This window comes from Mytilus edulis, chromosome 5 (genome assembly GCF_963676685.1).
Source record: "Mytilus edulis chromosome 5, xbMytEdul2.2, whole genome shotgun sequence".
In the NCBI taxonomy this organism is placed as follows: domain Eukaryota; kingdom Metazoa; phylum Mollusca; class Bivalvia; order Mytilida; family Mytilidae; genus Mytilus; species Mytilus edulis.
The window spans coordinates 63,692,141-63,764,229 of NC_092348.1; the positions used below are offsets into that span (position 1 = coordinate 63,692,141).

General features: G+C 31.8%; 4 protein-coding genes across 4 annotated transcripts; 1 reads left to right on the plus strand and 3 right to left on the minus strand.

Moving 5' to 3' along the window:
• Positions 1–5,131: 5,131 nt before the first annotated feature.
• LOC139522480 (uncharacterized) lies at positions 5,132–19,756 on the minus strand. The gene is made up of 7 exons (XM_071315979.1): positions 19,671–19,756; positions 10,946–11,282; positions 9,157–9,222; positions 8,764–8,850; positions 7,079–7,216; positions 6,286–6,373; positions 5,132–5,500 (listed from the first exon to the last, which is right to left on the minus strand). The coding sequence occupies exons 2-7, from the start codon at positions 11,279–11,281 to the stop codon at positions 5,370–5,372; spliced, it is 846 nt and encodes a 281-aa protein (XP_071172080.1). The 5' UTR covers position 11,282; positions 19,671–19,756; the 3' UTR covers positions 5,132–5,369.
• Positions 19,757–21,564: 1,808 nt separating this feature from the next.
• LOC139524179 (uncharacterized) lies at positions 21,565–32,177 on the minus strand. Its single transcript, XM_071318808.1, has 6 exons — positions 32,110–32,177; positions 29,493–29,826; positions 26,097–26,162; positions 25,686–25,775; positions 23,763–23,898; positions 21,565–23,066 (listed from the first exon to the last, which is right to left on the minus strand). Exons 2-6 carry the CDS (start codon positions 29,823–29,825, stop codon positions 23,029–23,031), a joined length of 663 nt encoding a protein of 220 aa, XP_071174909.1. The 5' UTR covers position 29,826; positions 32,110–32,177; the 3' UTR covers positions 21,565–23,028.
• A 4,020-nt stretch (positions 32,178–36,197) lies between these two features.
• Positions 36,198–47,608, minus strand: LOC139522481 (uncharacterized). The gene is made up of 6 exons (XM_071315980.1): positions 47,492–47,608; positions 45,066–45,414; positions 44,735–44,800; positions 42,678–42,764; positions 40,976–41,104; positions 36,198–36,599 (listed from the first exon to the last, which is right to left on the minus strand). Exons 2-6 carry the CDS (start codon positions 45,411–45,413, stop codon positions 36,336–36,338), a joined length of 894 nt encoding a protein of 297 aa, XP_071172081.1. The 5' UTR covers position 45,414; positions 47,492–47,608; the 3' UTR covers positions 36,198–36,335.
• Positions 47,609–49,330: 1,722 nt separating this feature from the next.
• On the plus strand, positions 49,331–58,811 carry LOC139524180 (uncharacterized). Its single transcript, XM_071318809.1, has 5 exons — positions 49,331–49,866; positions 52,011–52,190; positions 55,176–55,320; positions 56,994–57,230; positions 58,607–58,811. Exons 1-5 carry the CDS (start codon positions 49,370–49,372, stop codon positions 58,784–58,786), a joined length of 1,239 nt encoding a protein of 412 aa, XP_071174910.1. The 5' UTR covers positions 49,331–49,369; the 3' UTR covers positions 58,787–58,811.
• The last annotated feature ends 13,278 nt before the right edge of the window (positions 58,812–72,089 follow it).

Below are 72,089 nucleotides of genomic sequence, written 5' to 3' on the forward strand. Positions count from 1 at the left end.
ATTTGTATATGACACATGCAGAAAATGGTAAATTGAATATGCATATTTGATACATAAACTATTTTTTTAGAAATCAACCAAAACATTTAGTAACTGGAAATACCTTTAATATTGTCTTTAGAACCAGCAGGTAAAAAGATGATCAACCAATTTCCTGTGTCTTATGCTATTTCAAGGAGAAAAAACAAGTCCATCTGCATGACCTTGACCTTTGGCCTTGAACGTAAAAAATGTCAGATCATTACAAGGAGGAACAATATACCAAATGTAGTTGAAATCTTTTGAAGCATATTGGTTTTAGAGTGTTCACAAGGGTGATATTGCCTTGTATTACAACTGCCACTGTGACCTTGACCTTTGAACTTTAAAGTCAATAGCGCTTAAGATATTCTTAACGAGTAACACCATACCAAGTTTTGAGCATTTTGGTTCTAGAGTGTCCATAACAATTTTATCTACACGCAACTTACATGTAGTAGGCGAGGGGATAATAAACTAAGTTTTATAAGAATAAGACAAAAAGATCGATTACCCCCCATGCATGGCAGACTTGTGCAGAAACGATATGTTGTCGAAATTCTGTTCGTATTTTTTAGACATCGTATGGCCATCGCGCTATCATAGTAATCCATCGTGTAGCCTTCGTAATCCATCGTGTAGCCTTCGTGATCCATCGTGTAGGCTACGGCTGAGATATGATGTTTAAATACCCGTCTTCGGTTAACCTTCGTATGTCCATCGTTTGCTATCGTATACAATTTCGGCACCATCGTATAGACTTCGTTATTCATCGTACTTGCTTCGGTCACTTTTTGGTATTTTAACGAGATCGGGACCAACTTCGTACGAACTTACAATTTTAGCATTCGGTTGTCCATCGTATATAAAAATCGGGACAGTGTGACGCGGGCATAAGAATTAAATTTAGCACATTCATTATTCGTATCTTTGCCTTAATCGATATTTTTTCAAGTGAATCACTAAGGAAAATCAGTCTGTGAACCTAAAAACAATCTTTTTACCCTCTTAGTGTACAAATTAACGTAAACACCAGACTTAATTAACTAAATAAAGTATATTTCAAGGGGTGGTAAAAATTTCAACCAGATCTTTGAAGCCAGAAATAAGAAAATTACACTTGTTTGAATTTCTCACTGTACGATCAGTCTCGCTCGTATATTTTGAAACGGTATGATCAGTCTTTATTTCACTGTATTCTAGTGGTGATTTCAAAGTTATTTACGATACATTAGAAGGTGGCATTTTTCTAAATAACACAAATATATTTCAATTAATTCACATCCTGAAAACTTATGAAACATGTTTAGCTTAATAGGGTGTACTCGACTTACTACATTAAGTATAAGGATGTTTAAATGTTGTTAAAATATGAGGAAGGTTTGTTGTGTGTATAAGTTTCAGAACTGTCCTCCGTTATACTTAAAATTGTACAAACACACAGATTTAATTGTTTTATAAAAATGCATGTATTTGGCAAATTGCACACATTCGAGGCCGTACTGTAGCCTATAATTGATCACAGCTCCTTCACTTTGTTTTGGATGTAGAGCTGTCTCTTTGACACCCAATTGTACACCACTTTGTAAAGCGGGGGTTTATAGTGATAATGAAGTCCGTCTTTCCGTTCGTTCGTTGGACCGGTACACTATGTTTCGCCGGTTATGTAAGCGCATCTCCTCATAAACTACTTAATATACAATTGGGTTTCCATCCATTTTTAAATGGAGAGAGGGTCCAACCCAGGAGAAAAGGGGATTCCAAATATATGTTCCCATACAAATGCATTGATAGTTAAAAAAAAGATTTCAAATCGCCGGATCCCCTTGTTTTGGATCCGTCACTGATAATTATGACTATTAATTAATCTTTCTCGGATTCCTTATCATAAATGATAATGACTGTATTGTGCAGCGTCTATTTCGAATTTTAGTAAACATCTTTTATGGGGTTTCTTTATATAAGATACGGACTTTGCATTATATGGGCACCCATCAGGTATTTCCAACACCTAAGCCAATTATTAAAGTCTTCTGAAATTGCTCCATTTTTAATCAATTAAAGCATTATGCACCTTCTATTTCGAATTTTTGGTGAAAATATCTTTTATGTTTCTATATCTAAAATACGGACTTTGCCATAGCCTTATATTGGGCGTACCTATTTTATATCCACAAATTCCTTCAGACACTTAACTTAATGAATCTTTTTTACATTCTTTATCATTTAATTCAATTGTGCACCTCTTATTTTGATTTTAGTACAGCGGGTTTAAACGTTTTAATGGTCGCACCAACCTTCAACCTACCAACCGATTTTTCTGTGGAAAATCCTGTTAAAAAGGGTGACAGTACATAAGCAAAGTATTATCATTTTCACAAGTTGTCACGCAATTAACAAATGCAATCAGTGCAATGAAATATATATGGATTAACCCAGAAATCGCTTTTTAAAGAAAAATGATAATATCCTTTCATTTTAAATTCATTCGTTATTGATACAGGTAATGATTTCTGCAAACCTACCCAAATTATATCACATGAATTATTCCCCTTCGCAAAGCTTTCTTTGTGCATTTTTTAGTTTGAAAGAGACAAGCTTGATTTATGTTATCATCAATTGATCAACGGCGGACGGTGTAAATAGTCTTTAAAAAGTTAATAGCTAAACAGATAACTGCAACGATACACTATTACAAAGTCCACAAGCAAATCATGTATTGCTTTTTAGGCATTTGATTTTAAATAAGACTGACGGAACAAATATACAATTATTTTGCAGTCTACAAAAATAATCAGAACTATATTTATATTGTCTGATGAAAGATATTACACGTTATAGTTCCCTGGACAGTTCATAATATAACATAGACACGTATATACCTTCAAATTGCCGGGGTTTTTTTTCTTCAAAATCACGACTGGTCATACAGTCAAAAAAAATGAAATCGCTTCTAGAATACAGTCAGTTGTAGACTGATCGTACAGTAATTTATTTTAGGATCCTGAAGAAAAACATATTTTTTTATGAGAAATACGAATATTCTATTTAAATACGAAAAGAATATTGAAACAGTATATATCTAACTGTAAACTGATGCAAATATTTGCAATAAAAGATTATTTACTTTGTACTACGAGAGCAAAATTCTCCATCGATTTCACTTTTTTCTATCAAGTTGGTATGATGCACACGTATATTTTATGTTCTACATGTTCTAGTGCATGTTTTTGTTACAGTTACACATATTTATGATGCTATACATACTTTGCAGATGTTCAAAGCACTTTATGGATATAGGTGTAAACAAATGAATAGAAAAGTCACCGTAGGCAAAACCGTCCTGTTAGCCAGTTGGAAATCATCGCTTCGAAAATCGCGACTTCCGGATAGCGTACAGAATAGTATCTACACTGTGATTACAGGCTCAGGATTTACTTTTACAGGTAAAATATTATTTTTTGTCAATTTGTTATATCAAGTAACATAATGAAAATCATAAACGTGCCTCGTACACCAACACTGCAGGTACACGTACATTGTACATGTATATAGGGAACCCAACTTTTTCTTCATTATTCTGATTTGTTTATGTATCGTCTGAGTTGTTGTCACACGAATGTTTACTCCATAACCATTTTGTTTTATATATGTCATATATTGCCGCATTTGTTGCTTTCCCCACATCCTTCCATTCGTCTATATATTTATGATATTCTCCTGGAAAGAGCTCTTTTTTAATAAAAGGGATCAACGAACCCATTACCTTACTTTTAAGATAGATCAGTAAACATGGGCATAACTATGGGTGACTATTTAAACTAGTGCACACATTTGACAGTTCAAACAAGGCAATGCCGAGCGTGGCATCCCCTCGTATGTAACATATTGGGGACAAATATGGACACTATATTTGTATATGACACATGCAGAAAATGGTAAATTGAATATGCATATTTGATACAAAAACAATTTTTTTAGAAATCAACCAAAACATTCAGTAACTGGAAATACCTTTACTATTGTCTTTAGAACCAGCAGGTAAAAAATGACCAACAAATTTCCTGTGTATTATGCTATTTCAAGGAGAAAAAAACTGGTCTATCTGCATGACCTTGACCTTTGGCCTTGAACGTAAAAACATGTCAGATCATTACAAGGAGGAACAATATACCAAATGTGGTTAAAATCTTTTGAAGCATATTGGTTTTAGAGTGTCCACAAGGGTGATATTGCCTTGTATTACAAATGCAACTGTGACCTTGACCTTTGAACTTTAAAGGCAATAACGCTTAATATATTCTTAACGAGTAACACCATACCAAGTTTTGCGCATTTTGGTTTTAGAGTGTTACCCTTGAAGCCCACGGTCTTCCGTCTTATGATTAAACCACCATTTAAATGTACAATATAATATATATTCAATATTGATCAAGCAATTTAAAACGCGTGATGCCTTCGGCTTATAATTTAAATGCATCGTAATCTGTACACGACGTCTTTTATACATCGTATGGCCATCGCGCCATCATCGTAATCCATCGTGTAGCCTTCGTGATCCATCGTGTAGGCTTCGACTGAGATATGAAGCTTTTAAATACCCGTCTTCGGTTAACCTTCGTATGTCCATCTTTTGCTATCGTATATAATTTCGGCACCATCGTATAGACTTCGTTATTCATCGTTCTTGCTTTGGTCACTTTTTGGTATTTTAACGAGATCGGGACCAACTTCGTACGAACTTACAATTTTCGCTTTCGGGTGTCCATCGTATATAAAAATTGGGACAGTGTGACGCGGGCATAACTGGAAGGTACTTTTTGTCTTCCATAAAACTTAAATAATTGATTTTGAAAATAAACACTTTTTTAACCTCATTTAAAGCAATTAACTCATCATAGATACCAGGATTAAAATTTTATATTTACGCCAGACGCGCGTTTCGTCTACAAAAGACTCATCAGTGACGCTCGAATCAAAAAATGTTTAAAGGCCAAATGAAGTTCGAAGTTGAAGAGCATTGAGGACCAACAATTCTTAAAGTTTTCACAAATACAGCTAAGGTGATCTATTCCTTAAGTAAAAAAATCTTAGTATTTCAAAAATTCAAAGTTTTGTTAACAGTTGATTTATTATTATGAACATACAAAACCTTATGTTTTCATAAATCTGATCTGTTTTTTATGTATACAAAAAAAAGTATTTGAAAGCTCTTCATTTCATACACATATATATATATATAATGATAATGTTGTATCTCTAATTTCACAAGTGCTCATAATTCATGTATTTTGTACAAATGGAAATGGAGAGTCAAACACAATTGCATGTATGGAATTTTTTTATCTCCTCTAATCGTTGTAGGTTGGTGGATTAGTACCATAAACAGCTTGAACCAGTTGTTCTTTTAGTTCAGTTGGATTCATTAATTGGCACTGTTCCTCTCTGTAAGGTGAACTGTTTCTCCGGTTGTTGATCTGATCTGATATAAAAAAAAATGTGATATGAATGCCAATGAGACAACTCTCTATATGAGACCAAAATGACACAGAAATTAACAACTATAGGTCACCGTACGGCGTGGTTAAACATGTTAGCGGGATCCCAACCATTCCCTAACCTGTAACTTATCAGATGGACAAAAATAGAAGTGGACGTAACCGGCTACTTATTCATCCAAACAACAAGAAGACCCTAGGTACAGATATGAAAATACTCGCAGTTAACTGACAGCTATTGCAAAGCCACTAACAACTAATTAAAAAAATCATGCATCTAAGACTAAATTATCAATCCGTACAGTTCCAACATCCAATAGATTTAGTGTAAAGACGTCAAAGACGTCATAAACAGTCAGAGAAAAACACGACCTTGTGCAATGACAAGATACAGGTATCGACAGACTGTAGGTCCATGAATGTGTATATGTATATAACATACACGTAATATTTAGATTGCTTTTAATTTACTGATAACAAAATCAATATTTATACAAATAAAAACAATATTCTATGATGTTATTACAGTGTTCAATTGAAACCTTTTAGAATAAGTTTATTTAAAGGAGCGACAAGTTTACCAGGATCTTTTCTAAATTTTCGGGCACGGTTAACAACATTTCCGTAATAGTGAGGATGTGATATCCCGTTTGAAATATGTTTTCTAAAGGTACAACCAAACTTCAAAACCAAATCTTTATATCTATGGAAAAATTTAGTAAATGTTTTGAGTAATTTATGATAACGATAAAATGGTTTAATAGTTTACCAGTAATACAGTAATATCTGTTTTCGATAGGAATCTGAGTCGGTGGTGAATTGATAAGCAATCCAGGTTGTGTGCTTATAACAACTCCCTATTGAAAAATGAAAACACAAGTATTTAAATAGACATGTTATGCTTTGTTTTAAATAATAACAATCAATTTCATACAAGGCACTACAATATTATATATAAGGAAATAATAACATATCCTCCACAAGGAAAGATAAGGATTATGTAATCATACTAAAACTTGATGTATATTCCAATGCATACTGAAATAATGTATATTGAAATAATGTCTGTTAAATTCGGTATTCGATTAACGCAACGAAAACTGTGTGATTGCCAAGAAAGTTATTTCGAGTTTCAGTTTTTCTGTGTATTCAGAGATTATGTCCAGAGTAAGAAAGAATATAAGTGACACTGCTCCGACCTAGGGGAATTACAACTGACATATTAAGATGACTTAGAAAAATACCATATTCCTTATCAAGGTATCAATAAAATCGTCCTGTTATGTTGGTTTAATGTAGGGTTCATGTTCAATAGTATCGAGTGGTTGTTCTTGCACTGCTCTATCACCTCCAATGTATTGATATTTTAAGCAGACAACATACAATTACAGTTGTTATGTATGCACAGAAAAACTTGTATAAAATTGAGTCGACCATGTCATTAATGTTTGCAACGTCTTACCATCAGACCTTTTGACCCTCCTAACCCGCTCTTGTGTGAAATACTTAGGTTGAATTGGGGCAGGGGGGTGTTTCTTTTTTTTAGAGCAATATTTGCTTACTTGCTGATTTGATATTCCGTATGTGGAGTAGCAACAACAGAATGAAGCGGAAACGATTGCGATTATCGCTTCTGCAAAGGACAAAACGGCCATCAAAACTGGCAGATTCACTGTTGTTTTATAATCATATCTTTCTCTCTGAAATAGACATTAAAGTATCGATTTTAGCATGTAGCAAATAAACAAAATGAAAATGATAAAATAATAATTTACTTTTAACATATAAATTATAAATTCGTCGAGTAAAATTGAGTAAAATTTTTAATTCTAGACTAGATAAAGTCAGTATTTGACTAACTAATGATGTACTTTTGGTGTAGAAACATTAGTTTTCGTTAGGATAAAATTTCGTGGATATATTCTTTCCACCAAATAAACGAAATTAAATCCTCCACGAGAATTTCTGCTTTTACAACTTATAATAAAATTGAGAAAGGAAATGGGGAATGTGTCAAAGCGACAACAATCCGACCATAGAGCAGACAACAGCCGAAGGCCACCAATGGGTCTTCAATGTAGCGAGAAACTCCCGAACCCGGAGGCGTTCTTCAGCTGGCCCCTTAAAAAATGTATACTAGTACAGTGATAATGGACGTCATACTAAACTCCGAATTATACACAAGAAACTAAAATTAAAAATCATACAAGACTAACAAAGGCCAGAGGCTCCTGACTTGGGACAGGCGCAAAATTGCGGCGGGGGTGCATGTTTATGAGATATCATTCCTCCCCCTATACCTCTAGCCAATGTAGAAAAGTAAACGCATAACAATACGCACATTAAAATTCAGTTCAAGAGAAGTCCGAGTCCGATGTCAGAAGATGTAACAAAAGAAAATAAATAAAATGACAATAATACATAAATAACAACAGACTACTAGCAGTTAACTGACATGCCAGCTCCAGACCTCAATTAAACTGATTGAAAGATTATGTCTTCATCATATGAATATCAGGTGCAATCCCTCCCGTTAGGGGTTAAGTATCATACTATCATCAAATATAGGAGAAGAAAATTACTCGTGTCAGGCCAACAACTGGTTTTTTTTCGTTGGGTTAGTTTGTAAAGTAATCACGATCGCTTGACACTATACAATAAGCAGTTTCGTTTTCAAAGAAGCGCGGTTTAAACCAGCTGACGAAAGATAAATATTTGCTACTGCTAATTTGTAGATCTTACATGGTTTGACCATATTAAAGACGACGTATTTATAATAAGGGTTGTCTTTCGTAGAAGTATAACATGATTAGACAGTCATATAAATAGTATACAACATTGAAAACGGAACATGCGTATCATGAATAAATAAGCAATTGAATAATATTGTATATCAAATTAAGTTAACACTGTATTTCTTCAAATACATAGTTTCATATATTTGTCATCTATAATCTACATCCACAAGCTAACAATGGTTTGATTTAAGGCTTCTTTGGAGAGGGAGTCAAAAACTCCCCTTATCATACCTTCTCCTTTCAATGATATTTTAGCGTTGAATATATTTCCTCCAACTTTGAGTAAAACCCTGTTTTCCAAATATACAAAAGAGACACGCCATTTAACAAACATCCGAAATCAGCACGAATCATAAAAACATTATGCGCTGAAAAACTAATCATGTCAACAATGTGCCAAAGGCTTATCAATTCAACATTTGTTATTATTGATCAAAAACATTACTTACTGTAATTGAACCTAGCACACCGAGACCGAACATAGTTGGAACCACATTTGTCGCTCCGATTAGGCTACACACCATAAATCCCGTTTTCTGAATAGTAAAAAAACAATATTGAAATAGATTAATTACGCTTTGTACAGTGTACATAAAGTTAAAATGTTATTTGATTAAAATTGATTTCTTTTTGTTCGTTTCCTTGTTGTAACTTAAAAAGCTAACTATATACCCGAGCAGATAAAAACTATACCAGGATTACAAACATGGACATAGAATTAGAACAAAGCAGAGTGAATTGCTGCGTCTATTCGATTTTTGTTTTTCAGCTATAAATATGTAAAATATGGTCGTTTGTTTTTGGTTTTTATTCGTTTTAGAAATGAACGAATCATCGCTTACCAGACACATCCATTTCGCCTCTCTCTTCTTTGTCATACACATAGGCAGCAACCCAGTAACAACATACTATAATAATAAAATAATATATATGTTTACCTGTTCTTTTACATTTTAACTAAAGGTTCACAATTGATGATTTTAATATTATGTTGTACAATGTTGTATGCAAGGTAAAGAAAAGAAAATGGTGCAACACTGAAATATCTAAATCTATAAAAACAATCATTACAGCATATATGTACAATTAAATGGACACAATTGGTGCCCTTAAAAATACTTACAATTATGTTATAGATAATGCATATTTTAATGTTTTTCTTGTCGTAGAACACACCGAGGGTGTCAGGATTGATCAAATGAAAGACCGACCGTAGGGATGTCTTTCTTTGAGCAATCCTGACACCCCGAGGTGCGTTCTACGACAAGAAAAACCTTTAAAAATGCATTATCTGACTTATATACCGTCAAAAAAATATAATTTTTTATAAAGATTTGCAAAATTTAGTATCCTATTCTACTGACAACACAAAAGTGGGATATTCCTTTCTAATGCGTTCAGGTTTTAATACGGCTCATTTAGAATGTGAAATAAAACTCACTAATTAATCTAAATAGAAACCTTTTAAAAATCATTATCCATACACAATAAAAATATTACTGTAACTGCATGAAGTAAGATACAAATGTATTGTTACCATCCGATAACGGTGTATGACAAATACCAGACACATTGTAAGAAATTTATTGTACCACTTAGTTTATGGAAAGGGGGAGGGGTATTTTTTTTTCTATTTGTAATGTCATTTTTATCGCGGAAAAGTGATTATTTTTTAACAATTTTAATTGAATCGAATGAGAAATTCAGAAAGATTGTCTTTTGAATAGCAATACATTTTATTAACAGATAATCAGAATATAATTGTATACCCTCAGCACCCAACCTTTGGTGAGTTACATTAATGTTATTCAATAGAATATAAGATTAACTTATTAGTTGATCATTTGATAGAGTAAAAAGTATACATGAATTTTAAAAAGTAAAGTACTGACACGAAGACGAATATAGATACATGTTGGTCACAGTATGATTTCCTATTCAATGTGTATCGTCCTGAACATTCATGAAATATTTGCCACTGGACTTTAAGCAAGCAACCAAAAATCAATCAACCTATTTAATGTAGTCTGTTTCCCGACCGTTATTGAAATTCTTGACAATTTAATATAATATTTGTATATTCCGAAGGCATACTGAATGTTTTACGGAGGGGACAACCCTAATTTAATGTGACTCAATAAGATTTTCAAAATTTACACACGAATATGTATAATCTGGCTTTATTTTATAAAAGTCTAAATTAGATTCATCTCACATATATGATAATGTTTCTTTATTGTAGCGATAAATTAACAAAAATTCACGTTATTTGTTTCTAAAATCAAAATGCGGGCAATGACAGTTTCTGTTACACCTATCATCGATTGAACTTTGAAAAATAAATTTCTAAATCGGCAACAAAAAACTATCAGACGAATAAAATTTTTAAGTAAATTATAGATTGCATTTTTATCAAGGAAAATAATGATCTCACACAGGTCATTATTTTATGCCTTGGAGCATATTTCATTGAAACATGGTATCGTCCGAATTGATTCTGAAAAAGAATGACCTGTCGTTCTGAAAGAAAATAACTCCATGTAGGTATATAAATTTATTTGAATCTTTCTACAGTTGTATTATTCCAACACAGTTTTTCTTGAAATATGTCAGCTTAAACTATTTACTTACCCATCCTGAACATACAAGACAAATTATATCAAATGTAAAAAGTGCGTGGACAGCATTGTATCGATGACATATCCAATGGCTACCATCATAATAACTCCCACTGTTGTAATGGTCTGTTGTTCCGGAATAAATATTGGCGAAACAGTCGTCGTATTTGTTCCATGCAGTTATATCCAAAATCACTCCAATTAAACTTAGAATCCCAAGAAGAACACCTAGACCTATCTGTAAACCACCAAATACCTTAAATGTTTTCAGTGGAAATGCTCGGTGCTGACATCCGAATGGTAGAGCTGGTGAAAGTCTCGCTACGTATGGTACAGATTCAGAGGACATTCTGAAATTTGAAAAATAGACATTCAAAGAATCAGATTGAAACCCGTCGGTTTAAAGTGCATTCTGATTTTTCAGGGATTATGTAGAATCACAAAAAAAATTATTTGGTACGCCATTATCGAAAAAGTTCAAGAAGACTGCGCTCCGTTGTTGTTTTATGGATTGTTGAATGCAAGAACGATTCTCTTTTTGTAATTTTTTTTTTTACAACTTCTACTAATTTGGATTGCGATTTTATTCGTTACTGGTATGCTCTGTTGTTACACATTACATTTTGGTAGATTAAACCTGGTTCTATAGCTAGCTTAACCTCTCACTTGTGTTATAGCATCTTCTGATTGGTTGTTCTTTGATATGCTGATGGTTTGAATTAGTTATACAATTGGATACACAAAAGGAAGGTTAACGATTTTTGTAAGGATGGTGTAAGGAATTAATATTGTTGGATTAAAGCTTTTAGTCAAAATTGGTAAAGTAATGATAACGTGTTTCTTTTGCTTTAGTCTATAAATTCAATGAATTAATTATTATGCATTTCCTTTGTTTTATATTGTATAACATGATTAGTGTAATTGATATTTTTTCCGCTGTATGTTTATTGTGATAATCTCATGTCAACAGTCATGACACAAGATATCCGAAAGTGATAGCTTTATTCACTTATGCCTTTACTAGAAGCTGACAAATATGTTATAATTATATTTCAATTTGTTAAAAGTAATTAGTTAAACGATCACATTGTACAATCATCTAAAGCATAGTCTATAACGACATAAATGACTCAAAACAAGAATCTTATCACGAAAAAAAAAACATACATAAATACAAACATAGATATATAAATATGAGCAGGAAAATAACATTGAAGCAAGGAGAAAATAGCATTCAAAAACGATTGTAAGTTATACTGTGGATTCATTTATTTTCGTGGGTATCAATTTTTGTGGATTGCAGAAAACGTACATATTCGTGGATATTTGATTTCGTTGTTTTGTCAATCTCTGTTTACACAGCCTATTGAAAATATGATTTTCGATAAACATTACATTCGTGGTTAACCTGGAACAACAATAAATAGTAAAAAAAAGAACTCACATACCAAAATAAAATAGTATTAATGGAAAATAACATACAAAAAAGCATAGTAATAAAGGGGAAAATAAACAAAAATGAATACTGTTAAGGGGAAATTATTTACAAAAACTAATAGTAAAAAAGGAGAAATAACAAGTATCAAGGGGAGAAGTTTAAGGGAAAATGATAAACAAAATGTATTTTCGGAGGCATTTTAATATCAATGCTGGATATAAACTTGAAAAAAACCTAAATTATTAAGTGGAAAATAGTCTGCATAAATAAATTGTAAAGAAGAGAAAAATAAAAGGGGGTTAAACATAGAAATGAGGGAGAAAGAGCAAACAAACAAAAATTATTAAGAGGAAATAAACGAACAAAAATAAAAAAGTTATAAAAGGATTTAACATACCAAATATACAAGTATCAAGGAGAAAACATCGTATAAAAATGAATAATATTTTAAAGAAATGATATACAAGATCGATATTTACAAAGGGGAAATAAAATACAAACTTTTATATATATAAGTGGAAATTAACAAACTAAACCTCATTGTCATCTGAAAATGTTTGCTGTATATTTATTACGGAGGTCAACTTAGGTGAACATGTATTAATCGAATACTAGTTGAATGTATACAGTGATACTCAAGTACTCGCTCGGGAATATATCTTCAACACGGATTCACAAAAGACGTGTCTTACAATCTTTGGTTTCTTGTTAAACTGACGGAAAGCAATCTACATAAGTAATTGCCACCATTAAAAATTATAACAAGGATAAACCATAAAAAACAACAGTATTTTGTAATCGGGAAAACAATAGATTTTATCACTGCAACTAAGTGTGCTACGATATTTTTTTACTCGTGACAGTAATATTTTTTATATATTTAAAGCGCGAGGCTTGCCTAGCATTTTAAATGATTTATCTTTAACTGTTGAGAGAGGATTTTTTTTTATAAATTTCCTGTTTACAAAACTTTAAATTTGTTCGAAAAACTAACGGTTTTCTTATTCCAGGCATAAATAACCTTAGCCGTTTTTCTTTTTGGAATTTGGGTTCCTCAATGCTTTTCAACTATGTACTTGTTTGTCTTTATAACTATTTTGATCTTAGCGTCACTGATGAGTCTTATGTAGACGAAAACGCGCGTCTGGCGTATTATATTATAATCATGGTACCTTTGATAACTAATTTAATCTCGAATTATAGTGGTGGAATCTGTTTCTCTAAAAAAAACAATCCGACCTTTTCTCAGATTTGCAGAAAGGTCACAAAGGGAAATTCAGAAAAAAACGAGAACAATTTTTACGTCATCATAATTTCGACTACTTATTTGCCAAAAACAGATATTTCAACCTTATTTCACAATCGAAAGAAAATGGGAAAATAGTGAAAACATTAAAGAGAACACATTTAACGTTTACAAAGTCGTAAGGAGTATACGTTTGATAATACATGTAATAGCAAAATAACAAAAGTACTAAACCTCAAAGGGATATAAAAAAAACGGAAATGCACTGAGGGTCAAGGATTCAACGATTTATTTTATTTGGAAACATTTTCTTGTCAATTATCATTGGGGGACAGTCGATTTTACAACATTGTTCGCTACACACTTGCAAACTTGCTCTGATGATCCTGATTATCGGAATGGCTAAGACACGTTTAGTTTAAAGTGTTAGTCTGGGTATAGCAGACGTATTTTCTAGGTTAGTTAATCAAAAACGCCTATTTTATGTGCCGTGTTTCTTTCAATCGAAGATATGAACGAACAATGACCTTCCCCCAGCTGATTTAAGATTAAATGTATGTTGGAAGCATCTCCGTGGTATTAATCAAACCTGTTATGTAAACAGACCCAGAACGACTGATGAAGTAAATTCAATTAAGAAAATAATAATAATAATAATTAATAATAATAATAATAATAATAATAATAATAATAATAATAATAATAATAATAATAATAATAATAATAATAATAATAATAATAATAATAATAATAATAATAATAATAATAATAATAATAATAATAATAATAATAAATTATAATTATCCAATGAAAACTATTTAATATATATATGTTGTGTACAAGTTATCATTTTGTACAAATATAATTTGTACAAAAATATTGTACAAATTATAATTTGTATTTTGACTTTGTACAAATTGTAATTTGTACAAAAAGTGCTTGTACAAATTACAATTTGTACAAAAATGGACAAAAATTCACTTATAACTTGTACAATTATTTATCATATGGATTTTGGTGAAAAAAGCATTGATACACATTATTGAATTGCTATTAAACGACCACACAGTACACCTAAGTTCCAAAATCAAAAGTTAGTTCTTTGTCATTCGTTTGAGCAGTTGATCTAGTGATTTATGGAATCAGGTATTACAAACCATCTTTTGACTCTCAAATCGATGACGACCTGTTTTACTGGCATTTTAACTGCTTCACATAGCGAACGTTGAAGCTCAGGAACCGTTGCTGTGAATAAACATGTGTATTTCACTGCTTCAGTTAGACATTTAGACAAATAAGTATCCCAGAAAGAAAGCGAGACTAAACACCCCATTTGGTTAAGGAATATGACTATGCTAAAGTCAGGAATATGTCAGTGGTTTTTCTGCCGTTTTTTTATCAATGTTTTGTTTCAACAAGGATCTTTGTTTTATAAATATTAAACTTAACGGAAATCAGTTGAGACAATCTAAACTTGAAAAAACAAAATAAAATGTATGCAGAACAGACAGACGGACTTTTATTTTATAGTTGGTGTAGTATTATAAAAATCATCAGACCAAATGGAATTGAACCATCAATCTTTTCAAAAACAAATATGAAGCTGAATAAGTCATGTAAATCCATTCTTTTGATGTAGCAATTACAAATATAAACTATTACTTGTTTAAAGAAAGATTTGATTGTTGTCATGGACTTTTTAAAATAACGAATAAGTGGCAACATATCTTTTGAGATTCTTTTCACGATCATCAAAATGCTGTACACGATCTTTTACGATACAAAATATCAAATTTTACAACTATAATCGTTTTTGCAAAGTTTCTAAATAAAACAAAAATCCTCAAAATAACTCAAAGAACTAATCAAGCAGTACTATTGGATGATCTCTTTTTTAAGAAAAAGTAGGTTATGTAAATTTGTATAAAAATCCTATTTGTTTACTTTTTTTCTCTCAAACATTTCAAAGATTTAATTACAATTCTATCGTGTGAATCAATGCATTTTTCACCAAAATTCATATTTAAAAATTGTTGTACAAGTTATAAGTGAATTTTGGTCAAATTTTGTACAAATTGTAATTTGTACAGGCACGTTTTGTACAAATTATAATTTGTACAAAGTCAAAATACAAATTATAATTCGTACAATATTTTTGTACAAATTATAATTTGTACAAAATGATAACTTGTACACAAATTATACATAACAAAATAAAAACACAATAAATACAAATATAGAATATTATAAAAATTGGCGTTACGGGCAACATGCTTATGATTGATATGTATTTGAAAAATAAATAAAATACATATATCAATCAAGAAATTAAATTCACATTATTCGAGCATCTATCGCTGCAACTGCAATAGACGATAGAGTGTAGATGTATAAATGTGACTTCAAATAACTTAGACCATAAGGAGAAAGTTACGAGCCGCTTGATTATACATCTATCAGAAACATAACTAGTAGAGTTTTGAATGAAGCCTCAAACAATGTGAACTTAATAGCAAAGAGAGCCTTATAAAGAGAGTAGTGACAAGAGCTTGAAGCATAATTCGAAGAACACTTGTTACTTCGAAATATTATACCTCTCTACGCGTGACATGTTGAGCGCTGGCCCATCCCATGTCAAACATATGTAACTCAAGTTTATTAATACCTACTCTTAAATTTTATACATGCATGTTGAGCGCTGGCCCAGCCCATGCTTAGAGGGTATGGGCTCACTTTACAACCTGAGACGGATAACCTCGAGTGAAAAAACCATTTGCACACTAAAACATGTATCCAAAAGAACTGTCAAATGGACAAACAAATGATTACCCGTTTTATTCAGGGCTGCCTGAGAACTCAGGTAATAATTTTGTGACAAGTAAAGAATGGGTAAAATCCGTTATTACATTGCCCTCATATCACGTTAAAAAAGCACAAACCACAACCTCGGAGGTGTAAAGGGGCGGTTGGCGGGTCAATAAATACAAATAAACTTGTTACAAAAATAAACATGTATATCTATCCTATACAAAGTTTCAAATGCTACCTTAACAAAATTTCTTGCTATAGACGATGTTGGGAAGGAGTGACCTCCAGTTTGACGCGTCTGATTTATCAGATAACATGACAAAGTAGAATTTCAAAACACTGCGTTAAACAATTTCCAGACACCATAAATAAGTCAAGAATACGAGATAAAGATACAAATGGCAGCTGCTAGGAAATAAACACTTACATAAACTTTAATTAATGAACATTAATACACACTAGTTTTCCGAAAGAGGTTTCCAAGGAGATCAATTTTATATGAGAGTACAGCAATATTCTAACATGAAACAGATTTGTCGAGAATGATTTTGATATTCGATTATCTGTACTACTGACCTATACTCGAATACTCGAATGCTCGTTTGAATCCCTAATATTCATACATCACATACGACAGAAATGGTAGTTAGCTTTCTTATCATGACTTTTATTGTCGGAAGGGAAGGGTCCATGTAAATATATTTGTAGAGCATGTTTCCATGAAGTTCACACTGGTATGTCTCAAGCATAGACCAAAATATTCAATAGTGTCCTTATTTAACTATTACTGAGAAACAGGTACTCATACACTATTATAAAAAAAAAACCACACATAAACATTCAGAGATGTAACTGGACTATATAATGCATGAAATGATAGTATATTAATTTGAGATGTACAAATTAGTGAAAGTGCAGAGCAAAAATTATAATTCAAAACAAAGGAAAAACCATACGGGCTTTTTGATGTTAATGTTAAGTGGACATGTGGTTTTTGAATATCCTTGAATGTTATTGTCACGTCGGTCTAAAACATCATTCTGAATGGGTTATATTTGAGTGTATCCTTAAGTGAGACCGGGATACAATCATGATAAAAGGTCAGTTAAATGACAGTGAAGTGTTCAGTCAAGTAGAAAGTGAAGTGTTTTAAGGCCAACACAAAACTGATTTAAACTAATCGAGTTTTCTTCTGTCTTTATTAATCAATTCAGCTTTGTTCTATCTTTATTATTAAATTGTGTTTGCATTATACATATAAATATTGTTTAACTTTTAAAATGTAGATACGAAAAACAAGCGTTGGTTGGTTAAATGATACCATGAACCTTGAGGGCAAACTGTGTCCTAATAACGACCTAAATCGATCGGTGAGTTCAAATTACTATCAAATAAACTAAAAAGATTATCTAGAAATAACCACAAATTAAAAGTATTCATGTAGTTGATACCACTGCAAAAAAATATTGAAACAAATTCGTATGCACTTTCAGAATGTTATACTGTATTTTCCACTCAATAATTATGCATCTGAATACTAACCGTAGTTAACCAAAGAAGACATATTCGAAATACATTTTAAGTATATGCAATATATATGTTACCGAAATTTCTAGCAAGAAACCCAACTCTGGATACATCTCGATTACTGGGGGGGAAATTGCAAATATGCATTTGTGAAGATATGGACTTAAACAGATGAAATCAAAATTTATTTATAACACAAAAATGGACAAATTGAATGTAATCATTTTCTTTTAAAATATGTGAAACAGTCAATTTTAATCCATGAATTAAGGGATATACCTGTTATAATTACAAAAGTATCCACAACAACATATAAAAAAAGAGAAAAATTTAAGAAAACGGATTCCCCGACAACAAAGAGAAATCTATACCGAGACATCTCTACTTTTAATTTAACTCTACAACTCATTTATCTAAACCTCTCAGCTACCAGCGTATACCACACAATTGTATATTATGAATATATATACATCATACCAAGCCATGTGTGTCCTCTATACCAGTGTAACATATGTTCATTGATATAAAATTATATCTTACATCGTAATTGTAACCCATTGATAGCCGAGAAGTGTCGTCTGTGTGTCGATGTCAGTCATATGTTACAGAAAAAAAGGGTTTCGTTTATATTATTACAGAATGCATGGAGGGTTTCCTTCCAAAAGAAGGCATATAAAGATTAGTAAAGAAGTTAGAGGTATTTTTTTTATAAATTCTATAAATGAACAGAAATCAGTTCATTAGCCAGTTCAAATTTATGAAATTTTGCACACATAAGAATAAATTGAATATGATATGGTGAATCTATTGTAGCGACAGATTGAGGCAGTCTTGACTGTAGAAAAAAAATCCACGGAAAATGAAAAACCTGACGTTGTGGCAATGGTTAAATAATTCATAATAGTCCAAAATACCCTATTGCAATTTTTGTAATATCTCAATTACGATACGATGAAAGAAAAACCTTGTGGTTATTCATATTTAGTTACACAGAAAAGTTTGTACAATGGAAATGCTTTATAAAGTTGTTAGTCGTTTTTATACTAATTCATACTCCTGATAATACATTTCTTTCATACAAAAATGCATATTTTTTAATCTGAAATATAAGTCAGCTCCTAAATAGGTTTTGATGCTAGTAATGCAAATTTGAACAAAATGCTGAAAACTAAAATTTACACTTAATTGGTATATTATGTATATAGTTAAATTAACATAAACATATTTATTTTCACAATTTTCAAATCATTTTGAGTAGTTCGAAGGCTGTTGAATTGTAATTGCGATAAATGATACTTTTAAACCATCCGCCTTTTTTTTATGTACCTACGTTTTGTCTGGAATATATTTCATGATTGTGTTAGTCTTTTTAAGGAAAAAGATGTAAAAACTTGATATCAGATGTTCAAATCTTTTTTGTGGAAATTCGTTGGTGACATGTAATCCTGATTCCTGAAAAACTGCTCCTATTTTTTTTTGACGACAAAATTAATTTTAAAGTTAACACATTTTTGTAACGAATTATGAATTAAATAGTCGTATAGTACATGTAGGTATGATTATAATTATCAAAGGTACCAGGATTATAATTCAGTACGCCAGACGCGCGTTTCTGACTATTAAATTTAGAAAACTATGTTTTACGAGGCTAAAAATATTATGTGCATTAAAATATTATGCACTTTCTTTTCAACAGTGAAATGATCATATTTTACCAACCTTTTCTGTCTTTGTTGTACGATGCGTTTTATTAAAGGGGAAAAGATGACTGTCAATAAAAACTGATATGTTTTGATAGATGAAATACTTCCTCAGTCAATTAATAAAATAAATCTGCTTAGTCTTTATTCTATCTGAGTACTTATATTTTAGTTATTAAATTATACGTCTGTTTCATTAGAACTCGTAATATGATTGGTTGACACCCGATAAGAGGTACTTTAGTAGGATATTTTATTTAATTTCCGTATAAAATACCACAACTACGACACTAATTTTAGCTTATGCAACTCTTTCCATTTATTCAAGTAACATTATTTTTTTAAGTTACAATAACTATGTAGGACTTACGATCTTCAAGTACAAAGCGTCTTTCTTCTGTCTAATGTCAGATCCATTGACAAATAAATTTCGTTTTGTAGGTAATCCCCAATTATCTATTCATAAATTTAAAACCCTTTTCTGTCTTTATCTTTTTAAGGGTGGTGTAAAAAATTAAAAATTTCATTGACTGTATTGATATTATTCTCTTTATCCAAAGCGTAGCAAAATATTTTATAAGATAATGTTTTTTTAACATTGCCATTAAAGCGGGAGGTTTAGCATGCCACAAAACCAGGTTCAACCCACCATTTTGTTCTTTAAGAAATGTCCTGTACCAAGGCCATTGATATATTACAGTTCGTTTCTGTGTGTGTTACATTTTAACGTGGTGTTTCTGTTGTGTCGTTTGTTTCCTCTTATATTTGAGTGTGAATTCCTATTGTTATAAGACGTGTCACGGTACTTTTCTATCTCAAATTCCTGTATTTAGTTTTGATGTTATATTTGTTATTCTCATCGGATTTTGTCTAATGCTTAGTTCGTTTCTGTGTGTGTTACATTTTAATGTTGTGTCGTTGTTCTCCTCTTAGCTTATATTTAATGCCGTTCCCTCAGTTTTTGTTTGTAACCCGGATTTGGTTTTTTTCTATCGATTTATGAGTTTCGAACAGCGGTATACTACTGTTGCCTTTATTTATATTTATTAATAAAAACCCATTTCCTATATTTATTATCCTCCCGAAAAAATATTAATGTACCTGTTTGCCAGTGGTTGTTATGTTCGTCCATTTTGATGTACAACTGGTCAATTTTTAATTATTTATGCCGTTGTTGTTGCTATTCTTGTTTTGATTGGTTTACATTTTCTAATCCAGGGGTCTATAGAGCTAAATACATGATAAGATTTTGAACTTGTTTTAGGGAACATCGTTGAGACTTCGTGTGATGTTTGTCTTAATGGCAATCATATGATCATTTGATTTGATATCATTTTGTTGGGTTTGTTTTTGTTTTTAATTACAGTTTATCATATCCAGTTGTTTTTTCAGATATATGTTTATCTATTCAATCATTGAAATCATTTCAAGTGTTTCATGTTTTAAATTGTAGAGATTTTTAAATTGTAATGACTCTGATTGCACGACTGTATATCGTCTGCTGAAATTAACTTTGTATTTTGTCAGTTTTGATATTTTTAGAAGTAACGAAGTAGGTATTTTCAATTTGGTTCTACAGCTTTGTTGTTATTGGTGTGCAAGTTTGTCTTATTTATAAATATACAATATTAGGTCAATGTCAGAAAAATATTTTTGTATCAGGCTGAGAAACTAAGAGGGGCGAGGTGGTACTGAGCTCTTCCCCATTTTCGTACCGAATTGACCTTATACTATTTTTAATGTAAAACTCGATGTAATACTTGATAGCTATTTAGATTGTAACACAAATTTCAAACTTATTTTAATCCTTTAATTAATCCCTGATTGTGGAAAAAAACAATCCATGATGAAATTGACATTGCACAAAATAAAGATATGTTACTTTGTATATTAAAGAAAATTAACACTTCTAGTTGCATCTCACATTGTTTATTTTTAAAATTGGTTTTGCATGATGGATATAAAAATTTCAATCATATTGACTTTATTCAAGGCTTACAGGACGACAAATCCATTCAACATATAAATGATATTATTAAACAATAGGTATTTGGAAATATCTCTATCCAATTCGAAGGTTTATACAAGGTGATTCAAAGGAAGGCATCAATCATGTACACCAGTTTAGGTGATTAGTGTAAGTAGTTAGGAAACTTTAGTGTTTTTTTTTGTCTATGTAAACAATTAAATTGAAAACGAATTTTGTAACATTCTATCCTTCACGTTAGGTTTTTTTCTGAAAGCAGTCAAACGTAAGGAAATTCAATATTCAGACCATCTATATTGGTATTTTCAGAAAACTAATATCAAACCTAGTGTTTAAATATGCTTTTGATAAGGATGTTATTTGTATTAAAAAGATATTTAACCTTGCCATACAATTCTGTTAAATGCATAGAACAAGACTCATTTTTAAATCAACTAATAAAGGCTCTAGTTCTTATACCACTTCACGTTAAGAATATAGACAGTTAAGAACTGTCCGTAATTTGACAATTGTTTAAAAAAATATTTATAGAATTTAATAAAAAGAGATTAAACCTTACTTATTCTTTTTATATCTTTCAATTTTCAAATGTATTAACTGAAAGGGTATATTGCATGTGACTAAAGTTAAAGCAAATACGTCATAATAAAATCTGATATTCTTATATAATCATAGATCTTTTTAGATTTGCATTACCAAACTGGAATACTTCAATGTATGTTTTTGAAGATTTTTTACTTTTTTATACATTTCCGAAACATCCCCCGTTTTTGGTGGGATTCTTTTTGCTTGGTCTTCAGTTTTCTATTGTTTTGTGTGTTATTACTGGTCTGTTTGTCTTTTACCTTTTCTAGTCATGACATTGCTAGTTTATTTTCGATCTATGAGGTTGACTGTCTCTCTGGTATCTTTCGCCCCTCTTCTATAAGTTTTTATACTTTAATTTTTACACTAAAACCTTCCATCACCTTATGTTTTCATAAAGAGCACATATTACTAGGTTGAGAAGGTAAAAAAGGTAAAGACATATAAAGCTCTGCATTTTATATACAAGTATACATAATCGTGTGTTTCTAATTTCAGTGTTACTTTTTTTTTTAAATTAGATTAATAGACTTTTGTTTACAACAAGCAACACACAATCGCACGAAAGGGGTAGTTATCTTTCCTTTATTCTGTGTATGCTGGCGGATTGGTATCAACAACCTGTCCACCGTTCGGTTCTGGTTGAGTACCGCCAACAGGTTGAACTTGCTGTTCTGTAGGTTGGGTTGTAGGAATCACTTGATACTTTTGTCCTCTGGAATACTGCACTATTTGGTTATCTGTTTGCCCGGAAGCTATCATGACCTGGTGGCCGTTCTGCATAGGAATCTGAGTCTGTGGTAGGTTATGAAACATTCCAGGTTGTGTGCTTATAACAACACCCTATTGAGAAATGAAAACGCAAGTATTTGTTAATACAGTTATTGCTTTGTTTTATCTAAAGAAACAGTGATCAGCTTTCTAATTAAACAAAAACAATTGGCACACAAGTTAATACGATACTATATGTAAGTAAATACGAATCACCCTTCCTGAGTTCAGGTGAAGAACTGGAAAACATACTAAAGCTCGATGTATATTCCAATGCACAATAACCATGTATAATGAGAATATGTCTGTTTAAGCCGTAACTCGACACAGGAAATCAAAATTTTGTGTGCTAATTGTAAGAAAGTTATTTAGAGTTAATGACCGGAGTCAGACAGAATATGGGTGCGACCTAGAGAAATTACAAAAATACTGTTTTCAATACTAGCAAATGTCGTATCGCGGTATCAATAACATGTTGTTGTTATGTTGGATTATATTTATAGGCCAATATAACAGTTATATTTAGTAGTGAATGGCCAATTCCTTTACCTATCAAAAAATGCATTGATACTTTAAGCAAACAACTCACATTTACAGTTGTAATCTATTCACATCTAAACTTATATATCACGAAGTTGTCAAATTCAGTATTGGTTGCATCACCTAAACATTAAATACTACATTTGAGCCTCCTAGTCCTCTATTGGGATGTATTTAGGTTCAGTTGGGGACGGAGAGTATTCGTGTTTTGGAGCAACATTTGCTTACCTCCTGAATTGATGTCCTCCATGTGGAACAGCAACAACAGAATGATGAAGCAATAATTGCGACTACCACTTCTGCAAAGAACAACACAGCCATTGTAAACTGACAGAATTTCAGCTTTCGAATCTTGATTTCCTATCTGAAATAAACATGGAAGCGTAAAGTGTTAACGTAAAGCAAATAAAAAAAGCGAAACTGACAAAAAAAAAATAATAAATGTATATACATACAATTATTTCGACTAAAATATAGTTTCAATTGTCAATAAGTTTTATGATTCTTTAAGACTGATCTGACCATTATTCCATCTGCATAAAGGACATATTAGTATACCGCTGTTCAATAGTCATAAATCGATTAAGCAAAAACAAATCCGGGTCACAAACGAAAACCCGATGGAAACACACCAATTATAAGAGGAGAACAACTGAAGAACAGAAACATGAACTGTAACAAAACCAAACCCCAAAATACAGAGAAACGGACTACTTAGTAACGACTGCCATATTCCTGACTTGGTACATGACATTTTAAGAAAACATGGTGAGTTAAAGCTGATTGTATGGCTAGCAAAACCGCCCGATCATATGGTAATGTTTAAATACCACTACATGTCAAAAACTGTATAATTACCAGTCTTGATAAATAAGACTAGAGAAAGGCATTATTCGACTGACAAATCCTGTATTTCATATTGCCTTGTTTGTTGAGAGATCATGGTCGTTCGACAAAGTGCATTGGACGGTTTCCGCGATTTAACAGAAGCATGCCTTGAAATCCAGCTGATAGATGAAATATTTGGTACGGTTTATTTCCCGATTTCCACTGTGTATCTATGATCAATTTATTATTGTCCTAAATCTAAGACGCCGTACGTGTAATAAGTTGTGACTGTCGTAAAGTAATTGCACGATTAGACGTAAATGTATTATGACAAATTTCACAAACGGAAAATTGTATCAGGTTTCTATTATTAATTAAATATCATTTTATTTCAAATACATTTAACTTTAACTGTTCAAATAAATGCAGGGTTTTAAATGTTGGTAATAAATTTTCAATAATCGTCTTTTATATTGCGTTGTACATATTTCTTTGAATTTGTGGCAAAATACTATTTTCAAAATATAAATGACACTCACCACCTCACCTACCAATCATAAAACATTGCCAAAATAAAAGCTCACGCTAGGTATCTAAAAAGTCATTTTGTTTATTATCCATTAGAACCAAGAATTTTTCAAATTAAATCAAAATTAAAGAATGATCATTTTGATTAAACGATCCATAAAAAGTGTAAAAGAGTGATTACGTTTGTTCATGCCTCTAGTATTAACCTTTGCAAACATACACAAAAACTTATTCTGATATCTATCCTTTTCTCTAATATATAACAGTTTGATAAAAAAAAAATAGATATACAGAACGTCGGAATCAAAATCGTATTAGGTGAACTTTGCCATACAGAACAGCATAGCATTTATGGTCAGTTTTTAAATGCTAGCATTTAAGTTTGATAGTTTGACGCGTATGAACATTGATATCAATGATGTGCCATATGATCATCTATTCGACAGTATAGATTATCGGGTTTTTCTACGTAAAATATCAGACGCGACCCATAATGTGAACCTTTTTTGCTGCTGAGCGTAGCATTAAAACTTCACATTGGGTTGAGCGCCTGACATTTCACGATATTTATACAAAGAAAACCCGATATTCTGTTTATCGTTCTATAACTTGTCGTTTTCCCTCCTTAAGACAGTTTTGCACTTGACGAAAGCAAGCTTGATAACGTCTCCTCTCAACTTGTGACGTCGCTAATGATGCCTGCTCTCGTCCAAACGCCTTGATACGATAATTACGGAGCGACTGTGCAGGATGATATAGGCGTAGGGAAGGACGACAATCAACAATATTACTTACTATAATAATAGGAAAAAATACACCAAGACTTAACATAGCTGGAATAAAAATTGACGCTCCAATTATGCTACACACCATAAATCCCGTTTTCTAAATAGAAAAAAAGAACATTGAAATAATATAATTATACTTTGTACAATGCATATAGAATTTTAATGATATTTTATTAAAATGGATTTACATTATTTGTTTCCTTTTTGTTACTAACGTACTAACTCTATATCCAAACAGATAAATAATGTCAGATATTCAATCATAGCCGTAGAATTCCAATAAAGCAGAGTCAATTACTGCTTTAAATTCGATTCTTACAGTTTTCGTTTTTCAACTATAAAAGTAAAATCTGTTTAATCATTTTATTTTATTTTTAAACTTGAGTTAATCATTGGTCTTCCCTGAATTAAAGCCTACCAGACATGTCCATCTCTTTTCTCTCATCTTTGACATACACATAGGTAGACAAGCAGTAAAAATATGCTACAATAACAAAAATTGAAATGTATTCATGTTTTACCATTTTTTTTAAATTTTAACAAAATTTAAGCTGCATCATGGATGTTTTATTTATTTATATTGTTTGAGAGGCCCCTTTTTAAGCATTGATATAAAATTACGTACTATTAGTGAGTAGCATAATACCGGAGATGAAAAGGCTCAAATAAATGACTTTACATTACACCAGAATCATCAGCGCTATAAGATTGATTATTTTGCCAATTGAATTTTATTTTGTATTCAACTTCATACACATTTTTGTTTTTACTTTATTTTCATGAAATGCCAACTATATTTCTAGCACTATTGCAGGGGGGGGGACGAACAAGAAACGATGATTTGTCAATTAAAGTACAATGAGGCAGATTGTTCTGTTTATGATATTTATTGTTTTTTATTACATAAAATTGAGAATGGAAATGGGGAATGTGTCAAAGAGACAACAACCCGACCATAGAGAAGACAACAGCAGAAGGCCACTAACAGGTCTTCAATGCAGCGACAAATTCCAACACCCGGAGGCGTCCTTCAGCTGGCCCCTAAACATATATATATACTAGTTCAGTGATAATGAACGCCATACTGAAGTCCAAATTGTACACAAGAAACTAAAATTCAGTTCAAGAGAAGTCCGAGTCTGATGTCAGAAGATGTAACCAAAGAAAATAAACAAAATGACAATAATACATAAATAACATCAGACTACTAGCAGTTAACTGACATGCCAGCTCCAGACTTTAATTAAACTGATTGATAAATTATGTCTTCATCATATGAATATCAGGCACAATCCTTCCCGTGAGGGTTTAGTATCATACCTTCATAATATATATGAGAAGAACATAACCCGTGTCATGCCAACAACTGGTTTTTAAATAAATGTACATAGTCCATCAATTTTACAAATTTAACAATAACATCAGTATATTGAAACAATGCAGCTGCATTTAAATATAAACCTGTAAGTAAGGAGGTCTAACCAAATGATTTGTGCTGAACGTATATTTGTCACCTTTGGGCTGATTATTATCCAGCCATCTGAACCATACATTTCTCTGTAGCTGTAATTGTAGGAATAAGGACATATCGCATAGTTGGTCAGTCTCTGATCCGTGATTCTTGACTGAGATGAAACATTGAAACAAAAATACAAACTTTGACAAGCGAGTTGGACAAGAATATATCGTTTTATTGCATTGCTGCATTTGTGTAAGTTTATTCTACATTGGCTGGAGGTATAGGGGGAGGTTGAATTCTAACCATTCATGTTAAACCCCGTCGCATTTTTGTGCCAGTCCCATGTCAAGAGCCTTTAGCCATGGTAAGGCTTGTAAAATCGATTCGTTTGCATGAAAATATGTTCCTTGAACATACGTATCTCTCTCTATGGCTGCCTATGAGACAACAATCAATCCAAGTCACAATGTGTAATAAACAATTATAGGTCAAATATATATATAAAAAAAGGGGGGTATGATTGCCAATTAGACAACTCTCCACAAAAGACCAAATGACAAATAAATTAACAAACTTTAGGTCACCGTACGGCCTTCAAAAATTCGCAAAGCCGATACCCCATACTCCGCTATAAAGGGCCACGAAATGACAATGTAAAACAATGCAAACGAGATAACTAACGGCCTAATTAATGTAAAAACAAATCTGTAACACATCAACAAACGACAACCACTGAATTAATTACAGGCTCCTGACTTGGGACAGGCACATACATATAGAATGTGACAGGGCTAAACACGCTAGCGGATCCACACCCTCCACTTAACCTGGAAAAGTTGTGTAACAATACAACATAAGAACGACTATAAAAATCAGTTTAAAGAAGGATACAACTATAAATACATCAAATATCAAATAAAAACACAGAATGGACGTGGCCGGGTTCTTGTATATCCCAACAACAAAAAGACACGAAGTGCAGATCTGAGATTACTCGCCGTTACTGACAGCTAGTTCAAAGCAATTAACAACTAATAACAAAAGTCGTGTATCGAATACTATAACATCAATCAGGACACATCCAACATCCAATGGATTAAGGGTAAAACGTCATAAACATGACCTTGTGCAATGCCAAAACAAAAGTATTGACATATTGTAGTCCCGTGAAAGTACATATTATGTGTATAACAATAATATGTAGTATGGTTTTAATATAGTGATAACTAAATAAAATTTTATACCAATAAAATCAATCTTAAAAAATATAGTTACATTGTTGAATTGGTAACTTTTAACAATAAGTTTATTTAAAAAATTGATCAGTTTAATCGGATAGTATCTAAATTTTTGTACTCATTTAAACAACATCACCGTAAAATGAAAGATGCACTATTCCGTTTGAAATAAGTTTTCTATAGGTACAGCCAAACTTGCAAACCAAATCTTTGAAACTATTGAAAATTGAATAAAGGTTTTCAGTTATTTGAGGTAAATAAACTCATCATAGATACCAGGACTAAATTTTGTATATACGCCAGACGCGCGTTTCGTCTACAAAAGACTCATCAGTGACGCCCGAATCCAAAAAAGTTAAAAAGGCCAAATAAAGTACGAAGTTGAAGAGCATTAAGGACCAAAATTCCTAAAAGTTATGCCAAATACAGCTACGGTAATCTATGCTTGAAGTAGAAAAACCTTAGTTTTTCAAAAATTCTAAATTTTGTAAACAGTTAATTTATAAATATAACCATATCAATGATAATTCATGTCAGCACAAAAGTAAAGTAATCCCTGACTGAATAAATGACTAGTAACACATAGATTACGCTTATTGAAATCCTACACGTCACTACAGACACGGGGATAGCGAACGAGTTGGGATATATAAACACTGTAAGACTGTGCCAAAGCCCAAGGAACATCACCATTCTAAACAGGAAAATTACCAATAGGGCGGAAATCATTGTATATAGTTTGTAGTTTAACAATGAAATATCTCTAGGAAAAGAGAGTTATAGCTGTTAACATTTGATTTATCTAAAGCTAGTTCTTTTTGATAAATTTTAGCAGTATGTTAAGAAAATTCTTGATTATTTAACGGGGAAAATATCATCAAGATAATGATAAGTGTTGTTGAATTTATCAATTAAATTGTTCTTTATTGAGTTTGGCATTAAACTGTGATGCACAACAGTATATGAACAAATTTGCTATAAAAGGTGCACAATTGGTACTCATTGGAAAACCTTCAACCTTTCGATATGTACTCATATAAATGGTTCTACATTTGTATAGTTCAAACACAGTTATTCTTAAGAACAGTTATTAGTCAGCTTAAAACTTTTCACTTACCCATCCAGAACATATAAAACAAGTCATGTCAAATGAAAAGCGTGTGCTGGCAGTATAATATCGATAACAATCTTTATAATAACTGCCGTTATATTGGTCGGAATAAGTGTTGGCAAGACAGTCATCGTACTTGTTCTTTGCAATTGTATCTGAGATTAATCCAATTAAACTTAGAATCCCAAGAAGAAAACCAAGACCTATCTGTACACCACCAAACACCTTAAATGTCCGCACTGGAAATGCTTGTTGCTGTCGTCCGACTGGTAGAGCTTGTTGGACTACTTGTGGCATACATTGGGAGGACATCGGAATATTTGCAGTCGTTGCTGACATTCTGAAATTTGAAAAACAATTCAAACATTCAGATTGATACCCGTCGGTACATTTTTCAGATCATGATATATACATGCCTAGCCTTTTTGACGTGGAGACCAGTAAATAAAAATAAAAGGGAAAACAAACTAAAAGGAATACTGTTGAAAGAAAACTATATATACAAAAATTAATAAATATAAGGGAAAATAACTTATATCAAGGGGGATATAACATACAACATTAAATGGTTTTAAGAGAAAACAATATTTGAAATAAATAAAAATAATGGATATAAACTTGCAAAAACGAAAAGTAATAAGTGCAAAATACCATGCAAACATGAATTGTATTGAAGAGAAGATTACAAACAAATCATAGTAGTGAAATCGTTAGAAAAAAACGAAAAACGTTTAAGAGGAAACTGATGAACAAAAACTAATCATTGTTAATAATAATAAAGGGATCTAACATACCACAATAATATTGTATTATGGGAACATTTCATACAAATATGAATAGTAGTATTTGGGAAATAACAAACTAACGTATATAGCGTTAAGGGGAAATAATATTCACAAATAAATAGTTTTAAGGGGAAAATTATTAGCAGAAAGGGAATAAACATCCTAAAAAGAAATAATATACAATATAGATACTAATAATATGGGGAAATAAAAGCAAACTTTTAAAACGTGAAATTTACAAACTCAGCCTTGTTGTCAACATAAAATGTTTGCTATAAATATATTAGGGTTGTCAACTCAGTGAACAATTACTAATAGAGCAATCGCTGACTTTATCAAGCGATACTCAAGTACATGCTCGGGAATATATATAATTATATAAAACACAGAAGCACAAAAGACGTATTTTGCATTCTTTGGTTTTTTGTTCAACTGACGGATATCATTATATCAATCTATATAAGTATCTAATACAAAGAATTACAGACAATAAGAAATAGCTCATTGCCTACAAGTACTTATTATGCTAAATACAATCAGTTTGATTTAATTACAACCATTTATAACAAGCAAAAACCATATCAAACAATAGTACTTTTTGATCATTTAAACAATCGAAAACACGGTCTAAACAGCATTATGAATGGGTAATATTGAAGTTCATCTATTATATGTGAGTGTGTCAATAAGTGAGACCGGAACATAATCATAATAGAAGGTCAGTAAAATGACAATTAAGTGGAAAGTCAAGTATTGAATTGATATTTTAAGGTCAAACGAACAGTGATGCAAATTAATTGAGTTTTATCCATCCTTATTATAGCACATTTTTACAACTTAATAATCTTTTAATTGGACTTACTACATGTATTTTTTTTAATACTTTGATATTAACGTGAATTGATCAAAAACTTGTAAATATATATAAAATGAAGTGGAAGATTTACGTGGTATAAAAAGATTTTTCATTTTTATAATTAAACTATATTGTTTATAACAAATTTAATATAGAAATATAGAAGCATGTTATCATAGATAGTCTAGTGGACAAGCATTAAAATTGTTACTAAAAGATCAAAGATTATGGGTTTTTCTTCAATATAAAAACTTTATCATAATATAGGTGGCACATTTCCCTCAGATGTTATCATAGTTTTTAAATTCATCATGAAATGTAGCAAGTGTCTTAAGAAAGTTGGAAAATTTCCTTTCGCAAGGTTTCATAGTATATACATTTTTATTTTATTTTTTGTGTGTAAAGTAATTGCATAAATGATAAATTACCACAATTACAAGATAGTGTTTTACTTTAATCAAGATATATAGTACCATCTTTTTATTCTTTATTGAAATAAACTTTTGCAATATCACCGAAGATTGTATTAGCAGATATATTTTGGAGGCCATTGAACTGTGATTGAGAATATTTAATATTTAAATCATCCACTTTTTTTTTTAGTTTACATACGTTTTGAATAAATTATGATTGTGCTAATTTTTTTAAAGAAAAATTGGTATTTAACTTAATATTAGATGTTCAAATATTTTACATGGAACAAATGGTGACCTTTGATCTTGATCCTGAAAAAAATGCTCCATTTTTATTGGACGACCAAATTAATTCTAAAGTTAACACATTTTTTTATTGAATGATGAATGATATAGCCGTATATTAGGCATGACCATAAGACAATTATGATTCGCCAGGCTAAAAAGATTATGTACACTAAACTATGCCCTTTCTTCATCAACAGTGAAATTATCATAGTTTACCAACCTTTTTTTCTGTGTTGTACGATGTAACTTTTTGAATGAAAACAATGCCTGTCAATACTTACATAGTAAAATATATTGCCAGATGAAATGTTTCCTCAATCAATCGATAAAATAAACCTACTTTGACTTTTTTTCAGCTGGGTACTTATATTTTAGTAATTAAATTATGTTTCTGCTTCATTTGAATCCGTATTTTGATTGGCTGACATCCATCAAGAGGCACTTTAATATGATATAGTATTTCCGTATAAAAACCTATGACACTGCACTTGCTATTCGTGAGAATTTCGAAATAGTACTTTTTGTAACGCTTTTTATAAGGAATTCGGTGGTATATTAACTGGACAAACTCACTCATAAACAAATAAAAGTCAAAAAAAGTACACACCAATGAATTCTATGGATTTCAATTTCCCCACTCGTAACCCACATAAAATGTACGTTTGTTGCATCGAAATGGCAAACTTTTCCTGCGTATCGATAAACATGAAGATCATAAACGGCACTTTCTAAAAATAAAATATTCTTACAAAGGTATTGCTTTCATCAACTTGTCAAGTATCTTTTGATAAATATTTACACCACTCGGTCGATGCCACTGCTGGTGGACGTTTCGTCCCTGAGGGTATCACCAGCCCAGTAGTCAGCACTTCGGTGTTGACATGAATATCAATTATATGGTCATTTTTATAAATTTCCTTTTTACAAAACTTTGAACTTTTTTTAAAAACTAAGGATTTTCTTTTCCCAGGAGTAGAAAACCTTCGCCGTATTTGGCACAACTTTTTAGAATTTTCGGTCTTCAATGCTCTTCAACTTTGTACTTGTTGGGCTTTTTCAATATTTTTGATCTGAGCGTCACAGATGAGTCTTATGTAGACGAAAGATACCAAGGGACAGTCGAACTCATAAATCGACAATAAACTGACAACGCCATGGCTAAAAATGAAAAGGACAAACAGACAAACAATAGTACACATAACACAACATAGAAAACTAAAGATTAAACAACACGAACCCCACCATAAACAAGGGGTGCTCTCATGTGCTCCAAAAGGGTAAGCAGATCCTGCTCCACATGTGGCACCCGTCGTGTTGCTTATGAGATAACTATCACGACTCTACCATTCAAAGCTGTATTCCTACCTATCTTTCTAACACAGAGAACGCACCTATTATTTTTGATACATACAAACACCCAGCAGAAGTTTAGTTTGAATTATACGTCAGTAACATTAGACGTAGATGTAAAAACATATTACTTTTCAAACTTGAAACTGAACAGTGAATTTATGTTATGATTTCTATGATCATGTTATTACGAGGACTCTCATTTTCGTTCAACACCGAGAGGTTAAAAACTTTTTGAAACTTTTTAAAAAAAGGACAAAAGTATCGTCCTCCTAGTAAAATAAATTGACAAACAGTGTAGACCGGTCACAAAAGACTCTTTCATCGTATTGTATTAGCTGTTGATTTTCTCTTTGATATTTTTTGTGTTCGCTTCTGTAATAAAGTTATCCACAGGTTGTAGGCATTCCTATGGGAACCAATTATGCCCCTTTAATAGCAGACTTGTTTCGTACTGTTATGAATCACAGTGAATGCCGAAAAACAGAAAAGAACCGTCTAGATTACATTTAATTGATAAATTCAACAACAATACTGTATTAAAGACTGTTTTGTTTAATAACCAAAACAAAATGAAATCTGAATATTCTACCGAAATGTATCCACGAAAACTAACTTTAAATAAATAATTTTCATATTTTGAAATTGTTATTTTTTTGTTTTCAGTAAATCAAAATAAAACTAAATAATATTTTACATACGTATGCACATTCGTAGCTCATAAATCTATCAATACATGTATCTTGGCATTGCACAAGGTCATTTTTTTTATCTGACTGTTTAAGACGACTTTAAGTCGAATGTGAACTGATTGATATTTTAGTCTTAGATACACGACTTTTCTATTAATTGTATTGGCTACAAAGGTGCTGCCAGTAGCTGCGATTAATTGTATCAAGTGTATAAGGGTTGTGGTGATGTATAAGTCGATACCATACCACGTCCACCATGTTTTTTCTATGTGTATTTTCATTTGTTCGCATCTGATGAGTTAATCCTTTTTCAACTAATTTTTATTGGGTTTTTTTCTTATATTGTACTGTTACACCACTGTCTCGGGTTGAGGGAAGGTTTCAAGCTAGTCTAACCCGACACATTCTGTAAGTGGATGTCCTATGTTAGGAGTCAGTAGTTCAGCGGTCGCCGTTTGTTACTGTTTTACATATTTTTAAATATGTTGTACATAAATTCAACCGTTAATTTTCTCGTTCGAATCTTTTAGCATTTGTCATTGCCAGTCTTTTACAGATGACTATGCGGAATACGCTTTGGTTATTATTGAAGGCATTATGGTGATCTATAGTTTGTAATTTCTGTATCATCTTAGTCTCTTATAGCGTGTTTTCCTATTGGCAATCATACTGATTCTCTTTTTTATATATTGTATTATTTATATAATTTTATAACAGATATACATCAAAATGCGATTATATTATTCAAATAGATATAGGAAGATGTGGTGTGAGTGCCAATGAGACAACTCTCCATCCAAACAACAATTCAAAAATTAAACCATTATAGGTTAAAGTACGGCCTTCAACACGGAGCCTTGGCTCACACTGTTTAGATTATTTAGTGTGAGCTACAATATTCAAGTACAATAATTCGTTCTTATGTCAGATATTAGACCTACTAACACACCAATAAAATTGAAGTGATCGAGAGTTATTGTTGAAGGAAGTTAGTCTTCAATAACTCATTTATATATTATAACCTCTTTTCTTTAATAATCTTTCTAAACGGAGAGTCCCTAATCAAATGGCAAAATCAAAATCTCAAATAAAGGCAACAGTAGTATACTGCTAGTCAAAACTCATAAATCCATGGACAAAAAGCACAATCGGGGTAACAAACTAAAACTGAGGGAAACGCATTAAATATAAGAGGAAAACAACGACACAACATTAAAATGTAACACACACAGAAACGGACTAAGGGGAGGGTTGGGATCCCGCTAACATGTTTAACCCCGCCACATTATTTATGTATGTGCCTGTCCCAAGTCAGGAGCCTGTAATTCAGTGGTTGTCGTTTGTTTATGTGTTACATATTTGTTTTTCGTTCTTTTTTTACATAAATAAGGCCGTTAGTTTTCTCGTTTGCATTGTTTTACATTATCTTATCGGGGCTTATTATAGCTGATTATGCGGTATGGGCTTTGCTCATTGTTGAAGGCCGTACGGTGACCTATAGTTGTTAATGTCTGTGTCATTTTGGTCTTTTGTGGATAGTTGTCTCATTGGCAATTATACCACATCTTCTTTTTATAAGCATTAGACAAAATCATATGAGAATAACAAATATAACATCAAAACCAAAGACATGAATTTGGGATAAATAAGTACCGTGACACGTCTTATAGTTATGTGAACACCAAACGAATGGATAACAACTGTCATATTCCTGACTTCATAGACTTTGTATGGGCATTTTCTTATGTAGAAAATTGGGGACTAAACCTTGTTTTTATAGCTAGCCAAACCTTTCACTTGTATGACAGTCGCAAATGTATGTTGTATGGATTGTTGTTCTAACAGCCTGACATAAGTGTTGACCTAACTTTACATAACGTTATATCTATAGTGTTTTTGTTGACTGAAGTTTGTCTTTTTCTACAATCCTTTGCTAGTGATTTTATTTCTCTAGACTAAGTAACGTTTTCAATGTTAAACACTATATTAATTAAGGAGATAACTGTATTGTCGTTTAAGATTGGACTACGAAAAACGTAGATTTTACTGGCGCATTAAAGATTTAGTTTACCGATGCGTTGTGGTGCTATGTAAACGGGTATTTGCGATAGTTCAAGTTTTACGATTATCTGATTGGGTATACTGCGTCTGACTAAAGATATAAAAAAAAAATATGAAATCCGATATTAAGTTATCTAAATGTAGATCTTTTTGGACAGCCATTTCCTAACTTGAAGGTTACAATATTTGTCTGGTTTAAAGCTAAAACTTTTCATTACAATATGTTTTCATACATACTATCTTTTACTATAGGTAAACAAAGAAAAGTAATTTAAAGCTCTTTATTTTATCTATACATGGTTGTGTATCTTTAATTTCACAAGTTTAAGTAATTTTATAAATTAGAATTTGTAGTTTTTTACAAACACAAACAAAATCACATGCAATGAATCGTTCTATCTCCTCTATTTTTTATAGCCTGGCGGATTGTTATCAAAAACCTGCCAACCGTTCGGTTCTGGTTGTGTACCACCAACAGTTTGAACCGGCTGCTCTGTCGGTTGAGTTGTAGTCATTACTTGATGCTCTTGTCCCTTGTGATATTGCACTATTGGATAAGTTGATTGTCCGGAAGCTATCACGACCTGCTGGCCATTCTGCATAGGAATTTGAGTCTGTGGTGGGTAAAGAAACATTCCAGGTTGTGTGCTTTGTCCAATAACAACTCCCTTTTGATAAATAAAAAGTATTTATAGATACAAAATAGAACAAAAATTCTTTTCTTACAAGTTAATACGCCACTATTCGTGTGAAAAAAAGAAAAATCCACCGCGAGTTAGTAGTAATCAAAAATAGATAATCATACTAATACTCTATGTATATCCCAATACATAAGGCCAGACTTAACTAATCGATCAGATCGGTAATCGAACACTAATCGATCATATTTGATCAGTACTCGATGGATGACTTGAAGTCATCGATCAGTAATCGATCAAACTCTCTCAGGAGTTTGATCGATTAATGATCGATTATATTACTGATCGATTTAAGACCGATTACTGATGGATTAGTGATTGATTAATGACAGATTAGTGCTTTTATTATTATTGAGAAAACAATGCTATTCCAGAAATAAGCCTTATGAAAGATATCATTTGTGAAATAAAAATTCCATGAAAATATTTTCACCATTGCCAAAATTTTCTGGAATTCCTGGATTTACTCAGTAATATATGTTTATACAATATGCAGTCGTAACCAAGAGAAGCGTATCTAAAAGCTTAGCCCATACAAATTCCTGACTAAAAACTACATTCTTGTAGGTTAACCCGTGTATATTAGTCCTAAAAACTATGATATGACGTCTTGAAAGGCTATTGTATTTTTTTTCTTTTACGCCTTTCATTGACGGAAGGGGTCAAAGCAAAATTTAAAATAGCCCTCCAAGATGTCATAATTATTTGAACTACTGTTTATATAGTTAGATATGACCTACAACATTATTATCATGTGAATTTGGATCCAGCACTTACCCAACCCTTCCCGTAACATATTTTTAAATGTATATCTGTCATAAAATGTTGTTTTTTTTATAAAAATTAGATTAACCTAAAGTATACATGTATATAACTGATGAACGATACATTGCTATTTTTTCTAAACACATCAGAATTTCTTTTCAGGATACATTTGTAGTAATGTAATGTTTCATTATTATATATTGTTAATGTTAATTAGGTGAAAATGTCAAAATAATAGGATCAAAAGCACAAACAGCAAATAAATAGCTGGTAAGATTGTATGGGAAAATTGATTTAGAGATAATTGATTTGACCACACTATTGGAAACATTAACAAACATCAAAAGATTCTGACATCTAATTAGTTTCAGACACTTGTGATATAAACAGGCAAGTTGAAAACTTCACCTCCATCTAAATTTCACGATTTTATCATGAAATATGTAATGGAGCTTGAAATAGTGACCATGGTGACCAGCTCATCCCTACCACTCAATTTATTCAACAACATTACCTGCTAAAGTTTACTAAGGAATGCAAAAATCATTCCGTATAATTTCTAGACCTTGAAATCCTCAAAGAAGAACACATGAAAATATTGGTAAGATATGAAATGCTATAAAAAAAAATACAGAAAAATTCCAACATCTTCATAAAAGCCCAAAACCAACCCATTTGGAACTTTAAATCCTATATTAAAGGCAAAGGTATTCATTTACATAGAAACACAAACAAGAAAGAAAACTCTTTATTGAAAGATCATTTTATTAACTGAAATTGGTAAAACAAATTTTATTAAATTCCATGACAGAAAAGATAAAACTAAGAAAAAGGAAAAAGTTTAAAATAGATGTTATGTATCATTTACATATTTTCATCCTCAAGCAGAAGAACTTCAAAAAGTATTCAGGAAATTGTGGCATCTTATTAAAACAGATTCTTCAATAAGTGCTACATTGTGTATCATATCCCATTACAACCTACCCATATGATTCAAAAGAAATAGCACATTGGTGAATTAATGAAATGACCTATAAAATAGTTTGTTTCCTTCAAAATATTTCACTGTGTAGAACATTAATTGAAATAGTTAGAAAATCAAAAACAGAGTTCGTGAAAAGTGGTGGTCCTCTGGATTTTACCACCAAAATTTTACATAGGACAATTTAAGTATTTTTCAATAGAATTAATAATGAGGACCAGCAGATTTTCTCCAAGGACCATCTGGGGAAAAAAGATTTCGTGAACTCTGCAAAAAAATAAAAAATCTAAATTCAAATTAACAAATTTACAAAATTATGAAAAAATCAATAAATTAAAAGCAGTAATAAAAAAATGACAAACAGAAGGGGTGGTCTCTGCTGAAAGTTTCCCTTTAATCACCATATTTACAGAAAAACTCTAAACATTGCTACACAGTATCAATGAAAGGCCAGAACAATGATTTGTAGTTGCATTATGCAACTACAAATCAGGTGGATATAACGGCCTTATTTATTTAAAAACAAATATGTAACACATAATAAAAAAAGACAATCACTGAATTACAGGCTCCTGACTTGTGACAGGCACACTCAGCAGGCACATACTCAATTCTATTTAAAAACATCTTTAATTTCTTATTCATATTCATTCTACTTATCTTTAGATGTGTATGCTTTCGTGTGAAAATAAAACAATAACCCCTATTGCCTTGCATTAGGACTATTTTAAAATTTTAGAAAAAAGGGGGGATCTTCTGTATGTAAATTCAAAAGTCAATAGAAAGTTTTCCACTGACTCTGATAACAATCTATTTATTTTTATCAGTATTTTGCAATCCTTAGTAGAGTCATAGTCCACAGCTGGTCATTTCTGGTCAGTCTTCTACAATATTGTGGAAATTAGACAATATCCTGCTGTGAAGACAAACAAGTGTGTTTGAATAAATGATGTATCAATTTTCTGTTAATTGGTAAATGTTCTGGCTATTTAGTTATGACCTAAATTCTGGCATTAGTTAATAATGTTATAGGACAAACCCTAATTTCATCATAAAGTTAAGGATATATCAAATTGCACAATTTATTTGTGTTGATTAATCCGTATATATATTAAAAATACAGATTTTAATATATATTAGCTTGGTTGAAATTTTCATCTTCTTAATAAAATCACAAGTGTCTGAAGCTAATATTATATGTAAAAATTAATTTTGATGTGTTAACAAAGGTCATAACTTAAAAGGCATCAAATATTTATCAAACCATGGATGTATATATATACTACTATATATTCAAGTCAAATGTTGTTGTTAAAATCTATTTTTTCACTCTTTTGGTGTTTTGGAAAATGTAGTTTGTGCTGTATTTAGACCCCTCTACAACCAAATTTGTTACATGCACACATATAAAAATTAGAGTTTTTATATCAATAATTATGACATCTTGGATGGCTTTTTTAAATTTTGCTTTGACGCCTTCCGTTAATGAAAGGTTGTAAAAGAAAAAAATACAATAGCCTTTCAAGACGTCATATACATGGGTAAACCTACAAAAATGTAGTTTTTAATCAGGAATATGTTAGGGCTAAGCTTTTAGATACGCTTCTCTTGGTTACGACTGCATATTGTGTAAAAATGTATTGCTGAGTAAATCCTGGATTTTTTGGCATATTTAGACAGAAACATAAATTCAAGACTTAAAAATAAACACTGATGTCTGGCATGGGTATTGGTTCTAACCTTTACATTCAAATTTCCAGACATATTGACAACATCATGAAAAAAAAATCCAGTATCTTCTTAGCAGTGAAATGATTTTAAATTCTAAAATTCCAGAAAATTTTGGCAATGGTGAAAATATTTTCATGGAATTTTTATTTCACAAATGATTTCTTTCATAAGGCTTATTTCTGGAATAGCATTGTTTTATCAATAATAATAAAATCACTAATCTGTCATTAATCAATCACTAATCCATCAGTAATCGGTCTTAAATCAATCAGTAATCTAATCGATCACTAATCGATCAAACTCCTGAGAGAGTTTGATCGATTACTGATCGATGACTTCAAGTCATCAATCGAGTACCGATCAAATATGATCGATTAGTGTTCGATTACCGATCTGATCGATTAGTTAAGTCTGGATAAGGACAATGTATATTGATAAAATGTTGGGACTCGTAACATGCAACCAAACTTTGATGTTTGCCTATTGTAAGAAAGTTTTTTCGAGATTCAGGTACAGTCAACCAAAACTTTATGTTTTTTAATTGTTACAAACTTTTTGAGATCCAATTTTTTTTTATGTAATTAGAGTTAGATCAAGAGTAAAAAATAATATGGTTGACACCACTACGAACTAAAGGAATTGCAACTGACATTTTACGACGGCATTAAATACTAGCATATTTCCTGTCATGGTATCGATAAAACCCTGCTTTTTTGTTGGTTTAATTTGAACTACAAGTATAGTAGTACCAAATGGTAGTTCTGTCATCTTCCAAGAAATGCATTTATACTTTAAGCAGACAACTCACAATACGGTTGTTATTTATGCTCTAAAAAAAAGTTTTGCATTAGGTGCAGACTTTACTTACCTGTTGATTTGATGTTCTCCTCGGGGAGCAGCAACAACAGTATGAAGCGGCAAGTATTGCAACTACCACTTCTGCTAGAGACACCACAATCATGAAAACTGACAGAATCACAGCTTTCGAATCTAATCTCTGAAATAAACATAATAATGTCAACATATAGCATTTAAAGAAAGTGAAAATGACAAAAAAGAATTGATTACATATATATAAATTCTTCGAGTTTAATTAAATTTAGCACAAAAAAGTTACATCTGGTATTTTAGTTATCTTATCAGTGTTATTCAAACAAATCATAGCAACAGTACATAGACTATGTAAATCTACTATGTCCTCTCGACCAACAAGACTTAAAGCCTGTCGATACATTTATTTTTGGCATTGCACAAGTCATGTCTTCTCTGACTGTTCATGGCGTTAAAATGCTAAATCCCTGGGATGTGTTTTAGTTGATTTTAGTTTCTGATGCATGATTTTTTATTATTAATTGTTTTTGGCATTTAACTAGCTGTCAGTAACTGCGAGTACTCTCAAGTCGTGTTTTCTTGTTAATTCGACCTGTTGATACTGTGTATAATGCCTTTTTGTTATTTTATATTTATATGGAACTTGTCTATATACCAGCTTTGATTATTTGGAATATCTTCTAATTTTCACTACATTTGTATAAACTTCAAGATTTACCTGTATTATTAAAACCGAATTTTTTTTTCAAATGTGATAATTTTCGTAGGGTTAAATATTTCGCAGTGGTGTCTTGCCATGGCTTTGTTTGGACTTATTTGTTTGCTTTTTGGCCTTGAATGTTTGTTTTCTAATATTTTATTAACTGTGCATTTACATTCAGATATCGCAGATCAAATTTATTCGTTCATAGTGTATTAATTTACGTTTTTTGATTGAGTTAAGCCTGCCAATTGATATTTTATCGTATGTTTTTCTATGTTGTGATGTTATGCTATTGTTTCGGAAAAAGGGAGAAGGTTTGGTACCAGTAAAACGTTTAATCCCGCTGCAAATGTTTGCACCTGTCCTAAGTCAGAAACCTGATGTACAGTAGTTGTCGTTTGTTTATGTAATTAATACGTGTTTCTCGTTTCTCGTTTTTTTTATATAGATAAGACCGTTGGTTTTCAAGTTTGAATGGTTTTACACTAGTAATTGTGGGGCCCTTTATAGCTTGTTGTTCGGTGTGAGCAAAGGCTCCGTGTTGAAGGCCGTACATTGACCTATAATGGTTTACTTTTTTAAATTGTTATTTGGATGGAGGGTTGTCTCATTGGCACTCACACCACATCTTCCTATATCTATTAAAGAGTATCAATGGTCAAGTAGAACTATCATTCTTTGGATCAGAGCTGATCTGAAAATGATTCTATCTTCATGTTACAATAAATCATCGTATTTGTTACCAGCCTAGATAAATCCGACTAGGGAAATGTAATAATTCAATGACTAACGAAAGCTCTATTCTATATTGCCTAGTTCGTCATATAGTCTAGGTCGTGAGGCACTGTGCTTTCGGTATTTGCAATGTCAAAGAAGCATGGCTTCAAATCAAGCATTTAAAGCAAGTACTATAGCTAGTATGCAAGGTTTTTTTCAATTTTAGTATGTTGACGTTTACTAACAATGATATCAATGGTGTGCCATCTGCTTTTATTCTCAACATACTTTATTATTGATAATCAACAACATTACTTACTAGAAGTACACCAACTACACCAAGACTGAACATAGTTGGAACGAACAATGCCGCTCCAATAATGCAGCACACCATAAATCCAATTTTCTGAAAAGAAATTACAAAACATGAATAATCATACTTTGGTAGAAATAATAAGAATTGAAAGATTTAATTATAATTTGTATAATGTACCTAAAATTAAAAAGTTAAATAATTGAGGTGGCTAGGTGCCTTCCTACATCTTTGATTTTAAGTTTATGTAGCAAATAACAAATGGTGTATATCTGAAATGAAATTTGCACATTTTGAGAGTAGTATGTACTAGTAATTCATGTGTTACACTTTTCGTGTTAATATAGATAGTTATGTGTGTTATCATATTTACGACTGTAATTTTCTTAAAGACATTATATCATTATTTGGTTATTTTTTTAAACTTTACCACATAAGGGGAGATAACTTAGAAAAAGTTATTATTGTGATAGAAAGCGTTGTGAATTTACCTAGACGTTACACGCGATGTTCGTACCTCATTGGAAAATCGGTGTAGTTGGCAAGATGCATTTCCAAAATATATGATTTTGTGATATCATATTCATTTTTATTGTACGTTTTTTAAAAAATAAAAAAATAATTGTTGAAACTATGTTTTATGCTGCATGCGACATGCAAGCTTCATTTTTAAAAAACGGCTATTTTTAGGTTGTCCCGCATAACATATTTTATCTATTGTAACCACTAAACTATGATTTTCGTCAAAACTATTTAATATTTTGAAAAAACGGTGTATTCCATTATTTAACAGAATAGTTCCTTCAGTCTTTTATGCAATTTTTCTGACGTTATTATGAAGTCATAGCAGAAAAAGGCGTTCCATACTACAAGGGCAAATCTGTCCCACGGGGGGGGGGGGGGGGGGGGGGGATTGGGATTCTAGATTTGAGTATCAAAAAAACATTTATCTAAAATGGAAAAGTTTAGTATTTGTATTTACTACATCAATGTTAATTTGCTTAATTCTATGAATTTAAAGACAGATAATCTGAAAATAATATATGGTAATTTATGAGCGATTTTTCAAAGGCTTACAAGGTTGTAATTTTTTGACGTAAAAACGAACTCAACTCAAATTTACGTCAATTGTTTGCTTATCAGTGCTCTTATAATGGTAAAATTTTATGATTTTTTAAAATGTTGTTTTTCTTCATTTTTCAAAAAACTTAAATTGGTAATTTTCGATAAGTAGTTAAAAAGCACCGTCGATTTTGCGGAGTCTTACAAGAATGTCGCACTTCCTTAAAAACAACGTTTCAGTCGAATTTTTGGTTTGAACGTTACGAAATATTCGCGACGTTTTGTGTTAAGATTACATAGAGTATTTTTATATGAAGCAAGGAAACAAGTCCGTTTGTGCCATATTTTTTTTTTCTTTTTCTTATCTAAAAGCATGTTAGTTTTACACATTTTATCTTAAGACTTTATGGTGTTATTTTCTTCTTATCACACAACATTGGATTGTCCATGCTTAATCTATACGAAATCTGAAAATTTTGCACAACCTGTAGTGTGAAATAAAAGTCCCAAATGCACCTTGAAATGGATTAATGGTATTTAGTGTGGGTTTTTTTTATACTTACAAACTTGCGCAATATTCGAACAGATAAAAATAATAATAGAAATTCAGACACGGCCTTATTAGACTATTTAACGGATTTGTAATAAAATGAGCAACACGACGGGTGCCACATGTGGAGCAAGATCCGCATTCCCTTCTGGAGCATTTTAGATCACCCCCAGTTTTTGGTGGGGTTCTTTTTGCTTGGTTTTTAGTTTTCTATGTTGTGTCTTGTGTACAATTATTTGTCTGTTTGTCATATTCGTTTTAGCCATAACGTTGTCAGCTTATTTTCTATCTACGATTTTGACTGTCTCTCAGGTATCTTTCGACCATCTTTTGCAATTGCTGGTTTCAATTCAATTATCATAATTTTTGTTTTTCAACTATAGACGTAATTAGTTTGGTTGATTTCTTTGTGAAAAGTAATGAGCTTGTTCTTGCTTAAATTTATGCCTACCAGACACACCCATCTTGCTTCTCTCTTCTTTGACATACACATAGGCAGACAACCAGTAAAAACACACTGCAATTACAAAAATTTGCATTAAAATTAATAAATATTCTTATCAATTTCCTTTAAATTTAAATAAAACTAAAGAAAAAAAAACGAAAAAGAAATTGTTATCCATCAATTAAGGTACAATAAGGCAGACTGTTCTGTTAATTTTATTCATTTTAAACGCATGTAATTTTTGTATATGTAATAATATTCATCTTACTACAATTCTTTAATTCTAATAGAGTTTTTCTATAGATCTTTTTAATTCAGTTTAAAACTATTCACTTACCCATCCAGAACATAAAAGACATGTTATGTCGAATGCTAAAAGTATGCCGGCATGATCATATCGACTACATATCCGAATAAATTCAAAATAACGGTCATTGAAAAAGTCGTTATCAAAACTGGCAAAACAGTCGTTGTATTTGTTCCATGTAATAATATCCAAAATCACTCCAATTAAACTAAGAATCCCAAGCAGAACACCAAGACATATCTGTACAGCACCAAACACCTTAAAAGTCTTTACTGGAAATGCTTGTTGCTGGCGTCCGACTGGCAGAGCTTGTTCGATACCCTCATCTAGTGTTATATATGGGGAAGATATCGGTATATTTGAAGTCGTTGTTGACATTCTGAAGTGGAAAAAAACAGAACCTGATTGAAACCAATCGGTAATAAGTGGATTACCAGGTGATAATATATAGATGCCCATTGTTTTCGGTTTTGGAGACCCATGTCTACCCTTTTAAACAAGCTCAAAACAGTAGGCAGGTAAACAAAAACCGATATATAATATTTAATTAGATATATATTTGTTAAAAGTAATTTGTTAAACTATCTCATTAAACATCATATCAAGCTTGGTCTAAAACGACGCTTTATAAAAGTGTTGAACGAAGCAACAAAACATAAAAATAATTTCAGGCTAACCCTCGTAACATGGTAAATTTAAAACACCAAGGTATGGGTGACCATCACGTATACTTTATTGGTGTTACACCACTAGTTCGGAATCTGTTTGAAAGAACCTACCAGAGAGAACATATTAAAAACAAAATCGTTTCTATGCATTGATGTCCCTTTCAAAATATGTATAATATTTAAATAATTTTGGTATCATAAAAAGCTGAATTTTAGATTATCACTACATATCAATTTTTGACTAAACATTTTCAATAATGCAAATTGCATGAAAAGGGGGGTATGTTGTGCCGGTTACTCAGATAGGAAGTACCTGTTTAAGTATTTCAGGGAACTAGTATATTCTTATATTCAATTCAAGGTATGTTTGATTTTTGTCAGCTCAATACAGTGGTCTGACATGAAATGGTAGGTTTTTTTTACTAAGACATTGTCTAATTAAGGAGAAGTAGCAAATAAAAATAAAAGTAAAAGAGACAACAATGAAAACAAAAACAAAAAAACATGAATAATATTAAGAGAAAGTAACATGAAAATATGATTAGTATTAATGTGAAAATGAAATACAAAAAATAATAGAATCATTTGTAAAGTAAATTACAAAACTGACTTTGTATCATAGGGAAAAAAACCTACAAATATAAATAGTGATAAAGGGAGAAATAGCAATAAAAAATGAAAAGTATTAAAGAAAAAAAAGAAAAAAAATAGTAATAGTAATAAGACGAAAATAGCAAACAGAAATGAAAAGTATAAAAAGGTAAATTACGTCAAAAACGAATAGTGAGAAGAAGCAAACAATAATTAATAGTATCAAAGGGGGGGGGGGGTAAAACACCATATTAAAAAGTATTAAGGGGGTATAAAACAACAAATCGAAAAGTATGAAGGGAGAAATAACATAGAAACAAGCATGAAGTATATTATCAATAAGAAAATAACATAATCAAATAAAAAGTATGAACGGAAAAATAACATACGAAAATGAATAAAAACAAAGTGGAAAAAAAGCATACAAAGATTAATTGTATTAGAAATGAAAAAGAACATACAAAAATGAATTGTATTAAAAAGGAAAAAAAAGGAAAAGTGTTAACTTAAAGGGGGAATAACAAACAAAAATGAATACTAGTACATGCAGTATAAAACAAATGTGAATACCATATCGGCAGTTGGTATTTGTCCGGCTAGTATCCGGCGTGTTCCATTGTCAAATTCCGAAAACTGCAAAATATATCCCAAATATTGATATCGCCGTTTTTAGCCAAATCAGTGATCGGATTACACGCGCCTCCTTTGTGCTACTGAAGATAATATTACACGCACTTCCGAATTTACATTATATGACATGCGCATTGCAGTGGCCGGACAAATAGCCCTGTCACTATTCGTCCGGCTATCCGGACAAACAGCCACTCCATAACATATACAAACGAATAGTAATAACGGGAAAATAAAATAAAAATAAATTGTAATGAGTGAGAAATAACAAACAAAAACACAAAAGTATTAATAGAAAACCAATGAACAAACAGATCGATAGTCATAAAGGGAACTATAACATAACAAAAATAAATAGTATTACGGGAAAACTTAATACAAATATAAATAGCAATAAGGGGGAACAACAAACTGAAATGAATACTGTTTAGGGGAAATCTATACAAAAATTAATAGTAATAAGGGGGAAATAACTAGTATGATGGGCTAACATGCTAAAAAGAATATATGTACAGTAAACTTAAATGCATTTTCCTTTCAACGATGAAATGATCATAGTTTACCAACCTTCTCTGTTTGTGTTGTACGATGCAACTTATTGAATGAAATTAATTTCTGTCAATAATTACAAACTGAAATCCATTGCCAGAGTGAAGTACTTCCTCAATCGATCTATAAAGTATATCTACTTTGACTCTTTTTTATCTGGGTACTTATATTTTAGTAATTAAATTATAATTGTGTCTGTTTCATTAGATTCCGTAATTTGATTGGCTGCCATCCATCAATAGGTACTTCAATATGGTATTTTATTTCCGTATAAAATACAACAGCAACGACACTGCTCTTGTTATCCATGACAATTTCGAAATTTTAAAAGATAAATTAGAAGTTTGATATAACTAAAATTTCAGAGTTAGAATAAAATATTAAATTAAATTAAATAAGTCGCTTTCTTTAAAAAAAAAAATAAAACTAAAAAAAGACCCTAACCGGATCCATGACCATAACTGGACACTTCATTGATGAGTTTATCAAAAAACACCTGTCTATAGATGGACTGGTCTATATTGAGCGAACTGGTTATGCCCGTTTTGGCATTGATAATAATTTATTGTTAAAATAAAGAAGCATGGTTTTATCTCATTTTTGTTGTATAAGATAAATTTAAGGAACTGGCGTGGGTTGTTTAATGTAACTGCTGTTCAATGTGGGGCAAAATATTCTTTTTAAAGAATTAATTTTTTATCCTCTCCCCCTCCCCTATCTGTCACTGAATAACGAAGGTATATTGGAAAGGGACAGAAATTTTGCCGAAAACAGACCACATTTGGGCACTTCAAGATTTGTTGCAAGGGGTTTTAACGTGTATTGGGCGTTTACCAGATGATTCTGATTTGACGTCCTCATTGTGATTGGACCCTGGCTGCATACTTGTACTTTTGTTTATTTAACAACTGATGTCAAACCTGGTTTCTTCTCAATCTAATTATATATATATATATATCTTTATTCTCATCACCAAATACATAGGTACAGAGAAGACATGCATGTATAATACAGTTAGATCTCGAAATAACGAAATCAGAGATCTATATTTTAATTAGATTGGTTTCTTCCGTACGTAGACGCAATCGCACGTCTAATTTTGTCAATAGTTTTACTGATGGTCGGAAGAATACCAAGAGTAACCATATTTCTATTCCACAGTCATTGGGGCAAAAGAGAGGTAGAAGATACATAGGAGAAATCAAAAACCACAATTCGAAGAAAAATATACAACGGGTATGCTAAACGGGAAAAACACCACATAACAAACTAATGATTGAGCAACAGGGTCATAACTATATTTGATTTAGTCAAATATGTGCAGTGATATAAAACAAAGTTGTCCAGCTTTGAATTAATACATGTGTGTCTATGCAGATAATTATAAATAATGGATTTGTTTCATAATAAAAAAAAATCAAATCACATCCTACATTTTTACGACTGTCATGCAAGTGAGATGTTTATCTAGCTATAAAACTATGTTCAATTCACCATTTTCTTCTTAAAAAATTGTCTGTACCAAGTCAGGAATTTGTCAGTTGTTATCAATTCGTTTGATGTGTTTGAGCTTTTGATTTTGCCATTTTGATTATAGGGACCAAGGATTTGTATTGCTGCTATACAAATCCTTGTAGGGACTTTGGACCGCTTTGATGTATTCCTCGGAGTTCGTTTTTTTTTTTTTTTTTTGTTATTTTACAGATAGAGATACAGCCTGTATATTTGTCATATCAATTTTTTGAAGGAGAAGAGCATCCGATAATTAGATTGAGTTATGTTTCTCGGGTGCTCCTGAATAAGGAGGGATGATAAAATAGAAGTAAAGAATAATTATTTTTACGTTTCATTCCCCTACCAATATAGGGTCCAGAAAAAAAGAAAACATACCCAAACATGAACACATTGACGACTCCGTTTACTTTTTCAGACATAAGCCCTATTACTGATGAGTCTGATTCATCACAGAGAAGTAGCAATAGACCCAAGAAGCGCCGATGGTCAAGCATTTCATCGAACGAATCGGTATCATTACAGACATCAAGTCCAAACTCGGAGCACTGTCAACTCTGCGTTTCTAACTGGACTCTAAGACATGTTGAAAGTCTAAATATATGCTATGCATCTGAGTATTTGGAAGATCCCTTAGATATGTTTGATAAAATTGGAATACAATTAAAACCCCTTTCAGAACTGCAAAGAAAATATGTTGAAAAATTGAAATCTCTTCTCTATTTCGATGCAAATGGACCAGAAAATAGACAAGAAATATATACCAGAGATATATGTACAGATTTAAATTATCAAATTAAAGATCAGTTGGAAACACTGAACATAGAGAATAAGCCACATTCAGCAGACATTCTACATGTACATGAATCAGATTTGTTTTTGTAAGTTTGAAGCTGGTCTCATCATTCTAGTAATTGCAAATGTTTATAGATACAAAATGTACATTCATGTAGCAAGGATGTCAACAAGTACACATGTACTGGAGCCTTGCTCGGTAGTACTGAGTATCAAATACCAAAAATGATACTTGGTTTATCAGTTTCCTGTTAAATTATTGCTGACTTCTTTATCATTTGTGTTTATATGAAATTGAACTTCTTGTGAACTTCTTTTAAAAAATTAAATAGGCATCACTGATTTATCGTATTAGTGACATATTTTGCAAAAATGCTTGTGCTTAATTGCTTTTTCAGAATCTAAAGGACTGTGTGTGTTTGTACACCCAAAAATGAAAATAAGTTAAACATACATGTAACCTCATTGGTTGAATTTCCATTGTTAAAATTGTCTAAAACCAATCACAATATTTCTGTGTACGCTTTTAGAAATATTACCCAGAATGCATTAGATTCTGAATGGCGAATTAATTTGTCATTTAAAATGACTTCTAAAATACCGGGGTTATACAGTCAGAGCTCAGACATAAATAAGTCTGAATCTGCTTTTGATTCATAGAGGTCTAAATTTGTAAGTTTTAGGATTTGTCTCTCTTTAATGCAAGACAAAATACGACTTTGATAAGTCAAATATTGTTAAGCAAGAAATAATTGACCAGAATCAAAAAGTTGCAAATATCGACTACTACAAGTCGATAAGTTATCAAAATTGGTTAACTTCAAGACCCACTCATATTTATAAAAAGGTCATGCATCTAAATCAGGTAATGACAACATTGAAAGACAATGCTTTGTCTTCTAAAGAAAAATATGAATGAGAGTCTAAAAGATCGGAGATAATGTTAATTAACCTTACAATGCAACCACCTGGGACCACACTTAATGAGGTAAAACATCTGCGTTTAGTAAGGATGTTCAATTAGATAATTAAAAATAGATAGCTCAATTCCTTGTGAACTCTCAGACAGGTTTTTGCTGTCATAGGTGGTGTACTTTGGCCACCAAGTAAAATTAAGTGTTTTCATCAACATAAATAGACATAAACAAGTCTGTCATTGAAACACATTTTTATAATAAATACATGACAGATGATGTTTTGACTTCTTTAAGTCAAAAACAAAAATCGACTTGTTTATGTCTGAGCTCTGACTGTTATACAAATGTACCTACATGTAGGCCATGTAGGCTTACACTCTAAAAGAATAAAGATGTCTTAGTCCTTCTGCTTTAATTGTATCCTCTGACCATGCTGACAGGAAATATTTTTGTCTGCAAGACTGTAATTTACAAAGTTGCAAAATCGATTGTCATCATGGTCATGTGATTGTTATTAATTATAGTTTACAAGATGACAAGAAAATGTTTCCAAATAAAAAAAAAATTGTTGAATCCTTACACATTTGAAAAAAATATATGTATTCTTAACGATTACCAATTACTATTGTTTAATATGTTTTGTTCCTTGTTATAAAAATATCAGAATCAGTATAATGATAATTTTCCATAGGAAATCAGAGATACAAAATGTATCTGAATTAATCTCAAATCAAAGAATATGCCTAACCTATTAAACAATAAAACCACTCTCTTGCACTACTATACCATGTGTACTGTGAAAAACAGAAAAATATGAATAAATCTTTTAAATGAGATTGCTGCATGTATATAATCTATTTTTCCAAGATTTTCTGATTCTGAAAAACTAGCTGGTGATCCTACTTAATCCACTAATTTAAGTTACATTGTAAGGAAAGGTTCCTTTATCAGTAAGATCAATATATAAATGAGATATCTGTGGAGTTATATGAAAATCCAGGTTGATTTGAACAAGTTATAAAATATTTAAAGGAGATGTTCATAAAACAGTCATTTGGGGTAAGGACAGGGGACACTTAGTTACAGTGTATTGTTCATATACATGTAAATGTAGTAATAAGCATGATAATTATTGCTTGTAAATCCATATGCTGGTACAACATCTACATGTATAAACATGTACGCCATCAAACTATTTTATTTTGGTTGTTCATGATTTGTCTTGTCGCTCATATGACAATAAAGACTAAATTATTATTATTATTATGATTATTATGATTTATTATTATCATTATTATTATCTATCATTACAGAGATTCCATTGCTAGAATAAGAGCATTTGATTTCATACTGGAGCTGTTAAACATTCTGAAAATTTATAAAAATATATATCAGCTGATGAAAAATCATGTAACCATAGCAACAGAAGAATCCGGAAAACTCTATGTACCAATGGCTTCAAAATTAGCAGAATTGTGTCAGCTGAGAGCTGAGTAGGTATTCAAATACTATACTATAACAACGAACAATGTAAGGGCTATTCCATTAAAATTTTATGTGGGTGCATAGCTATAGCTATATAGGAAGGCAAGTTTAATTATTAAATGTGGATCATGGGTCTCTTTTCAGTATGTGTATTACCATTATGCGAAATTATCTAAAAGATTGTTCTTGGATGAAGGGATATTTTGAAAGTCACTTCCTACCTTCCCAAATACATTTTAATGGAATAGACCTAATAATATTGAGAATGGAAATGGGGACTGTGTAAAAAAGACAGCAACCTGACCAAAGAGCAAAAAACAGACCAAGGCCACTAAAGGGTCTTTAACATATATATTGAGGGCCTCAAGGTAGATTAGCCAAAGCTAATTGAGTCACCCTCATTAAATAAAGTCATTATGTACATTTGTACTTACTTACTTTTTATGAATGAATAAACAGAAAAATAAGTGAAAGTTTAGAACAAAAAATCATTAATTGATGAAAAAGGTCATTCAGAAAGTTAAAGTTCAGAGTACAATATTCAGAAAAATATGTATCAAAAGAAATAAAACAGGGTCAAGTACATAATGTACAGTGTTCCAGCTAGCATAAAATGGAGGGCCGCACGCCCCGCCCCAAAAATTTTGCACCCCTCTGCCCTTCTGATGCACCCCTTTGTGCCCTTTTGAAAAAAGTTTTAAAAACGACCTTTTTTCCTCATATCGTCGCCATTTTGTTGAGTTCACTTCATTAAGACAGCAGATTAAAATTGTTGACACTTGCTACCTGTATATAATCACCTATTTGATTAGAGTCAATTACTTAATCAGGTGAAATTTATGACCCTGTCTAATCCCTTTGCCCTGAAGCACCAAACATCCAAGTTAAATGAATTGATTTTTTAACACCTGACCTGTTCATGCAAAATAGAATTTATAAACAAAATGTGAACAATGTTCATTTCTGTTGTATTTGTAATTTATAAAATAACTTTCATTAAAAAAGAATCATTTCAATAGTATATTGTAAATCGTCAACACGCAAAATGCAGACGAAAAAAAGAAAAGTTGACCAACTCGAAAATATCAAAGACTTGCCAGTGCCAGTCTATTACATCTTTTTTCAAGAATAAGGGAGCTACCATTTGATTTTTATGGGGGGGGGCTCCCTAATTACCATCAAAGTTAAAAAATTGATTTAATTCTTTACTTTTATGAACCAGATGCTCTGCAGGGTGCAGCTTTATACGACCGGAGAGGTCGAACCCTGAACTGTTGGGGCAAGTATGGACACAACATTCAAGCTTGATACAGCTCTGAATTTGGATTGCGATTAAATAGTTGACACAGCACAGGTTTCTGACACAAAAAGAATGTGGTCTAATGAACTTAAAAAAAATTTTTTGCTTTTGAGCAGTACACTATATGTGCTGTTGAATATAAATCCCCTCAAAAAAAATTTGAAGAAAAAATCTTTTTAATTTCTGAAATCTGAAATGAGAAAAATTTTACTCGCACCATTACCCCCTATAACCATCCCTTTGCAGTATGGAAATGTGTTGTATAATTTCAGAGAGATTTATACACTTAAACACAAGTTATTGACTGAAAACTACAAAAATGCTTATTTGGGCCCCTTTTTTAGCCCCTCACTTATTGAAACCTCCCTTGGAGCAAGAACCCCAAAACTCAATTCCAGCCTTTCCTTTTTAGTAAGAAACCTTGTAGTATAATTTCAGAGAGATCCATACACTTAAACACAAGTTATTGTTTGTAAACTAGAAAAATGCTTCTTTTTATCCCTTTTTTGGCCCCTTATTCCAAAAAGTTCAGGGATATTAACTCCATACTGACACCAAGCCTTCCTTTCATTATATGGAACCTTGTGATTCAATGTTAGAGAGATCCAATCAGTTAAACATAAGTTATTGTCCCGAAACTTAAAAAATGCTTGTTTTTGGCCCCATTTTGGCCCTTAATTCCTAGACTGTTTGCCCCATAACCTTTAAAATAAATCCCAACCTTCTACTTAATGGAATAAACATTGTGGTAAAATTTCAGAGTAATAGAAATACTTATACACAACTTATTGTCCTGAAACTAGATAAATGTATGTTTTGGGCCCCTAATTCCTAAACCGATTGGACTATAACCCCAAAAATCAATCCCAACCTTCCTTTTGTGGTTAAAAAGATTGTGTTAAAATCTTATTGATTTTCTATTTACATATACAACTTATTGTCCTGAAACTAGATAAATGTATGTTTTGGGCCCCTAATTCCCAAACCGATGGGACCACAACCCCCAAAATCAATCCCAATCTTCCTTTTGTGGTTATAAACAGTGTGTTAAAATTTTATTGATTTCTATCTTCTTATACTAAAGTTATTATCCAGAAACCATCCGTCTTTGGAGGACGACGCTGACGATGACGCTGACGACAACAACGACGTGATACCATTATACGACAGCAAATTTTGCGGTCGTATAAAAATCAAGAAGAAAAAAAGTTTCGATCCTTAAGGACTTTATAGCTCTTTAAACTTGTATATAATAGTATAGAGTATTTAACTTAACTACTGTAAATGATGCTTGCTAAAAATATGTCATTATGTGGTTATATTAAGTATTTGATTTTTTCAGTGAGAATGCGCTAAAGTGCCCTTTTTTTTAAAAGGCACTCCTCCATTTTACAAATCCTAGCTGGAACACTGATGTATATGATGTATATAGACCAATGACTAGGAAATATTGATTTACCTGCAAAATAAGGAGATGGGGAATTATTGCCAATGAGAACAACTATATATATATATATCTACCAAAGACCAAATTAAGTAGCTGTTAGCAACTATTATAGGTAACCTTCAACAATAAGCATGGGTGATTTATTGTTACAGCAAAATGATATCAGATATGAATATTACTCTCTAGAGTTCTCAAAAATACATTAACAATACTGTCATACTGTTATAAACTTAAACTTTTTTTCCGAAGTGGTAAAGGGAGGCGTAGTCAATGGTCACGCTTGTTAGAAAATGATGTTTATTCTGAACCAGACCTGAGATTATACAAGAAAGGCATGCCATTGGTTGATTCAGAAGTAGAAGGACCAGATACCTGTATCACAGTAACTATGGTAAGATACATCAGTGAAAAATCTCTCTTCTTAGTGATTTTTCACAGTGAATGATGGTGATTGCAATTGATTTGCTCTTTGTACAGTCATATTAGTTACAATTGAGTACTATATATAAACAACTTATTTTCTTGTATACTTTGTTTCCCAATTTGACCTTTCTAGCCCTTTTTGCTGCAATTTATCAAATTTATTTCTTATTTTTAAATATGGAAAAATCCAAGTTTTACATATTCACAACTATTTATTTTCACATAATTTTTCTAGGCGCAAAAAATAATGGCTCACAAGGTTAACACTATTATCTTTCTAAATCAGATAAAATCACTGTTTTTATGCCCCACCTACGATAGTAGAGGGGCATTATGTTTTCTGGTCTGTGCGTCCGTTCGTCGGTCGTACCGTTCGTTCGTCCGTCTGTTTGTTCGTCCGTCTGTCCCGCTTTAGGTTAAAGTTTTTGGTCAAGGTAGTTTTTGATGAAGTTGAAGTCCAATCGACTACAAACTTAGTATACATGTTCCTTATGATATGATCTTTTTAATTTTAATGCCAAATTAGAGGGTTTACACCAATTTCATGGTCCACTGAACATAGAAAATGATAGTGCGAGTGGGGCATTCGAGTACTGGGGACACATTCTTGTTTTAAATTGATTTTTTATTCAAGAAATGTCTGTGATACTGTGATAATCAAAATAGACAGAAATTACCCCATTTAACTCTGATTTACATTTCACCACCAAAAGTGATACTTTATTGAAGTACGTTGTGTGTACTATATAGGTATATAAATATAACAGGAACAAAAAAACATCACTCTGAGTCACCAGCAATTCACCTGTTTTACAGTGAATCACTTAACACAAGCAATACTTGACCCTGTTTGCATAGTTTAAGGTCAAAACTGTCTGGGTTCATTTTGTCAGTTGGCTTAAGTGTAGGATCTTTGTTATAACCACTGGCACATTGTTTTCCTTGATAAATTTAATAAATCACAATATCCAAATAATATACCATGACTACAGGTACTGTTATATCTTTAACTTGTTTACGTAAATTTTATTAACTACTACAGGGCATAAATTTTTGAGGTATAGTTATCTCCCTTACAAATTAAGACTTTATGACATTTTCCCTGTACCAGATTAATATTTATGTTTCTTTTATAAAAATGATAGTCATTCTTTTTTGCGTCTTTTTTAACTGCACTTGAATACCTTGCTTTTATAGTTGTCTCTACTATTTTTACATATACGATTTTATGTACGAAACAAAAATTATTTAAATTTTGTTAATTGTTGAAATACTAATCAGTTTTTGAGATAAAAGTTTGACCTCAAATCAAAAAAAATACTTCAAATTAGGAAATATACTGGAGGTAAATTTTGACATCCCCAAAAGAATTTAAGGTTGTAATTAAACAAAATTAATTGTAAAAGTAATTTTTGGGATATGCACGTACACAAAGGGAGATTATCGAAACACTGAAAACAAAATTTAATTTCGTTAAAAAAATAATTGTATAAGTTGTATCCCTGATTGTCTGCTTCCTATAAAAGCTTTCTATACTGCATTTATCAGTTAGCAATTAATTTGGCACAGCAGATGGCCTGAATAAGTTATATCATGCTTGTACATATCCATATATATATTTGAACTTTATTTTTTTAACAGCACCAGAAGGACTTTTGTCAAAGATTAAATGAAACTCACAGTAAAAGATCAAATAATGATACAACTATATTTAATGAAGACATACAAGCACCAAGATTGTTGCAGAGTTTAAATGAATCAGTTCTTGGCAAACATGCTGGAGAGTTATTGTTAGACATTCGGTCAAATGGCATAAGAAAGAAAAATGGTGACACAAATGAAAGAATAATGCTTGGCACTATAATTGATGGAACAAAGGTATGGTTAAACTATTTTAATTTAATATGTGTGTCAATGTGTGATGCATTCATAGGTGTATCCAGTTCTTTTTATGCCCCATTTTTATGTTCCATTTATGTGTCCGTTTGTTCATCTGCTGTCCGACTTCAGGTTAAAGTTTTTTGGTCGAGGTAGTTTTTGATGAACTTGAAGTCCAATCAACTTTAAACTTAGTACACATATTCCCTATGATATGATCTTGCTAATTTTAATGCCAAATTAGAGTTTTTACCTCATTTGCACGGTCCACTGAACATAGAAAATGATAGTGCGGTTGGGGCATCCGTGTACTATGAACACATTCTTGTTCATCAACCTTCTAAAAACATTTCAAAAGGAGGCTGTGTCTTTTCTACTTGTTGAAATTGTCTTGATATTTGCATGAAAGTATCAAGAATCAAAGAAGTATATTTAAGGTGGATCATTAATATAGATTTTCTCAGATTTAGATCGATTTTACTATGATTTTAGGTGGAAGAAGACATACAAGTCTTCTAGAATCATTGATCTGTTACCAGGAGTGTTACCATATCCATTTCTGTGCTTCACAATTTTATAGTTTACATGCGCATTCTTCACACCTATTTGTACACATGATTGGTTACAAGTCGGTAAAATAGAGTCTGCATATTTTGTCTTTACTTGTCCTCACTTTTGATAGTGAAATAAAAAAATGGGCTGCTATTGATTATATTCACTTCTAATGTACATAATCCACCAAAGACGTAGGAGCTAGTACACACAACTACAAGAAAGATAACTCATTAGAATTTATCCTAGTAAGTGCGATTAATTTAAAATTAGTGTTTTTCAATGCTTTTGAAAGGGGACATATGGTGGCAACCCCATCCCCCTTTTAACCTGGGTTGGAACTTGGAACCATTTAACAACACTTCACCAGAGACCAAATGACTTAGAAGTTAATAGCTATAGGTCACTGTATGGTCTTCAGCAATCAGCAAATCAACATATCTGATAGTCAGTATTAGGGAGCTACCATTTGATTTTTATGGGGGGGCTACGATGAAAATTGTTGTCCTGCATTATTTTTTAGCTGTAATCTCTGTCCTGCCTTTTTATTTTTCACTCTGTTCGGTCCTGACTTTTTTTTTTTGCAAGTGTCTCATTCTGCCTTTTTTTTTTACTCAAAACTCCTGTCCTGCCTATTTTTTTCAAATTTCATCCTAGCCCCCCCCCCTAAAAATCAAATGGTAGCTCCCTTATATAATAAAACTAGAAAATTGTTATTTAAAGACATTACAATGTGTGCAGTCTTAATAATGTAGTAACTGTGTATCTGATTTATACTAACTGCAGGCCAATTCAAATTCTTTATATAATATTATCTTTTACAGGTTTATTTAACCCTATTAGAGATGACAGAAACACACTGTAGAAAACTTGAAAGGCAAGATCAGCTAACAGATACAGATAGAGCCTGCATATATTATTTCAAACCATTTGATATCATCTTTGAAGAGGAACGTAACATGTTGATTGAATGTTTAATGCGGCTGAATAATATTAAACAATAAAGCTGTACTATATTATTTTTCCAAATGAATTGTTTTAGTAAGCGACTCTCGATTACTTGATCGGTAAAGCATCTACAAAATGGAAATACAAAAGTATATAAACTTTGCATATTGTGGATCGTTGTCATATGAATGTAAAATCCTAACATAAATTAAGTATCTAGGACTAGATAATAGTCCCAGGAATACATACCACAATTAATAGCCCATGTACTACATGTTTTAACTATGTAATTTGGCAATAATGTAACCAATTAACCAATAAATATGCAGGTATAGGAAAATGATTACTCAATCAACAGTTTTGGGAATCGTAAAGAAACATTTTAATGATCAACAAACAAAGGGGTGATAATTATCTTTAACAAATTTTTGAAGGTCGTTACAGGATGCAAAGAATTTGTTCGTATTACGATTTATTCTCTTGTCCCCTTTTTCAGGCAGGAGTCCATTTTTTAAAACTTTGTTAAGTAACTTCGTATTGTTGATGAAAAAAAATGCACAGAGTTACAGAATCACTACAACACTATCAGCCAAAAGTGTATACATTGAAGAGGTGCCTACCTCTGTTTGAATGTTGGTTTTGATAAAAGGAAACATTCGAAACGTATTTTAATTTTGATTAGAATTTAATGATCTTTAATGCCTGGAGGCGCTCTTAATAAAAACTATTTTTTCTGTAGAAAGGCAACAAAATTCTAACAGCCGAGTAGCATTTTGGCATTCGATACTCGGTACTACTGAGCCATACTCGAGTACTCGTTGATATTCCAAATAATTACAACTTGTAGCTACATTTGTTTTTATATTGAAAATTAAGTGTTTAAGTTTCTACGTGGTGTGGTTTTGATAAAGTAAAAGTGTTTGCATAACATCTTGTTTTATCTTTAAACCAGTCTGACAAAATTTGCCACTGCTTTCGGATTGCTTTTAATAGTTGGTTTAGTGCTTATTCTGCGGTAGTCAAAGTTATTAGAAGTTATTTCACGCATGAGTTGGTTTCTTTTAGCAGGGAACTGTCACACGAAAGCAAAAAGTGGTTTTCATGTTTGATGAAGTTCGAATTGCATTTATGACTAAAATTAGCAAAGACCCATCAAAACAACATTTGATACAAAAATTTAACAATACTTTTAGATATTTGGATGATATATTGGCTCTAAATAATGACGACTTCAGTATGTATACTAAAGAAATTTATCCTGTAGAACTTACTTTAAATAAAGCTAATGATAACAATGACCACTGCCCTTTCCTCGATCTTGATATCTATATCATAAACGGGAAGCTTAATACAAAAATTTATGATAAAAGAGATGATTTTTCATTTCCTATTGTTAATTATCCATTTTTAGATGGTGACGTTCCCTTGTCACCATCTTATGGTGTTTATATATCTCAACTTGTACGATTCGCTCGTGTATGTAACAATGTATCAGATTTTAGCGAGAGAAATTTATGTATTACTGAAAAATTATTACACCAGGGTTTTCGATATCACAAACTGGTCAAAACATTTACTAAATTTTATCACCGGTATAAGGAAATAATTCGTAAATATAACTCAACATGCAGACATCTTATACGTTCAGGTATTTCACATCCAAAATTTTATGGAAATATTCTTTATAAAGCACAAAAATGTCAGTATTCTCCTCAGAAACTAACAAAACCTTTAAATAGACTTATTAAAAGGGGATATAGTTACGATACTGTTGTCAGGTCATTAAAGATTGCATATTTTGGCTTTAACATTGATTCACTGATAGGGTCTTTGCATCGGAACTAAACACATTTATTTCTAAAAAAACAGTTGTTGGCATGACACGGGTTATGTTCTTCTCATATATTTTATGATAGTATGATACTAAACCCCTAACGGGAGGGATTGTACCTGATATTCATATGATGAAGACATAATCTTTCAATCAGTTTAATTGAGGTCTGGAGCTGGCATGTCAGTTAACTGCTAGTAGTCTGTTGTTATTTATGTATTATTGTCATTTTATTTATTTTCTTTTGTTACATCTTTTGACATCAGACTCGGACTTCTCTTGAACTGAATTTTAATGTGCGTAATGTTATTCTTTTACTTTTCTACATTGGCTAGAGGTATAGGGGGAGGGTTGAGATCTCATAAACATGTTTAACCCCGCCGCAATTTTGCGCCTGTCCCAAGTCAGGAGCCTCTGGCCTTTGTTAGTCTTGTATGATTTTAAATTTTAGTTTCTTGTGTATAATTCGGAGTTTAGTATGACGTCCATTATCACTGTACTATTATGCATATTTTAGGGGCCAGCTGAAGGACACCTACGGGTGCGGGAATTCTCGCTACATTGAAGACCCATTGGTTGCCTTCGGCTGTTGTTTGCTCTATGGTCGGGTGGTTGTCGCTTTGACATATTCACCATTTCCTTTCTCAATTTTATTTGCAGATTCTTCGGTCGACAGAACATTTCGATACTTATCTCTTTCGATTTCTAAAGGAAGTGTACCGCATCGAATTCTAGCAGTATGTGATCGCTGTGTCTGGACAAACACCTTTTAACATACGGCTTAGAACACCACAGTTGAAATTTCATAAGTTACACCATAAACCAACTGTATCACATTCAATTTGGTTGTTCACAAGTATAGAAACCCATCCCATGTCACCTGTTATTGGTGGAATTGGTGACAATTTTCCAACAAACTAGAAAGCTCGAATAGCTCTATAATGGAATCTTTCTAGTACATCTTAATCATTTAATCCACACACCAAAGACGCATTGTCCATTGCGGTGTTTTCTCTTCTTCACTCAGTAAATTGTTGTTGTCTAACCTGTGAATTTTGTCGCAGAAAGCTTGCATAGAGATAGTGATCTGTCGGCGTCAGCGTTAGCTAACTTCTTCAAAGCTTTATATATTTTAGGAGGTGGAAGACCTGGATGATTCATACTTTGTATATAGAGGCCTTTCGTATTGAAGTTTCCATCCCTCACATGTCTATTGACCTTGACCTCATTTTCATGGTTCAGTGACTACTTGGAAAAAAGTTAAGATTATTTGTTATGTTAATTTCTCTCTTACTATGAGTTAAAGGATAACTATATTTAGAATGTGCGTACCTTACAAGGTTCTCATGCCCGTCAGATAGTTTTCATTTGACCTCGACTTCATTTCATGGATCAATGAACAAGGTTAAGTTTTGGTGGTCTAGTCAATATCTCAGGTACTAAAAGCAATAGGTCTAGTATAATTGGTGTGTGGAAGGATTGTTAGGTGTCCACCTGGCAGGTATCTTCTAACATTGACCTCATTTTCATGGTTCAGTGGTTATAGTTGAGTTGGAATGTGTTGTTTATTTTTCTTAAACTGTACGCAATAGTTCTGTATATTTGGTGTATGAAATAATTGTAAGATGTACATGTCCAAATGGCAGGTGTCATCTGACATTGATCTAATTTTCATGGTTCAGTGGTCAAAGTTAAGTTTTTTAGTTTTGTCCTTTTTTCTAATAATATATGCAAGAGGTCAACTATATTTGTTGTATGGAAATATTTTATGATGTACCTGTCAGTCTTGCACGTTTTATTTGACCTTAACCTGATTTTCACGGTTCATTCCTCAGTGTAAAGTTGATGTGTTTTGGTCTGATTTTCTTAAACTGTAATCATTATGTCAACTTTATTTGTTATATATATGGTAGGATTGTAAGCTGTACATGTCTGCCGGGCATGGTTCTTCTGGCCTTGACCTCATTTTCATGGTTCATTGATCATTGTTTAGTGCTCTTGGTCAAGTCTGTTTTTTAGAAACTATAAGTTATAAGTCAACCATATTAAGTGTATTGAATGATTGTAAGGTGTACAATGTATGTCTCGTTTGGTTTATATGACATTGACCTCATTTTCTTGGATCATGTTAAATTCATGTAATAGTTATAGTAAAGCTTTTTATTTAGGATTATCAACATAATATTAATGTTTATTAAAGAAGGCATTTCAGCTTGTGCTCTGCCTAAAAACTTTATTCACAGTTTACATCAGACTGATACCTCTATATCACAATGGTTCTTTAAAGGGACACTAGCTACGGAAGTGAAATAGTGAAATAAAAAATTTGCTTTAAGCAGACAGTTTGGTTCAGTTTTGTCCAAATGACCAATGAAACATCTTATCATCCAGCATTGTTTGATCAAAATGTAAAGTCCACCTTTCTTGCCTCATTAAATCCGTATTCATGTGAACTTCAATTAAACCTCTTTTCTAAAGATGAGTTACGCATGAACTTAGCGTGTTCAGCTAGTGAAAGGAAAAGAATGTCAACATTAAAAGTGAAACAAGGGTAAACCATTTGGTCGACTGATTCGATCTACAAAAACTCATTCTTGTACAGTTAAAATCGATTATTAACATCTTGTTTTAACCTATAATATGAAATCAAACAGATCAAGTAAAACCCAATTGCACTATCTATTTATATATATGAGACAATATCTGAAGAAAAAAAATGTCTTTAGACCCAGTATTTCTATAGCACCAATCGAAGAACACACATTGAGGATATAAGAACTGTTGTCTGTAATTCAAACAATTGTTAAATGTTGTAACAATAGAAATTTTAAAAATGGTACAAAAAAAATCCAGTTCTTCCCTGTCACCATAGTGAATTAATTTTAAAAAGTTTCTAATGGGAATAAGGAATAAGTTTAATACACTATTTGTGGTTTACTAGTATATCCTGCAATAGTTTATCAAATGCCAATTATTGATTTCAGCATTTGCAATACAAAAGGTTTAGATATATACTAAAATATTGTTAGATATGTCGGTAACATGAAAGAATCTTGAGTAACAGGACAACGGTAATAGGACAGACTTGGTAACAGAAAGGATTTTTTTTCTTAAAACAGTGCTTTATTTTATAGTTTAAGAAAAATACATCCTTTCAGATTGTTAACAATTTGAAGATAACAGCAAACAATGTCATTTATCCTTTGAAACTGTATTTGCAAGATGAAAAATATTATGTCAAGGTAATGAAAATTCTAAAATAAATTCCTGTCTGTTACTATCTACTATACTAGAATTGCACAATGTTCTCTGCTGTTATCAAAAGCAAAACACCTATTTTTTCATTCAATATACTGTATATTATTTTGAAATTAATTTAATATGGTGATGATATCTTATATTGAATGAAATGGTTGGCATATAGTAGATTAACTTTTTGATTCATCAGTAAAATTGTCTTGAACATCCTTCCTGTTACTGCTTATGGTTATGCTGTTACTTTTTATCAGGTAACATGACAGAACGTAACAGAAAGGAATTACGCAGTACTTTTTGTTCATGTACTCGAATTGTGTAGAAGTTTACTTCCATCTACATATCAATTTGATAAGATATTATAAAAACACATGTACCGTTACAGTGTTGACAATGAAATATTCTCAGAATGTACACAAAAAGGCTGTAACAGGAGAGAGCAACAAAATTATTTTTCTCCAAATTCTGGTCTTTGGGGAGTTCAGAGTTTTCATACTGGCTGCTATTCACCTAAACATATGGAGTCATACATTCAGGAAATGATGCTCTTCACATTGCATTACAAGAAATAAATGTTTGGTCTTTCAAACGTGTCCATAGGTGGAGAAAAAAAGCCAGCGGTAACAGGAGGGAAATTACCCCTGGGGACAACATTTAAAAGACCCTTAAAAATGCAAAATTTTCTTACATGCTTTAGTTATAAATAAATCAGGCAAGTAATGGAGAAGTTCTTTATATAATCTATCAGATTTGTGAACATCGGAAGGCTGTTTACTTAATATAGATATTCTTTGAATGATTTAATTTTCAGAAAATATGAGGGGACAACATGATTTTTTGGGGGGTTGACCATTCAAATTATAATATTTGTTAAAATAAATTTTGAAAAGAATGTTTAATTGGGTGCAGTTGGTTCATTATAAACTCTAGTTAATACTGAAACTTAAAATTTTCCAAAAAGATGACTGAATAAAAAAGTAATTGCTGGTGAAAGACGGGACATTGAAATTAGAATATTGTCTCATATGTTTATGTGTATTTCGGGTTATATATAACCGTCTGCAGTCTTTGGAAGTTCACTGCGATGATTAATAAGTTTGCGTCTAGACTTAAATACACAAATAATCCTGATACACAATTTCGAGTTAATGGATCGTAAATTGTTTATTTTAGACTTGTTTTGGTTTGGGTCTACGTTTTAGTATGTCTTAAGTTGAATATGGGAATTGGGGTCTAATCAGTTTTTTTATTTGTCACTTTTTTTTTAATTTAGCAATGTTATCTGTCGATTCCAATCATCAATTATTCAGTTGTTTCAGTAGATGGATTTAGAGTTTTGAATTCATGTTCAAATTGTTCGTTTAATGGTTGTTATTACTCAATAAATTCAGAGTCGGCTTGTTGGATCTCGCTGGAAAAAATGTCTCAAATATTCCGGTTTACAACCTGGACAAAATATCATTAGGTTTACTAGAGACACTTTCACCATCCATAATCACAATATCGACATTTGTAGAACTTTTTCCCGGACCAAGTTTATTTACTTCCCGCCAGAATTCGTTTGAATTCGCACGGTTAAATGTTTTAATATTATATTTAGTCTCTGAGCTATATATTTGTTTTCCCCCTGTCGTATACGGTTATTAAATTGCCGCATTTTATTCTTTAAATGAGTTTTTTTCAATTCGGTTTTTGAAGTCGTCTGTTTCCTTTGAAATGCAGATAATTTTTCTCTGCTTTATTCGCACATATCAATAAGTCTCGTTAATAAACTCATCATATATACCAGGGTTGAAACTTTGTAATTGCTCCAGCCGTTAGTCGTTGTTCCAGTACGATTCGTCGTTTTCGTTTATTACAGCTTCGTGTGAAATCTTTGAAATCCATAGTTTCGTCGATGTCAGTGTGAAGGGCTTCATTGAAGGATTAAAAAATAGTGTTTACTATTCTGCAACTGTTACGGATATTAAGTATTGAGTCAACCATATTTTCAAGTCATCTTGCACATCTCTCACGAATTTTGTGGTAAAGCGGAAAGGTTATATTTACGTTTAGCTTGATATTATATACCTGTCACATTTATCAGGTCTTTCGTTGCGGATTCGTTCATATTCCGAGATGTTTAAAGTTAATGCTAGTATTGTTTGATCCGGAATTCATGAGGTAGTTACTAGTTGCATGTCATATTCAATTGTTAAAGAATGAAATCAGTTTCTCTTCAAAATTACATTTAGGTTTTTACTAAAAATCCGATTCCTCCACTTCCACGCCATGCGTTGTTTAAAATTAGTTTTTTTTATTATTTCCGATCCAGTTAAAACCTTTTAAAATCATAATCTAATCATTTCTCAAATCACTTTCGCAAATTCTGATTACATGATGATATTTTATTGACGTTAAAATATTTCCCTTGAATTTTGTCGTGTTACATACCAATCACTACAATTCCAGCTAGCTATGGTTAATTCAGCATCGTTACTATTTCACTGGCTTACATGTTAATTTTATTTCTGATTTTATCTGGGCATAAGTGTCGAGTGCAAATAAACTCACCATAGATACCAGGATTAAATTTTGTATTTCCGCCAGACGCGCGTTTCGTCTACAAAAGACTCATCAGGGACGCTTGAAACCAAAAAAAAATAACAATGCCAAGTAAAGTACAAAATAAGTTTTACTTTTACTGTGTGTATCTACCAGGATGCCATTCATATAATAACAAACACATTTTTTCACTAAATTTTCTAACAGTAAAAACACACGTCTATATTGTCTAGCTTCATTGTCGTCTGCAGTCAAACGTACGAGGATAGTTCTAGTGAAAATCGTGAATTCGAGTGTAGCTTGATAAACCTTTTTTTAAAACGATATGTCTTAATATTTGAAACACAAACACTTGCGTGTCAGGCTTGATCAAATGAAATACATACCGGACGGAAGTTTATTGAAGGCAATAAGCATTATCTAATTTATATGCTGTCAAAAAATATTAATTTCTACAAAGATATGATTCAAAATTTACCGATCATATTAAAATGAAAGATTCTGCTTTTATACGATAAGATATAACCACGAACAAAGGCTCTGTTATAAGATCATATAATATAAGTTGAAGTAAAATATGTGTTGATATAGCACATGTGTAACTCGTCAAACCTTGATAAAACCTATGCACACAACTCATAGTTATTTTCTAAATTTTCTTCGTTCAAACGATTGCAATTACTTATATAGTAGACTATATTATTTCTGTATACCGTATTTGTCTTCCCAATCTGTGTCTTATCTCAGAAATAACTAAAACACAAATTTTAGATCTTGTTAGCACGATTACCATTCTTTTTTTTATCAAACATTGTATATTAAACGATAACATTGTTTATAATTGTAAATCGAAGTCCACACATAAACAGAATAAGGCCTCTGTTGAAATAAATGAAAAATGTTGCACTCAATAATCTACAAAAGACAAACAAATTATGTAACAAAATGTATTTAATATTGTTTTCGAATATATATGTACATAAGTATATCTAACAAAAATACGCAAATACTGTCTGGCGAATGGTCAACGCCCTAGTCGATAATTTCAAATCGAGTCGACCATATTTATAAACTCAGGTTCATTTAACCGGTTACAATCCAAGTGGTATGATAATTATCATACGATAAAATTCATCTGCCACGTTCATATATATATATATGTGAAGGCAGTGAAAGAATGGTTTTTATTACTTTCCATACACAAGATAATCGATCATAGTGTACAAAAAAGTACGACATCTACTTTCACAAGTGATTTTAAATACAACAACAGCCATACATGCATTTAATCTTGTGATGAGAGATCGGAATGTGCCGTTAGGGAACAGGGATGTTTATCTACTGTGTCTTGCCTTCGGAATACTTTTTGTTTTACTAACCATAGCAGCATTATTTTTTTTTTATCAATTTGGAAGAAATCCAGTAGCGTAAGAAGGATTATCATACGATATAATTCATCCGCCTCGTTCAAATATATATAAATATGTGATGGCAGTGACAGGGTTTTATTAATTTCCATAAGACAACAGACAATCGTACACCAAAAAATCGACAGCTGAAGAACGATGCACAGAACCTATTTGATAAATGACACTGATAATCTTTACGCAACTCCAAAAGAAGTTGGTATACCAATGATCATTATTACATTTTGTAGTATAGTTATTTCCTCTATAGTCTTTATTGTTCTAATGAAGACAAAAAAGGGAAATTTCTTCACATGGAGAGTCATCGATAGATTTAGTCTATATACTGTTATCTCCGATATCCTGTTTTACTTTTCTCAAACAGCGTATGGAATTCATTATTGGTTAGAAAAATTACTAAACATTGAAATCAGCAAGCTGGAATGCACCATTTACGGATTATTAATAATGGAGTTTCTACTTTCACAAGTCATTTTAAATACAACAACAGCCATGTGTGCATTTAATCTTGTGATGAGAGATCGAAATATGCCTTTAGGGAAGGGGGATGTTTATCTCCTGTGTCCTGCCTTTGGAATCCCTTTGGTTTTACTTACCATAGAAGCGTTCTTTGATCAATTTGGAAGAAACCCAGTAGCGTAAGTACACCCATCGTCTGATATTTGAACCATGTTTTTTTTTTAAATATATGTATCTCATCCCTATATAAGATGCTGAATGAATGTATTCAAGCATGAACAGCATATTAACTTTTCATCGGAAATATCTATGTTGAATGTTTTTGGAAAAGATTGATTTATGGCAATTTTGTGTTGAAATATACAGATTTATGAAGTAGAAACTAATTTTTAAAAGTGTATGTCGCAAAAAAATGCCAGACTTTGCATTGAAATATTAAAAAAAATTAAAAACACATTGTGAATCTGCCAAATAACATCCTTTATGTGTCCATAAGACATGAGTCTGTCATAGATTAGTATTCAGTTTGGACTATGTCTTACTTATTTGCATTTAGGCTTTAGACTTCCTCGAATGATTGCAAAACTGAGAACTACAAAAATGTCCTCATTTTGATATCATGTCATATTATTAAGTTACGAGACCAGACTTTGTCAAAAAGGATATGTATATTTGAATTGTGTTTTACAAATTTGATTATATATAAAATAAATCCTGCAGATGTATATAAGAAATAAGTCACTTATACATCAGTATGTAAGTTTTTGAATTATGTCTTGAACGTTGGTATTAAGGCTTTAAATTGCTTATCTTAAACTGTCAAAATAGTCTCATTTTGAAATAATGATATTGTTATGAAGATATGAGCAACAGCTTTATCCATGAGAAATATTTTACCACGAAATGTATTTTACAAAGAACGCAATTCATTCTAAAAGTGTAAACTCCAGTTTATTTTATTTTTCAAAGTTTACGATAACTGAATGCAAATTTCATATAGAAACACACATTGTTTCAATAGCCCATTCGTGTATTCTTTTAATTGATTATATTTACATTTAGCCTTGCGAAAGTTCAAAAAATATATGAAAGTTTGAAGAAGTTGTAGTAAAGATAGACGTGACAACTTTTAAGTCGGAAAATTTCCAGTCATTTTTAACATAGATTAAAACATTTGGTTGCAAAGCTATGAGTAAAATAGATCTTAACACATTTGAGGAAAAGTCCAGAAAAACCAAATCAATAAGCAAGCACTTCATGCACTTATTGCAAACACTTATTCCATAGATTCTTTACCCATTTTTTTTTATTTATTTTTTTTTTGGGGGGGGGGGGGGGGGGAACGAAACCAAATTTACAAGCAAACATTAATTTTAAATATTTCTTTTAACGTATCAGGAAAAATCCCGAAAACCAAATCTTGAAGCAAAAAATGTCTGTTAAAAGATTTCTTTAAACATATCAGGGGAAAGCCAGAATACAAAACCTATGTGCAAGATTTTACAACACAGAATTCTGTTACAATCGGAGTTTTTGAAATTTAACATATGAAGAAATTTGATGATATACGCAACTAAATGTGTTGGTTGTTTTTTTGTTTTTTTTTGTTGCTTTACCTGTTATTGAATTTATGTTGTAATGAATATATGACAGTTTTACTACAAATTATTACGTAAACTGAACTTAACTAATGATCCATGAAAATGAAGTCAAGGTCAGTTGAACCATACGAGTCATTCCATTCACCAAACTAAGTGGCCTTGCTTCTTCTAGTATCTGCGACATAGATCAAAACCACAATCCCTAAACATTTGTTGTTGTCCAATGAGCCATAAAATTTATATAAAGGTCAGATACCTGCCAGGCACACAATCATGCAATCATTCAATTCAACAAATAATTTTTTCCTACTGCTTATAGTACTTGCGATGAGGATGAATGAATTGAGCTTCTAGTAGTAACTATGTTCACTGAATCATGAAAATGAGGTCAAGGACGATGGATACATGCCATACGGAAAACTAGTCCCTAAAGGTATCTGCATACAATGTATGAAGGATAGAGGTATTCTAACTTCTTAATATAAAGCTGTAAACAAAAAGTTTTCGCCGTAGTTACAGCCGTAGGATTGTAATCACAATGTCTCGTATTCTGGAACTTATGCCACAAGCAAAATAAAAGTGGCAATATTCGCCAGTAAAAGAAAAATTATTCATGTAAAAAGTTGTCTGACAGTATTGCTGTACATGAATAGTAGATCACATAATTCGGAATATTTCTGAACCGTCTATTTATTTCAAAATTTCAAGATTACAGGCAAACTTACATTTTACCTAAATGTTAGCTATGTCGGTCTAGTTGACTGGCAAATAAATGCAAACCACAACCGAGGGAAACACATCAACTATAAGAGGGAAAATACGGAACAACAGAAACACTGATCCGCAACGCCAACATACATAGAAACGGACTATTTGGTAAAAAATGCTTTATTACTGACTTGGTACAGGACATTTTAAGAAAATATTATGGGTTGCACCAGTTTTTATGACTAGCTTAACCTCTTAAGTTTATGGCAATGTTGAAAATACTGCTAATATGACAACAGTAATTGAATACAGTAACTAGAGGGTCCAAGGACCCTGTGTCGCTCACCTGATATTTTTATTTACAATTGTTGCATGATAAATGCAACTGTTGTACTGTCGTTTAGTTTCAGAGATATAATACTAAAAAGTGCATTTGAAACCTATGTTTAATTTCAGCCATGTGGGCAGGCAGGGTCATCATACACAGTGGTCCCTGGATATCCTAGTGGTGATTTAAACCAAGTTTGTTTAAATTCAACAGTTGTTTCAGGGGAGAATTTTTGTAAAATTTATCTAACAAGAAATGCAAAGTAATGAGAAAGTTGTGAAGTAGTTTTGTTGTTGCGCACCCCCCCCCCCCCCCCCACTTTGCCAAAAAAACCAAAAAGGTAATAAAAAATTATCATATAAGGGCAATCTATCCTATTAATGATTTCTGCAAAATTCAGTTGATTGTGCAAGGGTTGTATAGCCAGCTGAGGTCGTTAAAAACTCTCTTTCTTTTGTTGATGCAGATAGATCTTGACCTGATAAGCAATTCTACCACATGTCAGATTTGCTCTAAATGCTTTGGTTTTTGAGTGATAAGCCAAAAACTGCATTTTACCCCTATGTTCTATTTTTAGCCATGGCGGTCATCTTGATTGGTTGGCCGGGTCACCGGACACAATTTTAAACTAGATACCCCAATGATGATTGTGGCCAAGTTTGGTTTAATTTGGTCCAGTAGTTTCAGAGGAGAAGATTTTTGTAAAAGATAACTAAGATTTACGAAAAATGGTTAAAAATTGACTATAAAGGGCAATAACTCCTAAAGGGGTCAACAGACCATTTTGGTCATGTTGACTTATTTGTAGATCTTACTTAGCTGAACATTTTTGCTGTTTACAGTTTATCTCTATCTATAATAATATTCAAGATAATAATCAAAAACAGCAAAATTTCCTTAAAATTACCAATTCAGGGGCAGCAACCTATCAACGAGTTGTCCGATTCATCTCAAAATTTCAGGGCAGATAGATCTTGACCTGATAAACAATTTTACTACATGTCAGATTTGCTCTAAATGCTTCGGTTTTTGAGTGATAAGCCAAAAACTGCATTTTACCCCTATGTTCTATTTTTAGCCATGGCGGCCATCTTGGTTGGTTGGCCGGGTCACCGGACACAATTTTTAAACAAGATACCCCAATGATGATTGTGGCCAAGTTTGGTTTAATTTGGTCCAGTAGTTTCAGAGGAGAAGATTTTTGTA

What these genes read in the sequence shown, in the direction of transcription:
- LOC139522480 (XM_071315979.1), bottom strand. Translation starts at nt 11,281, where the DNA reads ATGTCCTCTGAATCTGTACCATACGTAGCGAGACTTTCACCAGCTCTA. An exon ending in GTCTTGTATGTTCAGGATGG is followed by an intron (nt 9,223 to 10,945) that starts GTAAGTAAATAG and finishes TTATTATTATAG; the next exon opens with TATGTTGTTACTGGGTTGCT. An exon ending in AGGCGAAATGGATGTGTCTG is followed by an intron (nt 8,851 to 9,156) that starts GTAAGCGATGAT and finishes TTTACTATTCAG; the next exon opens with AAAACGGGATTTATGGTGTG.
- LOC139524179 (XM_071318808.1), bottom strand. Translation starts at nt 29,825, where the DNA reads ATGTCAGCAACGACTGCAAATATTCCGATGTCCTCCCAATGTATGCCA. An exon ending in GTTTTATATGTTCTGGATGG is followed by an intron (nt 26,163 to 29,492) that starts GTAAGTGAAAAG and finishes TTGTTATTGTAG; the next exon opens with CATATTTTTACTGCTTGTCT. An exon ending in GGAGGACATCAATTCAGGAG is followed by an intron (nt 23,067 to 23,762) that starts GTAAGCAAATGT and finishes ATTTCTCAATAG; the next exon opens with GGTGTTGTTATAAGCACACA.
- LOC139522481 (XM_071315980.1), bottom strand. Translation starts at nt 45,413, where the DNA reads ATGTCAACAACGACTTCAAATATACCGATATCTTCCCCATATATAACA. An exon ending in GTGTAGTTGGTGTACTTCTA is followed by an intron (nt 41,105 to 42,677) that starts GTAAGTAATGTT and finishes TGTTTATTTCAG; the next exon opens with AGATTAGATTCGAAAGCTGT. An exon ending in GGAGAACATCAAATCAACAG is followed by an intron (nt 36,600 to 40,975) that starts GTAAGTAAAGTC and finishes ATTTATCAAAAG; the next exon opens with GGAGTTGTTATTGGACAAAG.
- LOC139524180 (XM_071318809.1), top strand. Translation starts at nt 49,370, where the DNA reads ATGAACACATTGACGACTCCGTTTACTTTTTCAGACATAAGCCCTATT. An exon ending in CATGAATCAGATTTGTTTTT is followed by an intron (nt 49,867 to 52,010) that starts GTAAGTTTGAAG and finishes CTATCATTACAG; the next exon opens with AGATTCCATTGCTAGAATAA. An exon ending in CTATAATTGATGGAACAAAG is followed by an intron (nt 57,231 to 58,606) that starts GTATGGTTAAAC and finishes TATCTTTTACAG; the next exon opens with GTTTATTTAACCCTATTAGA.